General features: G+C 45.2%; 1 long non-coding RNA gene and 1 pseudogene across 5 annotated transcripts; one reads left to right on the top strand and one right to left on the bottom strand.

Annotated features, from left to right (window-relative positions):
* Positions 1-6360: 6360 nt before the first annotated feature.
* On the bottom strand, positions 6361-6454 carry LOC127696919 (uncharacterized; annotated as a pseudogene).
* Positions 6455-33662: 27208 nt separating this feature from the next.
* Positions 33663-60589, top strand: LOC127696148 (uncharacterized). 5 transcript variants are annotated; one of them, XR_007980176.1, is made up of 10 exons: positions 33663-33806; positions 38644-38673; positions 42723-42873; positions 44470-44646; positions 46224-47880; positions 49475-49606; positions 49933-51392; positions 57993-58148; positions 58492-58630; positions 60407-60589. It is a non-coding gene; the product is annotated as an uncharacterized LOC127696148 (long non-coding RNA). The 5 variants fall into 5 exon arrangements; XR_007980175.1 differs by lacking the exons at positions 57993-58148; positions 58492-58630; positions 60407-60589 and adding an exon at positions 53565-53891 and having other exon boundaries at positions 49933-50131; positions 51094-51392; XR_007980173.1 differs by lacking the exons at positions 57993-58148; positions 58492-58630; positions 60407-60589 and adding an exon at positions 53565-53891.
* Positions 60590-62551: the final 1962 nt, after the last annotated feature.

A 62551-nucleotide genomic window follows, 5' to 3' on the forward strand; every position in this document is an offset into this window, starting at 1 on the left:
TTTCTGCTCACACTGGGAATTGTGGATAAGCACCTGGAGTCCGATCAGAGGAAGGCTTTACCATCCTGGCCTAGCCCACAATGCGAAGGCTTTGCCAGTGTGACACAGGCCTGAGGCACTGGTTCCTGCCATGGTCGTGCCAGCCACACGCGTTCACTCAGGGTTTCTTCCACTCCCCACAAGGTCCTTCCATCGCTCATCAAGAATACCCCCAAATTCCTGAAGGCTCTCCAGGGTATAGAACATAATCCTTCAGTTAATTGCTCAGCCTGGCCAGGGAGTGCAGTCGGTCCTCTGGAGCAGACAGAGATGTGGTTCTCATAGCAACTGAACAAGGCAAGCTGGGAGGACTGCTGAGCTGGGCGTCTGGGATGCTACTCGCCTGGGGTCTGAAGATTGCCTGCCGCCTTCCCCAGCAGAGGTCAGAGGGACTCGGGTGTGAGCTGCCTCGCAGAAACATTACAAGTGCTTCAGAGCTGACTCATTGAGTGAGCTAGACCTCAGCAACAGTATAGCCAAACGGTCAGGCTCCTGAGGAGTTTGTGCACCTTCCACAGAGGAAGATCTCTGTATAAAGTTCCTTGAGACTGGCTTCGTTCTATACATGAGGAACTTGCATGCGGGGTTGCCATTTATTTCAATATTGTAAATATATGTGTTTAGAGCCATCCTACCACAGGAACATTTGTGAAGGTTACTCATCTTGCCCCAAGTAAGGAACAAATATTTACATTATACCCTGACACCAAAAACTAGCTACAACCAGTCCCTTGTTGCCCAGGTGTAGAACTCGCAGAACCTTTGGACTCTGGTAAGGATTTTGACAAAATCCAAGGCTGGGTCCAAGGCTCCTTTGTTTGTATTCACCTAGAGCAAAAAGTTGGTCTTGGAATCGCTGTGGTGTCTGTAATGCCATGATAGGCCTCCAGGCCTTCCTGTCCCATCCCCAGGACATAGGTCACTCTTGTAGTGAGTGACCGTGCCCTCTGGGAGCAGCTATGGGGCCAGGACTCTGCTCTGCCCCACATCCCCATTCCAGAGGTTGTGACACATACCTGCGAGACAAACGTTGCTATCTCCACCCTTCTGGACAAGTAGCATATTAAGCTCTAAATAATTTCTTCTACTTGCTGTCTTCTTTGACCCACCATGTACATAAACTATGTTACTTGATTTCTAGGTATTTGGGGTTGCACGGAACTCTCTCTGATCTCTAACCTAGCCCTACTTCAGTCGGAGGAAACATATTGACTTGTGTCCGGGTTTGCTTTCTGTTGCCCTGATAAACACCTTGACCAAAGCAGCCCAGGGAGGGAAGAGTTTACGTGGCTTACAGATTCTAGTCACAGTCAACCACTGAGGGGAGGGGAGGCAGGCGCTCAGGGCGGGAGCTGAAGTGGAAGCCGTGGAAGGGTGCTGCTTACTGGCGCGCTCATGCTGCTTCCCTACACTGCCCAACACTACCTGCCCAGGGGTGCAGTGTTCACAGTGGCCTTTCAGTATCACTTAATCAGGAAGAAAACGCCTCCTGGGTTTGTCTACAGGCCAATCTGATGGAGGCATTCCCTCAGTTGAAGCTTCCTCTTCATAGATGACCCTAACTTGAGTCAGGTTGACAAAAATTAACCGTCACAACTTGCTTTCTTGTTAATTTGACACTCTTCCTTTGAGATAATGTCTTGCTCTGTCGGCCCGTTGAGCCTGAAACCATGTAGTCCAGGCTAACCTCTGACCCCCATCTATACTATTGCCTCAGCCTCTTAAAACTATGCCTAACTCTTTGACTACCACACCTAACCCTTTAAAATGTTCGAGCCTGGGTTGAGGTATTAGTTATTTTCCTGTTGCTGTGATAGAACACTACAACCAAAGGCAACCTAGAGAAAAGCAAACTTCTTTAGGCTTACAGTTCCAGAGGGGGCCCGTCACAGTGTGGAAGGCACAGCCAAGGGAGAGATTACAGCTCGGACCGCCATTGTGAAGCAGGGGGCAGACCGGAAGTGATGCTAGGCTGGCAACAGTGCCCCACTTCCTCCAGCAAAGCCACGCCTCCTAATGTTCCATGGTGTCTCCAGCAGACCGCCCGCCAAACTGGTGACCAGGAGTTCAAATCTCTGAGCCTGTGGGGGGACATTTCTCATTTAAACCTCCACAGTTGCGAATGTAGATCAGTTGATAGAGTCTTTGCCTGGCATGCCTTGAAGCCTTGAGTTTGATCCCAATTCTTTTGTAAGCTGGAAACAACAAAACAAAAAACCCTTTAAAATCATTGAAATTTGTTTTGTAGTGCAGAAGATTGCTAGAAATAATGTTCACCTACTGGGAGAAAATGCAATGCTCATTATGCTAATGGAAGGCCTTAGGGTTGGGAAAGACTTGTGTCTCGCTGTGAACCCAGGCACTGGAGTTTGGAATGTATACAGCAGCCAGATGCAGTCAGCCAATGTGGATTCCCGCCCGAGAGAGCCCGCCCGCTGCCTTTCTCAATGGTCTCCACACAAAATGGCAAAGATCCTAATTAGAAACTGAACATTCCGATCTTCAGGTATTTTCAAAAACAATGGCCATATGTTTGGTCCATTTTTTTTTCTTAGTGTGAAAACATTAATAGAGATCTTAAGTCTCAGGATTAATTGTCTTTTGGAGTGCTTCTCTGTTTTCCGTTTCAGAACGGAATATTCATAGTTTATTTACACGTAAATGTATTTTGAAGGAAAACGTAATCCATTTTAGTCAGCATCACTGACAATCTAGATCAAGTGTGGTGACACATCCTGCAAAAATCTCACCACTTGGGAGTCAGAGGACACGGCAAGTTCAAGGTCAGCCTGAACAGCATGGAGAGCTTCTCAACCACAGAGCAGGGCCGCGTCAGAAACCACCGAAATAAAGACAAAACAGTTAGTAGCCACCCAGTATGGTGAAGTTAAGCCTAATTAGAACCAGCCCCAAGGTTCGACACATGAACAATCTGAAATGAAATGTGTTTAGAAACGTTAGGTATTCTGCGAGGTATTGCTGGCCCAGGATTATGTTTTTATGATGTTAGGATCAAACCAGGGGCCTCAAGTTTGCTAAGCACAGGTTCTCTCTCCCTGAACCCAGAGCTCACTGGTTGGCTAGGCTTTCTAAGCAGCAAGCCCCAGGGGTTCTCTTGTCCCTTCTCCTGAGAAGTGGGTTACAGACATACACCATGCCTGGCTCATATCATGCTAAAGATAACTCCTTCCACAGTAAGCAGTTTATCCACTGAACATCTCCCCAGCCCAAGAATGCATACTTTTAAAGATATATTTCATTTTTAATTGTGTGTATATGTCTGTGTCCATGTGCACCTGAGGGCAGGGGCCAGTGGAGACCAGAAGAGGGCATCAAAGCTGGAGTTACAGTAGTTGTCAGCTGTCTGACTTGGGTACCGGGAACTAAACTCTGGTCCTTGAGAAAAGTAGAGAGGTCTCTTAACTAATGAGAAACAACCTCAATATGCTTCTGCAGATCACAACTAAAGAATATGAAGGAAATATGTAATCGTTAATATAATACATTATATTATTATTATATTCTATATTATATTAATATATTATATATGCCATATAATATATATCGTGTGTATATATACATACATATAATAAACATATAATAGCTATATATAATAGTTACATATAATAGTTAATATAATATATTATATATGCCATATAATATATATCTATTTATATGTATATAATATATTACACTAAATAAATAGTAGCGTATTAAAAGAAGTTGTCAGCTGGGCATGGTGCTGCACACCTGTAATCCCAGCACTAAGCAGGCTGATGAAGGGGAATTAAAAGTTCACCAAAAATGAATGAACAGACAAACAAACAAATAAGAAACTGGGGGTGGGGCTGGAGAGGCGCTGCAGTGCTTCCTGTTCTTGCTGAGAACTTGGCTTCTTAGCATCTGCATAGAGGCTCCCAACTGCCCATAGCTCTGGTGCTAGGGTCTGAAGCCACCAGCTGTCCTCTGGGTTTCAGGCACATATGTAGTAAAATGCAGTAAAACACTACATGGTGGCTCACAACCGTCTTCAAGTCTGACCCGGGCGGTCCCATGCCTTCCTCTGATCTTGGGCACCAGGCACACTTCTGTGCACAGACAGACAGGAGGCAGAGCAGCCATATGCATTTTTAAAATTTGTTTCAGTTTATTAAACAGGTGATTAGGAAGTTTCTGCCCTTTCGCTTTATGGTGGGGGGGGGGGTGTTCTGGTTCTGTCTCTTCTGACACTCCTGCCCCTGACTGAGACCTGGCTCTTTTGTCGCAGCCTGTTCTCCCACGCTCAGGACCCCAGAGCCGGCTCTCCCATTTGGTTTTGTTCAGGCAGAGTCTCATTGTATAACCCTGGTGTCTTGAGACTCTCCTACTTGCTTGTTTTTTTAATTGCACACCAACCAATCCTGCTTATGATTGGAACATATTACTTCTTTTCCGACTTACTCATTTTCTTTCTTTTTTCCTTTTTAAAAAACTTTCTGGCCAGGTGGTGGTGGTGCATGCCTGAAATCCTAGCACTTTGAGAGGCAGAGGCAGGCAGATTTCTGAGTTCGAGGCCAGCCTGGTCTACAGCGTGAGCTCCAGGACAGCCAGGGCTACACAGAGAAACCCTGCCTCGGAGAAAACCAAATCCAACAAACAAACAAAAAACAAACAAACAAACAAACAAACAAACAAAAACCCTTTCTCTTGGTTCTTTGTGAATTTCACATCACCCAGTCCCACTCATCTCCCCTCCCCTCATAACTGTCCTCCCCCTTTGCAGCCTCTCCCTCAACAAAGAAAAAGAAAAAAAGCTCATGGTGGAAGGTGTAGTGTGTCACAGTGTATCCCACAGTATTCCTTTTTTCCACACTTCTTTCGTGCAAATGTTTATTGCAATGACTTGTTGGTCTGGTAGAGGCCTCGGCCTCTCTGACTGCTGCTGTTCTATCTATGCTGAAGCCTCATGGGGACTCTTCTCCATATCGTCTCGTGCTCTGCGTCATGGCCCATCGATGGCATACATGTTGGACTGGGCCATTTCAAAGCCCTGGAACTGGGCCTCAGAGGAATCTAGCTAGTCAGTCTGCTGGCTCTCTTACTCATGTGCCCTCAGAAGCCGGCTCACCAGTAACTCAGAACCCAGCTTTACTGTGCTGCCCTGGTGAGGTGCAGGGCCTGCTCTCCTGACAGCAGCATCAGATGAGAGGCGGGGCCATCTCTTCCACACTGATGCTCTTGGGGCCAGCTCTCCTGTCTGCTGTAGGTGGCAAGGAGTGAGGGGGACAAAACTCTCCCTGGTCTTTGTCTCTGCAGGACAGACAAGTGGCAGGCCCAGCTCTCCCACACTCGCGCCATAGGGGCCAGCTGTCCCATGTCCTGCCACCAGGGTCAGCTCTACCTGTGCTGGGTCAGGTACCTGGGTACCTGTGCTACACGGGCAAGGCGCAGGGCCCACTCTCCAGAGTGCTTCAGCGGGTGAAGGTCTGGGCCAGCTCTCCTGCTCTCACGATCCCAGGGCCAGCTCTCCACAATCCCCAGGTGAGGAGTGGGACCAGTTCTGCACAGCTCTCAGACTGAACATGTTTCTGGGCAGCAGCAGCCCAGACCAGGGATATCCACGTGGCCTTTGGTAGTAACAGACCTCTGGTGCTGCAGGGCCACAGACCCAGGTGGCAGCACGGGACAGGACCTACCTTGGTCAGGTGACATCACCAGCTACTCATATTAAGGTATTCCTCACTACCATTAAGTCTCCAGTTCTGCCTCTATTCATTGTGGCCACATCCTTCTGTTTCTCTTTCTCTTCCATTTCTCCGCCACTTGCTACTCATAGTGGCATCTGGGGTCTCTGAGTGTCTGGGGGCAGGAATCATCTGGAGCACCGTCTGCACACCCTGCCCCCGCCCCCAGGCTTCCATGGCCCTGGACTGGTGGTCATCTCAGATTACCTCCTGTCCAGATCCTATGGTGCTGTTCTGGTGGTCATTTTTCTAAGATTTATTAATTATATATATATATGAGTACACTGTAGCTGTACAGATGGTTGTGAGCCATCATGCAGTTACTAGGAATTGAACTCAGGACCTCTGACCTCTGTTCCCTCTGGCCCTGCTTGCTCCAAGCCCAAAGATTTATTTATTGTTATATGTAGGTACACTGTAGCTGTCTGTCTTCAGACACACCAGAAGAGGGCATCAGATCTCATTATGGATGGGTGTGAGCCACCATGTGGTTGCTGGGATTTGAACTCAGGACCTTCAGAAGAGCTGTCAGTACTCTTAACCGCTGAGCCATCTCTCCAGTCCTCTGGTGGTTATCTTAGGCTCACTGTTTTTGGGGAATGTCAGGGTACTAATCTTTCAGATGTACATAAGTCGGAACACTGAACGTAAACATAGCCTCTCTCCTCTTATGTGACACAGCAGCCACACCTGCCAGGCTTTTTAATTCTTAACTATGGGAAAGGCTGTGATGACAACAGCCCCTCAGAAAGCAGGGTTTCCCTACAACATTCTCTAGGCTTGCTAGGCCATCATTTTCAATGTCTTCGTAGTATGTTGGGCCAATGTGCTCTGACTCAGTGAGAGCCCTGGTGACAAACTCCCAGGCTGTTTGGAACGATTACAATCTCCCAGCCTGGGTCCTTTTCTCACTGGGTTTTCTTCTTAAATTAATCACCAGTCTGGAGGCCTAGACTGAGGTGACAGTTCCGGTTTGCCGTAGTTCTATGATGTCTCGTCCCTTGCATTTGCTGAGTGTTTTCAATTAAACTTTCTTGGCATACCATGAAAATTTTGTTGTTGTTGTTTTTTTTAAATGTGAGATTGGGTGTGGAGCTCAGAGGTAGAATTAGTGTGTTTATGTGAGTCCTTGTACTCAATCCCCAGCACCTCAGCCCCTGATGCCCCCTCTACACACATGGGCCAGAGAAGGCAGGAGCATCAGGGGTTCAAGGACAGACTGGACTACATCAGAACCTTTCAAAACCCAAACAACAAAACAAAGCCTAACCCAGCAGTGTACGCAGAGCAGGGAACTGAAACACACAGCACTGCTTCTGCCTCAGCCTGATTCACCAGCAGATAATCTGCCCAACAAAAGACAATTCCTGAATGACAATAGAATCTTGTTTATTTGTAAATTTGTTTCTTTTGAGATAGCACCAATATATAGCCCAAACTGACCTTTAACCTGCAGCAACCATCCTGATTCTGCCTCCTGAATGCTAGCTAAGATTGGCTAGTGTGTGTGTGTGTGTGTGTGTGTGTGTGTGTGTGTGTGTGTGGTGTGTGGTATGTGTGTGGTTGTGTGTATAGTATGTCATGTGATGTGTATGTGTATGTTTGTGTGTGGTGTGTGTAGTGTGCGTGTATGTGTGTGTGTGTGTGGTATGTGCTTGGTGTGATGAGTGTAGAATGTGTGTGGTGTGCGTATGTGTGTTAATCTATAGATTACTAGTATCACCCTCGCATCTGATAATGTCACTGTGGACAGTGTGGACAGGAAGGTTTTTGCAAGGCCGATGGTACTGTTCAGGTGGAAGAAAGCTTGTGTAGCAGGTGATAGCTGGATTCAGCCTCCAGTGTAGTAGAAAACCAGGCACTGTGTCACACTCCTTTGATCCCAGAACTGAGGAGGTGGATGCAGAAAGATCAAAACCTTCCAAAGCTCATCTTCATCTACACAGTGAGACAGTGCCTAGCCTAGGTCACATGACACCTAGCCTCAAGTTTTTCTAGTACGAGATAATAAAGTTAAGAACCAAATTTCCACAAACAACATTGCATAGCTTCTATGAACCAACTGCTCTGAGAGAGAGATAAAAAAGACATTACCTGCAAAGATTCAAGAGAGTAAAATAGAATCAAGAATGTTAGTGACTCAGAAAACATGAACGGATGTGGACTCTGGTCTCACTTGTTGGGTGAACTGAAATTAAACCTTTTGGTCTTTCTGCCATAGAGTTTTGTCCTGTTCGGTTGTTTGCTTTTTATTTTTGAGATGGGTTATTGTAGCCCAGGCTAGCTTTAACCTCGTGTGTAGCTAAGGCTGTACTCCGCCTGGTAACTCTTCTATAGCCAGCTCCTGAGAGCTGGTATCCCATGTGTTAAGACATCAGGCTGGGCCTGACTGCCCTGAATCGTTCATTTTTTATGCTACGACATTGGATTAAAACCCCCACGCCCCGCAGAGAACTCCCATGGCTCTCTGCTTCCCTCCTTCCTTCTTTCTGGTGACTACCTGTCTTGAGACAGCCATAAACCTTGAATTCCTGATCCCCCTGCCTCTGTCTCTGCAGGAGTCAGCCATGATTTCTCTGACAATTCTTCCTATTGTCCCCTATGTAGGAGTCTCTGGTGACTCCTATTGACTCCCTCTTTTGTTTAATCCTCTGTTACAGTTTTAGTTATAATCTCTGAGGTAAGTGCTGGTGTATCTCCCAGATCGCCCCTCAGCTGCTGGGAAGGGTAGAGGCTGACAACCCTCGTGTGCATTCTCTCTGGGAATTGCCTTCCTGCAGACTGAGCTGCCGCCCCCAAGGACACATTCCTGAGGACAGCCTGGGAGCCTGCATCTGAGGACTGTCCGGTGACGGGTAAGAAGAGCAACTGGACAGTATCAGGCACTCCGAAATTACTCTGGTACTGTGGTTCCAGAGTTGGAAAACACATATTAATAATAAGCTACACAAAAATCTTTATGTCAGTTGTTTCCTAGACAACCCAACCTAAGATAGTTTGGTTAAAAAAATAATGACTAGAGGAAACAGATTCCTGATCTGAGGATGTAACTTAGATAAGGAAGTGCTCGTGGAGACAGCACAGGCCCGGGTGTGATTCCCAGCACCGCGTAAAGCCAGATGTGGCGGCATCTGCATCCAATTGTAATGCCAGCACCAGCAATGAGGTCAGGAGCATCTGAAGTTAAAGCTTAGCCTCAGCCACACCCCAAGCCAAGTGTGAGACCAGCCCGTGCTATACAAGGCTCAGTCTCAAAACAAAACCACAACAATAACAAAAACGACCTTTAATATTAGATTTTTGGAACTGGGTCAGATGTTTTCCATCTGGCAGTGCAGATTCCTCTGCTGGAGCACTCCCAGCTCCCAGCTCCCAGTACTACTGTTAAATCGTTTGCTAATAAACTTGGATAGAATACTACTATACGGGAATGAACCACCCAGGAAAGGAGCTAAGGGTTTTGGCAGGTTGGGGAAAGTACTAATGACAGATGACAGAGTCAGGTGCCTCACTGTAATCGGGCGGCCAAAAGACTGAAAGTCCAAGGTCAAGAATGAAACTGGGAAAATCTCCATTATGATTTGAAAATGAAATGTCCCTCGAAGCCTCCCTGTATTTCAGGGTGGCTGGCAGTTGATGGGATTTTGGAAAATGACTGGCTATGGGCACTTAAACATCATCACGGAGGAGAAGTGGGTCACTTTGAGTATGCCCTAGAAGAATAAAACGTGTCCCTTACGTGGCCCTCATCCTGTCTTCCATGAGGTAAACATCCTTGTGTGGCCCTCTTCCTGCTCACTGCCCCCCAACTCCTGGCCACTCTCTCCCGTAATCCTTTCCCTATGCCCCCTTCCCTTCTTCTCTGAGGGGGTGCTCCCCCCCCCCGTATCTCCCCAGCCTAACACTTCAAGTCTCTGCAAGGCTGGGTGCTTTTTCTCCTACTGAGGCCAGACAAGGCAGCCCAGCTAGAAGAGCATATCCCAGCTTTTGGGATAGCTCCCTCTTCACCCTGTTTGTCAAGGTCAGATCTTTTCCCAACCCTGTGGATCACAGATTTGTCTAGACTGGGTGGCCATTAAGCTCCAGGAATCTATGTATTCTGCATAGAAAGTGCAAGTCACAGAGCAGGACTTTGTATGTGTGCAATGATTGGTGTTCATGGTCACTTGATGACATCTAGAGGGGCGTGTGGGCGTGTCTGCATGGGATTATCTACGTCGTGTTAATACAGTGGAAGACCCATCCACTTTCTGAGGCACCGTTTGGGGGCAGGGACCCTGGATTGTGTAGAGAGAAAGCAAGCTGAGCACTGGCCTGGACTCATCCGTTGCTCTCGGCCCTTTCATTCATGTGTTTTGAGAAGGGTGCAGGCCGTGGCATATGTTTGGAAGTCAGAGATCAAGTTGGAGGACTCAATGCTCTCCTACCACGTGGTCCTCGAGAACGCGAACTCAGGTTGTCAGGTCTGGCAGGAAGTACCTCTGATGTCTGAGCCACCTCTTCCTGTGCTGCTTCTGCCCTTGTCTGTGAATATAAGATGACTAGCTGCTTCAAGTTCTGCCTTCCAGACTCCCCACAGTGATAGTGACCTGGAATTGTGAATCAAGGAAGCACTCTCTCCTCTAACGTATCAGGACTAAGACAGTATGAGTGCTGGGAATCAATGCAGGTCATGTCAGGCCCTCGTGTTTATACAGCAAGCACTCTGGTGACTGTTTGTAAGACAGAGCATCATGCAACCCAGACAGGTCTCTAGCTCACTATATAGCTAAGGCTGGTCTTGAACTTCTGGCCATAGACATTGATAGCACATCTGGTTTCATTGGAGTTTATATGAAGACTCACATCTCTTGTAGGCAGAACAGAAAAAAACAAAACAAAACTTAAATCAGGTCTCTGTACTTGGCATGATTGATATGTCAAAATCAGTGTCCTGGGGTCTGGGGAAAGTGTTTGCTGTGAAAGCTTGGGGCCCTGAATCTAGACGAGCATTCAAAGACAGATTATTGGGCAGTAGCCCTACCCTTGAGGTAATATCAACTGGTAAACAGTAGGTTACAAAGAACATCTGTGTGGTAAAAATCGTGACGGAGAACGTCTAGGTGAACTCTAATGTCAAATCACTATGGAGAGCCCCTAGGGTACTGGAGCAAAAATGATGCTACTTTTACAGAAGAATTTCATGAGCATTTGAAAGCTAGCTCCATCATATACGTGAGCCACATTTTCTTTATTCATTCTTCAGTTGAGGGACATCGAGGCTGTTTCTATTTTCTGGCTCTTATGAATAAAGAATGAAAAAATTTGAGCAAGCATCTTGTAATAAGTTGGGGTGCCCTTTAGGAATATGCCCAGGAGTGGTATAGTTGGATTTTAAAACACATTGGTTCCCAATTTTCTGAGGAACTGCCATGTTGATTTCCATGGTGGCTGTACAAGGTTGCACTCCCAGCAGCAGTGGAGGAGTGTTCCTGTAGCTGAGGCCTCAGACAGCACATGTTAGCCTACAGTTGAGGCAGGTTATACAAAAGCAAGAGGAAAACCTGGTGGTGTTTCAGAGAAGGCTGATGGGTGAAGTGGGAACTTAAGAGTTCTTTGGAGAGTCAGCCAAATGATGGTTTGCTGAGGCAAACACATGGGGAAGTGTTCTCCATGATATATTTTTCTACACAGATGTTCTTTGTAACCTACTGTTTACCGGTTGATAGTGCCTCAAGGGTAGGGCTCTTGACAAGCTTTGAATGCTCATCTAGATTCAGGGCCCCAATCTTCCACAGCAAGCACTAAAGTGGACACAGGTGAAAGACTAAGGCAAACTCGAGCAGGAATGTTTTGCTGAAGCAGACATAGGAGAAAGGATGTTCTGCTAAAGCAAGCGTGTGAAAGGACACGTGATGAAGGATTCTTTGCTAACAACACGCATGTATTAATCTGCCTTACAGTGCATAGTTGTCAGGACTCCATGGAGAGAGATGTGCCAAAAAACCCTTGGTGGTGTGCTGAAGTTTCTTGTCACTTCCACGGGCTTGGACGGATTGGCCGAGTGACGTCAGCTCAGACAGTCCCATGGAGGACATGTGATGTTTGCAGAAAGAATAAGAAGGACTCCATGGCCAGTGACAGAGGCTGAGGCTGGCTTGCTTATAGAGCTAGCTATACAACGTTTGTGTGTGTTGTGTATTATTACTTCACTGAGAAAGGCACAGCTGAGACCTTATCCTGCTGTCTCTCCCGGTCACCATTCCTGATTCAAGCCAAGACTGAGGCTGGCTGTCTCTGCTGGGACCAATGCTGATTTGTGTTTGCTGTCCCCACTCTGCCAAACTGGACTGCTGAGGTGTCTTTGTGACTGAGGTGTGAGGTGGTTTTGGACTGTCTTTGTGAGTGGATCGAGCTGCCACTGCTGACCTGTGGACTGAACTGCGGATTTACAGACAACGCAGATGGGAGTTGCGCCAAAGAACCATCCTAAACTTCCCCCCAAACCCTATATCCTTTCTTTCCCACTACCTCTGGTGGCTGGTGGGCTAAAAGGGAGGTTAAAGCATTTAAGAACCATCATTAAAAATAGGTTTTGGCCGGGCAGTGGTGGCGCACACCTGTAATCCCAGCACTTGGGGCAGAGGCAGGTGGATTTCTGAGTTTGAGGCCAGCCTGGTCTACAGAGTGAGTTCCAGAACAGCCAGGGCTACACAGAGAAACCCTGTCTCGAAAAAACAAAACAAAACAAAAAAATAAGTTTTGAAAAAATTAAAGTTACAGATGGGACTCTCAGAAGACATACTGTAATTAAAAGTTTGCCCATGGCCAAATGGATTTAGTGCTGAATTCTACCAAAATTTTATGAAATTTTTGATATCAACACTTCTAAGCTGTTTACAGAACAGAAAAGGGAGAACCATTACAAAATTCACTCTCTAAAGCTAATATAATCCTGATACCAAAAGCAGATTGAAAACACAACAAAAAAGAAAACTGTAAGCTAATCTTGATGACCACAGATGCAAATATTCTCAACAAAATACTTGCAAAGGTAATTCATGAGCATATTAAGAAGATACTATATCACAGTGAAGTTGGTTTCATTCCAGGGACATAATAAAGCTAATCTTGATGATCACAGATGCAAATATTCTCAACAAAATACTTGCAAAGGTAATTCATGAGCATATTAAGAAGATACTATATCACAGTGAAGTTGGTTTCATTCCAGGGACATAATAAAGTTTCAGTCTGTGCACCATATTAATATATACACACTATGTATTAATATAATACACCATATTAATAGACTTAAAACAGAAATCATATGATCACCTCAATAGATTCAGGAAAGGCATTTGACAAAGTTATAAAATAAAAATACTTTAGAATACTGGAAATAAAAGGAACATACCTCAACATACTAAGGCTAGTTATAACACTCCTATAGCCAATATTATACTAAATGGGGGAAAACTCAAAGTATTTCCACAAAATCAGGAATAAGATAAAGGTGCCTACATTCTACACTCTTATTAAATATAGGACTGGAAGTCTTTGCTAGAGCAATAAGACAACAAAAGCAAATGTAAGGTATAAACACAGAAAAGGAATAGTTTGAAGAGTATTGGTGTGAGGTCTTCTTTGAAGGTCTGATAGAATTCTGCACTAAAACCATCTGGTCCTGTGCTTTTTTTGGTTGGGAGACTGTCAATGACCACTTCTATTTCTTTAGGGGTTATGCAAATCGATCCATTCTTATCTCCTTGTACTAAGCTCAAGTCCAAGTGGATCAAGAACCTCCACATAAAACCAGACACACTGAAACTAATAGAAAAGAAATTGGGGAAGAGCCTTGAGCACCTGGGCACAGGGGAAATTTTCCTGAACAGAATATCGAATGGCTGAGAAGCACCTAAAGAAATGTTCAACATCCTTAGTCATCAGGGAAATGCAAATCAAAAACAACCTGAGATTTTACCTCACAGCAGTCAGAATGGCTAAGACCAAAAACTCAGGAGAAAGCAGGTGCTGGTGAGGATGTGGAGAAAGAGGAACACTCCTTCACTGCTGGTGGGGTTGCAAGCTGGTACTACCACTCTGAAAATCAGTCTGGCGTTTCCTCAGAAAACTAGGGATGATGCTATACCTGAGGACCCCGCTATACCACTTGTGGTATAACCCAGAGGATTCCCCGGCATGTAATAAGGACACATGCGGCCGGGTGGTGGTGGTGCACGCCTTTAATCCCAGCACTTGGGAGGCAGAGGCAGGCCAATTTCTGAGTTTGAGGCCAGCCTGATCTACAGAGTGAGTTCCAGGACAGCCAGGGCTACACAGAGAATCCCTGTCTCGGAAAAAAAAAATTCTACAACCATAGGTCCACTTAGTACCAATCAGATTAAGGTCAGCTAGAACTGTTCTGTCTAGCTAGCCAAATAGCTTGACCACCAGGTAGTGCTTCCTGAACCTGCACATGAACTCATGGTGGTTTTTGCCTGTATAAACCAGCCCTGAAAAATATTCAAGGCCCCGTCAGCTCCAGAGCCTAGTCTACAGCCCTGATTGATCAGTCTTGGTGTGTATGTTCAATAAATCAGCCCTGTTTAACTGAGATAGGTGTCTTAGTGGTTTGTGCAGCAATTCCATACTCCAACACTTGACACTTGACACAACCTAGAATCACCTGAGAAGAGGAAACCTCGTATGTTTCAACCCTTGTATAGGTATTATGCCTATGTGACTCATTTAAAAATACAAGGTTTATTGTTAGTCCTTTTAATAGCTATTATTGCAAACTGTTAGGATAACTAAGTAATGCCAGTTAACAATCAAGCAATCAATCAAGCTCATGGCCAGGCTAGATGGATTAGTCTGGATTATCACAGAAATAAATATTCTGGATTGTACAGATAATAGGTAGGTGGAGACAGGAAACATTTGTTTGTTCAGATGTGTTACAAATAAGAAAAATAGTCTTCGAAAACCTCAGAGACTCACAGAATATGGTATTTAAACATGATTTTACTAATTTAAGATCTTTTGCGCCAGGCAGTGATGGCACACACCTTTAATCCCAGCACTCTGGGAGGCAGAGGCAGGCAAATCCAAAACAAACAAACAAACAAACAAACAAAACCAAGATCCTTTTTGTGATACTGAGACACGCCAACTCTTAACTGTGCCCCATTCGCCTTGGGAAAGGAGCATCAAAAGCTTCCACATGGTGTTGCTTCAATGGTGGAAAGCTGGCCACCTGGCCAAGAAATGCCCTAACTTCACCTGCAGACAGGATGCTGTCCAGAGAGGACAAACACATTCAGGGGAAGTGACTGCCAAACTCTGCCAAGGCAGGGTAAGCAAGTCCTCCATAATTCCTGCTTCACAAAAGGTCTGTCAGATACTCTGGGCCAGAAGGCTGAAGGCAGATGCTCTAGGGTTACACAGAATATTGGGGACTGTCCAGGCAGTGAGCTGGCTCTGACATTTCTACAATTTTTGGAAGCTCCGCCTTTGTACTTCCTGTACAATCAGCTAATATTTATACCTTCATAGGCCTCTGATGGGACTGAAGACTAGATAGGTATCTATGTTGTTTAGGATTTGAGAAGATGATCTAAGAACATATTTTTAGGATGCTAATACAAGTGAGGATAGAAATTGATTTTGATAAAAACTCTGAACTCTCCAAAATAAGATAGATGTTAGACTACTTTATCTAAGATGCCAAATATTATGAATGGACTATATATTATAAATATATTAAAATAATTTTTTATAATTGGTTTTACTCTGTTGTTTATTATTATAAGAGAAGGAGCCTTTTTGCTTAGAAAAAAAGGGGGGAAATGTTGCAGTTGGATCTGTTATTATGTTGGTATGTATAGAAATGCTAAGTACTGGCCCTGGTTCCCTCGGGGACCAGGGATCCTCACGTATACCAAGTTATGCTGTACAACCTTGCCCCTAAGTTGTCCCTGATTGGTCAATAAAGATGCCTACAGCCTACAGCTGGGCACAAGAGAGATATGCAGGGCTTTAGTCCCCAGGCTTGGGCTGTGAGGCAGGAGACCACCATGGGAGAAGATGGTGGACAGAAGAAAATATGCTAAGGGTAAGTGCCATGGCCATGAGTGCTGGCCAGACAGGATGAGAGCAGCCAGGGCAGAACAGGGCAGCTGTATCTCGGGTTATCAATAAGGAAGTAGGCAAAATAACTTAGAGGGTTGATATCTGCCCAGCTCTAATGCGTGTTATATTTTAAATATAAAGGTTGTATGTCCTTTATCTAGGAACTAAATGATCTAAGGCAGGGTAGAAACCCAGAATTAAATATTTAATACAACAGAACCTCAACTGAAAAATTGTGTTAATCAGATTGGTCTGTGGTCAGAAATGTAAGGAAATATGGTGATTGGTATGGGAGATCCCAGACCACCGTGGGTAGCCCCGTCCCTAGGCAGGTGGGCCCTGTCTAAGAAACAGAGAGAAAGCTCAGTACGTACTCAGCATTTCTGCTTGTCTACAGAGTCCTGCCTCAGTCCCTGCTTGAATTCTTTCAGTGATGGACCTGGAAGACCTGGAAGTATAAGGTGCAATAGTGACCTGGAAGTGTAAGGTGCAATAGTGACCTGGAAGTGTAAGGTGCAATAGTGACCTGGAAGTGTAAGGTGCAATAGTGACCTGGAAGTGTAAGGTGCAATAGTGACCTGGAAGTGTAAGGTGCAATAGTGACCTGGAAGTGTAAGGTGAAATAACCTTTTCCTTTCCCAATCTGCTTTTGGTCCAGGTGTTTTATCATAGCAACAGAAATCAAAACAGAGCAGGGAGAAATTGCCCTAAGAATCCCATTCGAAATTGCTGACCGAGAGAGAGACAGACAGACAGACAGAGAGAGACAGAGACAGAGACAGAGAGAGACAGAGACAGAGAACTCTCACACTGGGACAAACCTAATCCTGCAATCCCTGAATAACAAAAACTTTAAAAGCACTTAAAAGATGTTGAGAGAGACACTAGAAGATGGAGCAGCCTCCGTGTTTATGGGTTGGAAGAGTCAATATTGTGTAAATAGCTAGCTTGCCAAAAACAATCTGCATTGTACTCTCCATTGAGAGGCCAATTTTATTCTTCACAGAAATAGAAATAACAGTCCTAAGACTGACAAAGAAATACAAAAGACAGTCGAAGAAAGGTCACGGCTATAGACAAAGACTGCAATACTGGCACAGAGGCCACTGTGGGGACCCGTAAAGTGTGTGGAAAGGACAGACGTAAATTCACACAATTACAGGCACCTGATAGGTGTCAAAGGCGTCAAACACGTGCAGTGGAGAAAAGAAAGCATATTCAATGAATGGTGCTGGATACCCACCTGAAGTTAGCACAAAAGTAGATCTATATCTCTCAGTCTACATAAAAAGAATCAACCCAAAGTGGATCAAAAGCCTCAGTTGAAAACACAAGAGGCTCGGCTGGAGAGATGGCTCGCAGTTAAGGGCACTGACTGCTTATCCAGAGGTCCTGAGTTCAATTCCCAGCAACCACATGATGGCTCACAACCATCTGTAATGGGGTCTTGTGCCCTCTTCTGGTGTGTCCAAACAAATAAATAAATCCTTTAAAACAAACAAACAAACAAATAAATAAATAAATGGGGAAAAACCAAAAACAAAACGCTGCCTGGCAGTGGTTGTGTACGCCTTTAATCACAGCATTCTGGAGGCAGAGGCAGGAGGGTCTCTATGAGTTCAAGACCAGTCTGGTCTACAAAGTAAGTTTCAGGACAGTCAGAAATCTACACAAAGAAACCTTGTCTCAAAAAACAAACAAACAAACAAACAAATAACAAAACATACCCCCACAAAAAAAAATCTCATAAAATGCTTAATTACAGTACCCAATGTAGGAAATTCTCAAAACAAAACAAAATGGAGCAAGATTAACAATGTCTTTTAAATTTTTTTTTAATAAAATGAACTGACCACAGTAGCACATGCCTTTAATCCCAGAAGTTAGCTGAGAGACAGAGGCAGGTGGATCTTTGAGTCTGAGGCTAGCCTGGTTTACAGAGTGAGTTCAGGACAGCCATGGCTGCAGGAAAAAAACCACATTTTGAAAATTAGAAAGAGAGAGAGAGAGAGAGAGAGAGAGAGAGAGAGAGAGAGAGAGAGAGAATAAAAATTTTAAAATGAAAAATGAAATACTGGGGCTGGAGAGATGGCTCAGTGGTTAAGAGCATTAACTGCTCTGTTCTTCTGGAGGTCCTGAGTTCAAATCCCAGCAATCACATGGTGGCTCACAACCACCTGTAACAAGAGCTGATGCCCTCTTCTGCTGTGTCTGAAGACAGCTACAGTGCACTTACATATAATAAATAAAATAAATCTTTTTTTAAAGCAAAAAGAAAAAGGAAAAGGAAATATTGTAACTCTGAAGAGGAAACATTTCAGGGCACAGAAATGGCTGAGAAGCTTCAGTAAGATTCTGGCAGCACAGGAAATGCTTCAAGAATTAACAAATGGAGCCGGGCGGTGGTGTGGTGGCGCACGCTTGTAATCCCAGCACTTGGGAGGCAGAGGCAGGCGGATCTCTGAGTTTGAGGCCAGCCTGGTCTACAGAGTGAGTTCCAGGACAGCCAGAGCTATACAGAGAAACCCTGTATCAAAAAACAAACAAACAAACAAAAAAGACACACAAGGAAGCCTTGCTTCAAAATATAAAAAAAAAAAAATTAAAAAGAGTCTGAAAAATGTTCTTAACTTCTGGCCCTCTAAAATTCGCTACTATGAGTTTCCTTTATTATTCTACAAAGTATAAGAGATGCATGCCAATGTGTGTGTGTGTGTGTCTGTGTGTGCACACATGTGCATGTGGAGATGCTCTTAGTCTAAGAATGTGGTCACAAACTAAAGTCCTATACAAATATAGGACTAGTGACATCTACATGGTCCAGTTACATAACTAGAGGTCAGAGTGATGGAACAGGGGGATGGTTACATTGCATTGGGAAATTAAAACAACCAGCTACTAATGGTATGGTGAGTGTAACCCCAATACTGGAGAAGCTGAGGCAGGAGGATCATCATGAGTCCCACACCAGTCTAGCATACAGAGCTCAGGTACCTCCCCCAGCAGACCATCATATGCTTTTTCTGGTGTTCTCGAAGTCTAACATATATGCTGTTTAGGAATCTTGTCTATACCAGAGAATAAGAACTCTCCCAAAAATAATACATAAAATTAAAATTAGAACACGTGGGGCAGAGTTGGGTGCAGTGGCTCACATCTAGAATCTCAGTACTTGGAAAACTGAGAGGCTCAGGTAGAAGTTTAGCCCAGGCAACATTGTAAGACTGTCCCAGAAGGAATGTGGGTATGGCTGGAAAGATGGGTCATTTGTTAAGAGCGGGTACTGCTTTTGCAGAGGACCCAAGTTCAATTCCCAGCACCCATACCAGGTAACTTACAACTTGTAACTCTAGCTCCAGGGGACCTGATACCTCCAGCCTCTTTGGACACCTATACACACACACACACAGAGAGAGAGAGAGAGAGAGAAAGAGAGAGAGAGAGAGAGAGAGAGAGAGAGAGAGAGAGAGAGAAAGAGAGACTCACATTCATATTCATGATTAAAAATAAAGGAAATCTTATCTGGACTTGAATTGTACAGGAATGAAAACTTGCCGGAGAGGGAACTGGTCAGCAACAACTGACCCAATAGCCAAATGGTACGCCCAGCCCTCCCGTTGCCCTCAAGAACGCACGGAAGACCAGGCAGCAGGAGAGACAAGCCTACCCAGCTCTGCACCCAGCGTGCTTTGACGAGGAATGTGCCCACATCACAATCAGCTTCAAGCCTGTGAACCTACTCTAGTGAGTTCTGTAAGAGCAACACAGAACCCAAAATGCTTGCCTGATCAAATACCAGTTTGGCTGCCACACATCTGAAGAAGAATATTTAGCCCGCACACCATGAAATACACAGATACTTAATCCACAGAGTTGGAGCACAGTGAGAGCTGCATTTTATGATTCTGCTGTGTGTATCTATGCATAAGATGCATGCAGTGCCCACAGAGGCCAGAAGAGGACATCATATCCCTTGGAACTGGAGTTACAGATAGTTGTGACCCACACTGTGGGTGCTGGGAACCAAGCCCAGGTATTCTTAAACACAGAGCCTGGCTATTATTTATTATTATCATTATCATTATTATCATTATCATCATCATCATCATCATTATTATTATTGTGTGTGCATATGTGTGTGGAGACGGAGTGCCACAGCATATGTATGGATATCACAAGACAACATCCTAGGGTCAGTTCTCTCCCTCCACCTTTACACAAGCTCTGGGGATTAAAACTCAGGTCATTGAGCTCATGTAGTCCCTTTATCCACTGAGCCATCTTGCTAGCCCCTGACAGTTACTATCTTATCTCATAAGTAGTAGATACAGAAATTAGATACTTATCTCATACGTAGAGTGTGATCCAGCAGGAAAAGGATCTTTTTAACCTACAGAGTAGGACCCCAATGGGGTAAGCAGGTTATCTCTCAGCAGCCAGGACAACAGTACAGCCAGTGTAGAAACTCACCCTTCCCCTGTGGTGCCTGTGAAATGGCCGCGTAGGACTCTGAGACAGGACTCTTCATCCCACCCACCTCAGCACAGAGCCAGAGCTCTGCTTGTAGCCCCAGCTGTTACCTCGTGGGAAATTAAGACTATGAAACTGGATGCCATTTCTTTGAGCCCAAACATGATGTCCTTGTTCCCTAACCCATTCTCCACAATCGGCTTTAATTTCCAGGTCCTTTGTTCTGTACAAATTTTTGCAACTATGAATTCTAATCAGGAGACACTGGCTCTTTAGATCATTTACATGAAGTCTCTGCTCTGGAATGTTCTGAGGGAATGCCTGCTGACCCTTTGTTTATTTTTTCAGCTGGTGGTTGAAGCTCCCCTCCAGTTATAATAGATGGGAATGCCAGTGTCTTATCTGTTTTCAGCTAAATTGCAAATTTTGTATTTCATAGCAGTCATATTTCTACTTTAAGCCTGTAAAAATACAAGGAATTTTCATATCTGTATTTCCAAAGTAAATATCATTGTGTTTACACCCTACCTCAATTACAGAGAACTATTTAACAATGAAAACATATAAAGAAAAAATTATTATATTTCAATCCTACCAGAATCTGGTAGGATTGAAATATAAGATAGCTTTTTATTGTATTACTGTATTATTCTTTTTCTTTTTGCAGTTATGAGGGTCAAACCAAGGCTCTCACTTGATACCCTAGTGCTCTACCATCAAACTATAGCCTCAGTCTTGGAAAACTCTTTCCTTATTTTTTTTAACATATTTCCTGATATTCCTCCTTGAATTGCTTCTTGCTCTCAGGAGTTCTATTTTCCCTTAATAAATCATCTTTGCTCTGCTTCACTAAGCATACATACATGTGTATGTGTCTGCGTGTATGTGTGTCTGTCTATGTCTATGTCTGTGTGTTTGCATCTATGTTGTGTATTGTATGTATGTGTGTTTGTGTCTATGTCTGTGTGTGTCTGTGTGTCTGTGCTTGTGTGTCTGTGTCTCTGTATCTATGCGCCTGTGTGTGTGTGTCTGTGTGTCTGTATCTGTGTATCTGTGTCTGTATGTCTGTTGTCTGTGTCTATATCTGTGTGTCTAAGTCTCAGTATCTATGTGTCTGTGTGTATGTCTGTGTCTGTGTGTCTGTATGTATGTCTGTGTCTGTGTGTATGTCTGTGTCTGTGTGTATGTCTGTGTCTGTGTCTATGCCTGTGTCTGTGTGTCTGTGTGTATGTCTGTGTGTATATCTGTGTCTGTGTGTCTTTGTCTGTGTGTCTGTGTGTATGTCTGTGTCTGTGTGTATGTCTGTGTCTGTGTCTATGCCTGTGTCTGTGTCTATGCCTGTGTCTGTGTGTCTGTGTCTATGTCTGTGTGTATATCTGTGTCTGTGTGTCTTTGTCTGTGTGTCTGTGTGTCTGTCTGTGTCTGTGTGTATGTCTGTGTCTGTGTCTGTGTCTATGCCTGTGTCTGTGTCTATGCCTGTGTCTGTGTGTCTGTGTCTATGTCTGTGTGTATATCTGTGTCTGTGTGTCTTTGTCTGTGTGTCTGTGTTATGTGTTTGTATCTATATCTGTGTATGCGTGTGTGTATGTCTGTGTGTCTGTGTCTATTTCTGTGTGTCTGTGTGTATGTGTTTGTATATATGTCTGTGTATGTGTGTCTGTGTATGTGTCTTTGTGTGTGTGTCTGTATGTCTGTGTCTATGTGTCTCTGTGTCTATATGTCTGTGTATGTAAGTGTCTCTGTATCTATGTGTCTGTTGTGTGTCAGTGTGTGTATGTCTGTGTGTGTGTGTGTGTGTGTGTGTGTGGTGTGTATTATCTGTTACCTGGATGGAGATGTGAGATGTGGTAATTCGTGCTTGTAAATCCACCACTTGGGAGGTGGAGGCAGAAGGATCAGGAGTTTATGGTAATTCCCAGCTTCATAGTGAATTCAAGGCCAGCCTAAGGTCCTGTGACCTTGTTGCCATAATTTTTTAAATCAAAAACAAATAAACAAATGCAAGAGAAATGACTCAAAACTTATAAGTGCTTTCTGTTCTTATAAAGGACCTGAATTCAGTTCCTAGCATCTTTGTTGGGTAGTTCACAATACCTCTAAGTCCAACCTCAAGGGATCTTACACTATCTTATGAATTCTGTGAACAACTTTACATATACATTCATACACACACACAATTTCAAAATAATTTTAAATTAATTAAGTAAAATATGCTTTCTCATGTGCAAGTACTATTCTCCCCTAGAACTCACTCTGTAGACCAGGCTGGCCTCGAACTCAGAAATCCACCTGCCTCTGCCTCCCAAGTGCTGGGATTAAAGGCATGCGCCACCACCGCCCGGCTCCCTCCCCTATTCTTTATCCTAACAACAACTCCTTTTAAATGCATTTATAATCATTTTGTAAATATCAATTGTCTACTGTGAGTCAAATATTGGTGACATAAAAATAATCAAGAGAGCTTTTGGATTTTTTAAGGTAGGGTCTCTCTGTGTAGTCCTAGCTGTCCTGGTGCTTGCTATATGGACTATTTGTGAGTTATTGATGCCTTTGAATTCATAGAGATCCTCTCGCCTCCCGAGTGCTGGGATTACAGGTGTGCACAGCCTGGTCAACTGCGGGCTTTATGGTACCTACCTTAGTTTTTGAGACAGAAATGAAATAGGTATGGAAATATCACACTGAGAAAAATATTTTGAAGAAAATAAGCAGGTGTGATTTCTACTAAGAGAAGCCATTGTCAATAGGGTGGGTGGATGTGTGCTCTGGTTATAACTTGGAAAACTGACTCAATGACAGCAAGGGTGGACATTAAAGCCACTGACAGTCCCTACAACTCCAGAAGAGAGGAGAGAAGATGGGTCACACTCTGTAGGATCTAGTACAGTCGTACCAGGTTTGGTCAGAAACCAGAAGTGGAGACTGTGAGAGCAGGGCCCAGAATCTTCATGCATTTTCTGTGAGAAAGGCAAGGCTGGCTTGGAGATGGCTCATTACTGAAGCAGTGGCATCAGAAGTCTGAGGGTGGCCGGGCGGTGATGGCGCACGCCTGTAATCCCAGCACTCTGGGAGGCAGAGGCAGGCTGAGTTTGAGGCCAGCCTGGTCTACAGAGTGAGTTCCAGGACAGCCAGGGCTATACAGAGAAACCCTGCCTTAAAAACACCAAATCAAAAAAACCAAAAAAAAAAAAAAAAAAAAAAAAAAAGAAGTCTGAGGGTGCCCTGGCTGCACAGGCTACACAGTAACTCCCTGTCTTAAATAGATAAAATGCTTAGAAAAGTCTATATTTTATATGGTTAGAACACACACACACACACACACACACACACACACACACACACACACACACATGATTAGAAGTTTAGCTTAGTTGGTACAGAACTTGCCTAGCATGTATGAAGCCTAGATTCCTTCCCTGTCACTGAGCATAGTAGTCTACCATCCAAGAACTAAGAATGTGCAGGACTGTGGTGGCACACGCCTTTAATCCCAGCACTTGGGAGGCAGAGGCAGGCAAATTTCTGAGTTTGAGGCCAGCATGGTCTACAAAGTGAGTTCCAGGACAGCCAGGGCTACACGGAGAAACCCTGTCTTGAAAAAACAAACAAACAAACAAGAACTAAGAATGTGAGGGGATCAGAAGTCCAAGTTTATCATCGCCTACACAGCAAGTTGAGCCAGCTCCAGGCTACATAAGACCCTCTTCTCAACAACAAAGGGACTGATAATGACCCTGGGCTCTGGGCTTCAGTGCTCAGACACCTCGCCCAGTGCCAGGTTACAGAATGAGAAACATGAGCTGGTGTGTGGGTGTTAAAGGAAGTTGTTAGGGTTATACATTGGGGTTAATCCAAGGCTTTGAAACACAGTTTTTGTGCACCCTTATGATGGTCTGTCAACAAAGGAGATAAAAATAATTGTGAGTTGCTGGAGGGATGACTCAGCAGTTAAGAGTGCTTGCAGCTCTCCAGAGGAGCTGAGGTCTTCCTAGCACTGCCTGATACTCCAGCTCCAAGGGATCCAACAAGTTCTTCTGGCATCACCCTTCCCAACACACACACACACACACACACACACACACACACACACACACGCACGCACGCACGCACACATGCACGCGCATGCACATGCGCACACAAAACTAATAAAAGTCTTGTTAAAATAATAGAGATCTTGGCCTTTACCTTGGTCCTATGACTTACAGATGTCAGTTAGATAAACGTGAAACCTAAGAAAACACGAGACAGTATCAGGAGAGCCTTACTGAGGATCAGAATGGAGGAAGACCTGGAAGCAGTGCTGGAGTCATTCAAAGTCTGGGGAAGACACTCAGCCACTGCAGCAGCCCTCGGCTGGAGAGGACTGAAAGAGTACAGAACAGATCTGGGGAGGCAAGCAGAGGCCGACGCCTTCCAAGGCTTGTTGGGCTCCCCGGAAGTGGGGGCTCTCTAATAAAGGAGAAACATGATTGTGTTTATAATTTTTCATTTTTATTTCACTTTGTTTGTTGTACAAAGTTTCACGTATTCCAAGCTAACCTTGAACTTGCTGTGTGGTGGACCTTGAGTTTATGATCCTCCTGCCTCTGCATCCCTGGGATGAAAGGACGAACACGTGCCACCGTGCTGGGGATCAAATCTGGGGCGTTGTGTATGCTGTGCTAGGCGAGCCTCTGCCGAAGCCGTCCCAGCCCCACGTGCGTTCTCATGCATGTGTGCAGGTCCTCACGGGTACAAACGTGTGGTGCTGGCGTCTCCCCAGGCACTCTGCTCTGCATTTAGATGGAGTCTCTCACTTGAACCCAGTATGACCAGTTTGACTAGTCTAACTAGCCAGGTTGTTGAGAGGACCCTGGATCCAATTCTTGATAAACTAGGATTACGAGTGAGTCACCGGCCCCGGGCCGAGCCGTGGTGGCACACTCCTTTAGTCCCAGCACTTGGGAGGCAGAGGCCCGTGGATTTCTGAGTTCAAGGCCAGCCTGGTCTACAGAGTGAGTTACAGGACAGCCAAGGCTACACAGAGAATCCCTGTCTCGAAAAATAAAATACAACACCAACAACAACAAGGTGCTGGGACCTGCATTCTGGGCCCTGCACTGGCAAGTTCTCTCAGAGCCATGTATGTCCTTGGCCCAGTTTGTACTTTCTAAGTATCAGGGCTACTTTGGCTGATATGAAAGACGATGAGAGAGATGTTGGTAGATCTCTGGTGCATGCAAGGGGTTGGGAGGCAAACCAGAAGCTGCAATAGTCTATAAGAGAATACTGCTTCTCCAGTGCCAGGAGCAAAATTTCTGTTTTGAACAGTTTGTGGTCTGCGTTTTAGTTTGTGAGATAAGGTCTTATTATGCAGCTCTGACTATCCTGAAACTTGCTATGTAGACCATTCTGGTCTTGCCCTGCCTCTGCCTCCAGATGCTGAGATTAAATGTGTGTGGCACTATGCCCAGCTGAGGTGTTCTGCTGTGTCTGCTATTTTCAGGCAATGGCCACAGATTTGCGTGGATTTGTGAGGGTTCAGGAATCTCCCCTCAAACCAAGCACTGATCTCAGTTAAGCGGGAATAGTTGATTGACCCTTAACACTGGGTGTCCAGGGCTGCAGCATTGAACAGGATTTATATCCACTGCGGCACAGTTGCTTAGTTCAGGACTCAGCACGGGGCTTCTCTTCAGCTTCAGAGCCTCCCCAGCTGCCTTTCACGGTCTTCAAAACCTGAAAACACAATAAACAAAGCCCAGTGTAGTGGCCCAGCACTGGTGAGGGTGAAGCAGAAAGAAGGTTGAAAGTTCAAGGTCAGCCTGGCCTACAACCTTCCAGGTTCCAGTGAGTTCCAGGCCAGCCAGGGCTACAGAAGACAACTCACTTGCATGCAAACCAACAACAAACAATCAGTGTAGCAGATGTTTTTCCACTGCCTCAGATAGTAAAACACCATCAAGACTCAAGAGTTGCAGGTCGGGACACTGGGCAGAGGGCTGCCCTGGGTGTATAAGGCTTTTGTTTAATTCCCAGCACTCAGAGGCAGGGGCAGGCAGATCTTTGAGTTCAAGGCCAACCTGGTCTACAAACAGCCAGGGCTATATAGAGAAACCCTGTCTTAAAAAACAAATTAATTAATTAATCAACTAATTAATTAATTAGGTGATTGGCCAGCCTATCGGCTGCTCTTCAGCAAGTCACACACATTGATCCCTTTTGGCTGAGAGGAGGGGACATTCACATCATTTTTGCCACAAACCTGGGGGTTAGTATAGAGAGGAAGAGCCTTCCAAGACTTCTAGAACATTCTAATTATGTCAGCTGCTGTCCCTAGTGACAATGAAGACCCCTAGCCAGGACAGTACCTTAGAAAAACACGGGACAATAGAGAAAGCAAGAAGACAGAGAGAGGAGTCTGTGCTTGCCAGGCGGGTAGGAGAAGGCCTTTAACATGACCTCAGGTCACATGGGCAATGTAGGAAAGTCAGTGGAGGGGGGACATTCCTGTAAACCCAGAACTTGGAGGCTGAGGCAGGAGGATTAAATTCAAAGTGAGCTTCAACCACATAATGAGCTTCTGTCTCAAACAAATGAAGCAACGTTTAACAGTCCAGGATTTGTCCTCAAATTCAGAGGCCTTCAGTACAAGGCAGCTTTAACTGTAGAGAGCCTTACTGGGGTGCTGTGCCTGGCTGGAGTCTGACATTGGCCAGGGGCAAGGAACGGGCTTCAGGCAGGAATCTGACTTTAGGCCATTAGGCTATAATAGGGAAGTAGGTTAAGGCGGGAATTTTAATCTTAGGGTGGAACAAAAGAAAGTAGGCAGCCAGTTGGTGGGGTTGCACGCCTGTAATCCCAGCACTCTGGGAGGCAGAGGCAGGTGGATCTCTGAGTTTGAGGCCAGCCTGGTCTACAGAGTGAGTTCCAGGACAGCCAGGGCTACACAGAGAAACCCTGTCTCAGAAAAAAAAAAAAACAAAAAAAACAAAAAAAACCCCAAACAAATCCAAAAAAGAAAGTAGGCTTCAGGCAAGACTTCGGGCTTGGACAAAGAAGTGGGCTCAGGTATTTTGGTCTTTCTGACACACCCTGGGAAACAACAGTCGCTGTGGAGCAATCGCTGGACTTTGTTTATTGCCTTGACTATTTGTGTTTATTGTCTTACTTGTTCCTCATTATACTACTATTGCTCTTAGTACCTACAAGTAATTAAAATGGAATAAAAGCAGGTTGGAAAAAATTAATCCTGCCTCAGACTCAGAATTGACTGGGGTCGTTCTACGATGCTGTCTAATCCTCGCTCTTGTGCTGGAGACCCTGTTGACTGAGTGGGCTTGGTCATTTAACTTTCTGAAACAGCATCAAGAATTAAGATAGTATCCAGGACATGCGAACATCACACATGGCTTTGACTGCTGTGGATTAATAATTATGTTAATCCAGAAGTTGTCTCTACAGTTAAAACATGATTCCCAGTAAAGGAGAAAGCAGATGTCATTCCTGAGCAAAACATGCTATGATGACGCACGCCTGCGGTCTGACGGTTCCACTGCTGTGAGCAGACACCATGACCAAGGCAACTCTTACAAAGGAAAATGTTAATCGGGGCTGGCTTACAGGTGCAGGGGTTCAGTCCACTATCATCACGGTGGGAAGCACGGTAGCATCCAGGCAGACATGCTGCTGGAGAAGGAGCCCAGAGTTCTGGGATCTGCAAGCAGGAGACTGTGTGCCACTCTGAGTATAGCCTGAGCTTAGGAACCCTCAGAGCCCACCCCACAGTGACACGCTTCCTCCCCCAGGCCACACCTCCTGTCAGTGCCACTCTCTATAGCCAAGCATTCACACACACACACACACACACACACACACACACACACGAGCCTGTGAGGGTCACACCAATCCAAACCTCTTCACCTGTTATCTCAGTACTTGGAAGGTGGTAATTGGAGGTCACCCTCCGGTACACAATGATTTGAGGCCAGCCTAGGCTACATGAGACCCTCCCTCAAAAAAAAAAAAAAAAAACAACAACAAAAAAACAAAAAACAAAAAACAAAAAACAAAAAGCCGGGCGGTGGTGGCGTATGCCTGTAATCCCAGCACTCTGGGAGGCAGAGGCAGGCAGATTTCTGAGTTCGAGGCCAGCCTGGTCTACAGAGTGAGTTCCAGGACAGCCAGGGCTATACAAAGAAACCCTGTCTCGAAAAAACCAAATCCAAACAAAACAAAACAAAACAAAAAAAACATAATTTTTTAAATGTGTGCATACATGTGTTTTGTCTGCACATATGTATGTATGTGCATCACATACATGCTTAGTGCTTGAAGGGGGTCAGAAGAGGGCATAGAGCCCCTGGAACTGGAGGTACAGAGATTATAAGATACCACGCGGGGTCTGAGATCTAAATGTCAGTCCTCTGGAAGAGCAGCCAGTGTTCCTAACTGCTGAGCCATCTCCAGTCCCTAATTTTTTTTTTAAAGTAATCCCTGGAAAGAAGACTCCACAACTGAATCAACACGAGTTACTCAAGTTTTAGAAAACCACCAGTGCCTGAAGCAATGAGTCAGTTTAGAACTTTGTCTAGAGATGGCTCAGCGGGTAAGAGCACTGACTGCTCTTCCAAAGGTTATGAGTTCAAATCCCAGATCCACATGGTGGCTCACAACCATCTGCACAGCTATAGTGTACTCATGTACATAAAATAAATAAATCTTTTTTTAAAAAGGGAGGGGCTGGAGAGAACTTTGTCTAACAAGCAGGCCCAGTGCCCGGCACCTGTATTCTCATCCCTTGGTGAGAGCAGGATGCTCAGAAGCTCAAGGCCATCCTCAGCTAGCAGCAAGTTAGAGCTATCCTGGACTACTTGAGACCCTGTTTCGACAAAACTACAAAAACTTTACTAACACGGAGAAGAAGGAGGAAAAAAAAAACTTTTTCTAACTGAAAAAATAAAAGACGCCGGGCATGGTGGTGCACGCCTGTAATCCCAGCATTTGGGAGGCAGAGGCAGGTGGATTTCTGAGTTCGAGGCCAGCCTGGTCTACAGAGTGAGTTCCAGGACAGCCAGGGCTACACAGAGAAACCCTGTCTCGAAAAAACCAAATCCAAAAAAAAAACCAAAAAACCAAGAAGGCTGAGGGAGGTTGGAGAGATGGCTCAGCGGCTCAGAGCACTGGCTGCTCTTCCATAGGACCCAGGTTCGGTTCCCAGCACCCACATGGCAGCTCACCAATGGTCTATAACTCCAGTTATAGAAGATTTGACAGTGTCACACAGACATATATCCAGGCAAAGCACCAAAGCACAAGAAAAATATTTTAAAGTTAAAAAAAAATAAAAAGGTTTGAACCACTGCTCTACATGAGTTTCAGAGCAGCCAGGGTTATATAATAAGACCTTGCCTCAAACCTCAAAGAGAAAGAGAGAGAGAGAGAGAGAGAGAGAGAGAGAGAGAGAGAGAGAGAGAGAGAGAGAAACTTTATCTTCCAAATTGGCTCTACGTATATATGCACTTACATCATGTGTATGTATATATCTTCTCAGGGTTATGGTTCAAGCACAGGAACAACTGCATGGTAGACTCAAACAATAAGGCACACACTCCTAGCCCTGGCAACCATTTTTGTATTGTAATACCCAGTGTTAGTTAAAGGGAGATACAGAAATATATTTAATGTTCTATCAACATGATTGGGTTTAGAATCACCTAGGACACACACACACACACACACACACACACACACACACACATCAGGCCATCTCTCTGAAGGTCTTTCAGAAAGACTTAATGGAAGAGGCTGTCTTAGGGTTTCACTGCTCTGAACAAATACCATGACCAAGGCAACTCTTATAAGGACAACATTTAATTGGGGCTGGCTTGTGGGTTCATAGGTTCAGTCCATCATCGTCAAGGCGAGAGCATGGCAGTATCCAGGCAGGCGTGGTGCTGGAGGAGCTGAGAGTTCTATATCTCGCTCTGAAGACTGGCTTCCAGGTATCTAGGACCATGGTCTTAAAGCCCGTGTTCACAGTGACACACCTACTCCAACAAGGCCACACCTCCAAATAGTGCCACTCCCTGGGCCAAGCTGTACAAACCATCGCAGAGGGGAGACCTCATTTTAACCCCTGGAACATAGGCTGAGTGCCCACGCTGAACTGGAGGTGAAGGAGCAGGAGAGTTGGATGGGCACCAGTCTTCTCTCTCCCGCATCCCCCCCACCCCCCCTCACCCCCGCCATGCCTTTTCTCCCATGATGCACTGCGTCCCCTCACACCACAAGCCAAAAACTGTATCTCTGTTTTAGGGTTTCTCTTGCTGGGACGAAATACTATAAACAAAAACACAGAGGAAAGGGTTTAATTTCACTCAGCTCCATATAGTTTCAACATCAAAAGCAGAGAGGACAGGAACTCAGGCAAGGCAGGAATCTGGAGGCAGGAGCTGATGCAGAGGCCATGGAGTGTGCTGCTTACTGACTTGCTCCTCATGGCTTCCTCAGCCTGCTTTCTTATAGAACCCAGGACCACTTTCCCAGGGGGTGGCACTATTTACAATGGGCAGTACCCATCAATCAATAATTAATAACACACACACACACACACACACACACACTTTTTTTTTTCTGATTTTCAAGACGGAGTCTCTCTAAGTGGACCGGGCTGGCCTTAAACTCAGAGCCTCTGCCTCCAGAATGCTGTGATTACAGGTGTGTGCCACCACTGTCCAAGCTCTACAGCTGGATTTTATGGTGGCATTTTTTTCAATTGCCTATGAAAGGAGGGAGCTGTAAATGAGAAATTATCTCTATGAGATCCACCTATAGGGCATCTTCCTAACTAGTGATTGGTGAGGGAGGGCACGGCCCGTTGCAGGTGGTGCCACCATTCCTCTGCTCCATGGCCTCTGCATCAGGTCCTGCCTCTGGGGTCCTGCCTCCGGGGTCCTGCTGTCCCGACTGCTTTTGATGTTGAATATATTTCCATAACTGGCTAGTTAAATCTGGGTATATACACCACAGGGGACACATTCTAATGCAAATATTAGAAACAAAACAATGATCACCTCCCTGTAGACACACCAGCATTCCTAGCTCTTGGAATGTGGGAACAGAGGGCTCAGGAAGGCAAAGGCATCCTGAGCTACACAGTGAGGAGGAGGAGGAGGAGGCCAGCCTGAGCTACCTTGTCTCAAAAGCAAAACCAAAATCAAAAAACAGTCAACTAATGAACCAAAGATGTCATGAAGAGATGGCTCAGTGGTTAAGAGCACCGACTGCTCTTCCAGAGGCCCTGAGTGCAATTCCCAGCAATCACATGGTGGCTCACAACCATCTGTAATGGGACCTGATGTTCTCTTCTGGTGTGTCTGAAGACAGATCCCATATACTAATATACATTAAATAAATAAATAAATAAATAAATAAATAAATAAATAAATCATTTTTTAAAAGTCATGAAGAAAGTTGGAGGAATGGTGGACAGCTGTAATCTCAGTCCTTGGGACTTGGGAGGCAGATCAGAAGAGGAGTAAGTTTATGACCAACCTGAGCTACGCATAGAGGTGATAAAGACAGATGATAGATCAGTTTACCAAAGCAATCTAGGAAGTTTCAGTTCATCCTTTCAAAAGGATGTGCCAGGCATTGTAATTCCATGGATACAGTTCACCAAGGAACCATGCCAGCCACCATGCAGTCTGACAGTGATTACTAGCTTTATTCTGCTGCCTGAATGTCACCCACATGCTAAAACATTAAAACTGTGAATCATTTACTTACTAACCTCTTGATTCTTTTTTATTTCCTTTTTTCTTTTTTTTTTCCGAGACAGAGTTTCTCTGTGTAGCCCTGGTTGTCCTGGAACTCACTCAGTAGACCAGGCTGGCCTCGAACTCAGAAATCCTCCTGCCTCTATCTCCCAAGTGCTGTGAGTGCCACCACCACCGGCTAACCTCTTAATTCTTTTATCTATCTATCTATCTATCTATCTATCTATCTATCTATCTATCTATCTATTTATTGGTTTATGGGTTTTTTTTTTTTTGAGACAGGGTTCCTGGCTGTCCTGGAACTCACTCTGTATACCAGACTGGCCTCAAACTCAGAAATCTGCCTGCCCCTGCCTCCCAAGTGCTGGGATTAAAGGCCTGTGCCACCACTGCCCAGCTAACCTCTTAATTCTTAAAGTCTGGAGTCAGGTTTAGGGATAGAGCTGAGAGAGAGAGAGAACGTGCCTGTGACTCAGAGGATCAGGTTACACCAGTATTTATTCATAAGCAACAATGAACAAATATAAACAAAAAGGAATCACATTCATTCACACACACACACACACACACACACACACACACGCACTCATCTCTGGTCTGGCAAGTGTTGCAGCCTAGTTCCAATGGAAGCACAGGCAAGGCCAGTGGTGTTTCCTCACTGTGCTTTGGATCCCTGTTGGAGCCTCAGTCCAGAGTTGTGGTGTTTGGAATCAGTTGGCTGGCTCCGGGAATGAGTCAGTCTCTGTTGGGGCTCTCGGGAATGGGCCAACCTTAGCTGCCAGAGCAGGGTTTTTAAGTCTCTTTCAGCTCAGACCTGCAACACCACCATATCTAACACTAGGCTTATCTAACTCCACACACACTCTCCAGACTTGGTCTTCATGGTATCCTCAGTTAAAACTGAGGAGTTCACCTAGTCAGGGCGTTTCATTATCACATTTCATACACACTCACACACTCTGGGCTGGGTCACATTTGTCATTTCTTTTATATTGCTTGCATTTATTCCTTACACAGTGTCTCACCAGGACTATATATATGCCTTGAGAAAGGGAGATGTATAATAAGTGTTTCGGTTGTCCCAAGCTGAAAGACTTCAAAACAAAAGAAACACTGAGAGGTCTTGGGGAACACAAGAAAAAGCCAGAGTTCCAGAGTTTGTCTTATAGAAACTAGAAAACAAGGTTGGAGAGATGGCTCGGTGGTTAAGAACACTGGCTGCTCTTCCAGAGGTCCTAGGTTCAATTCCCAGCAACCACTTGGTGGCTCACAACCATCTGTCATGGGATCTGATGCCCTCTTCTGGTGTGTCTGAAAACAGCTGCAGTGTACTCATAGACATTAAATAAATAAATAAATAAATAAATAGAAACTGGAAAACATTAGATGTCTAAACAAACAAGAAAAATTAAAAACAGAAACAGAAACAGATATTCAGGGGGTATAGTGGTTTGACTACACTTGAAAGTGGCAAGGTGTAGCCATGTTAGAGTAGGTGTGACCTTGTTGGAGTAGGTGTGGCCTTGTTGGAAGAAGTGTGCCACAGTGTGTGTGGGCATTAAGACCCTCCTTGTAACCGCATGGGAGTGTCTGCTAGCAGCCTTCAGATGAAGATAAAGAACTCTCAGCTCCTCCTGCACCATGCCTGCCTACATGCTGTCATGCTCCTACCAAGATGATAATGGACTGAACCTCTAAAACTGTAAGTCAGCCCCAATTAAATGTTTTCCTTATAAGAGTTGCCTTGGTTGTAGAGTCTCTTCACAGCAATGAAACCCTAACTAAGACAGAGGATGACTTTGAGTTCCTGATCTTCCTGTCTCTACTTTCCAAGTCCTAGAAGTACAGGTTTGCATCACCATGTCAGGCTTGTTTGAGTGTTTATATTGTTTGGGGCTTGGGTTTTTTGTTTGTTTAGTTGGTTGGTGTTTGTTTATGGTGTTTATGACAGGGTCTCATTTAGCCAGGATGGATCCTAATCTTCTTTGTGTTGAGCATGATCATGGACTGCTGATCTTCCTGACTCCACTTTGCACATTTTGGGATTATAGGTACAGAACAACATACCAGGTTTACAGTGGTGCACGCCTTTAATTCCAGCACTCAGGAGGCAGAGACAGGTAGATCTCTGTGAGTTTGAGGCCAGCCTGGGCTACAAAGCAGGTTTCAGGACAGCCAGGGCTGTTATACAAAAAAACTTGTCTCAAACTCTCCCCCAAAAGAAAGGGTTAGGGAATGAACCCAGGACTTTCTGCACCTTAGGCAAGCGTTGTACCTACTGAGTTGTATCCAAGTCTATGGGGTGGTTTGAATAAAAATGGCTCCCACAGGCTCATATTTTTGAATACTTGTTAACCAGGGAGTGATGCTATTTGAAAGGATTAGGAGGTATGCCATTGCAGGAGTAGAGATGGCCTTGTTGGAGGAAGTGTGTCTTTGGAGGTGGATGTTGGGGTTTCAAATGCTTAAGCCAGGTCTCTCTCTCTCTCTCTCTCTCTCTGTCTCCACTTGCTGCTGTGGATATAGAACCCTCAGCTACTCTCTGCTCTAGCCCCATGTCTGCGGCACGCCTCCATGATGATAGTGGACTAAACCTCCGAACTGTAAGACAGCCCCAGTTCAGCCCTCTCTTTTATTAAGAGGTGCTGTGGTCCAGGCCACTCATGACAACCCTCTTAGGTCAGCTTCCTGAGTTATAGGCAGGCAAATCTTAGTTTTACTTCAAAAAAATAAAATAAAATAAAAAACTAGGACCCCAGGCCCAGGTGTAGTGTTTAGTGCATGTAATACAGAACTTGGGAACCTGAGGCAGAAGGATTGCCAGAAGTTCCAGGCCAGCCTGGGCTAAGAACAACCGATCTGATCATTGATTACTATTTAAACTATTTAAACCTGTCTCAGGAACATTCTTGCTAAACTGTGATCCGCATTTCTCCCAGCTCAGTAGATACTTATGTTAAGGGCTTAGAATACAACTGTTAAGGAGATGCCTAGAGAATTTCTTTGATCTTTCCACTTGTCCAGTAAAGTGGTGGGTACAGAATTCAGTAAGAGTACCAAACTAAGTCATAATGGAAGATTCTAAGATTGCTGCCGTAGACTTTGGGCAAGCTCTCCCGGCCAACAGTTATGTTAAGAAGCACTCGTCAATGTTCCTTGAGTGTCTGCCTTTCAAGCCACATGCATCAATGGGCCAACCAAGCTAGCATTGAGCCACTGAGAATGTGAAGCTAGGACTCACTTGATTGTTACCTGTCAAAGCCAGCCCTTGTTAGGGGACTGCATGCACTACAGACCATCTAACATAGCAAGCCGTAGGTCCTTTGGAAGATTTGAGGACTGGGAAACACAATTCAGATGCTGTGTTACACACGTTGATTGTTGCTGAGAGGTGGTGTACACCTTTGAGCCCAGCCCTTGGGAAGCAGACTCAGGTGGATCTCTGGAAGTTCAAAGCCAACCTTGTCTACAGAACTAGTTTCAGGACAGCCAGGGCTACATAGAAAAACCCTGTCTCAATAAATAAAAGAAAAAACAGTTATGCTAGGAATTAAGAATTTGGGGCTGGCCTAGAGAAACGGTTCGGTAGTTAAGAACACTCGCCGTTCTTCTCAAGGACCTGGGTTCAGTTCCCGGGACCGACACAGTGGCTCACAATGCCCTGTAACTCCAGCTCCAGGGATCCAATGTGCTCTTTCTGCTTCCTTGGGTGCCAGGTAGGCATGTGGTCCACACACACCTTTGTAGGCAAGCACATACATAGAGTAAAAATGAACATTTAAAAACCAAAATAGAATCTTTTTTTAATTTGTTTGCATTACCACACCCAGCTAAAATCATTTTTAAAAGGAGTTTGGATTTGGTGATGGTGCTCACAGCTTTTTATCCCAGCACTGGGGAGGCAGAGGCTGCTGAGGCCTGCTCTCCTAGCATAACTGTAGCCATTTTGTTTGCCTGCAGCTAGTCATTGTACACGGTTACAAGGAAAGCGTCTCATGTCCTAGTTGATTGCATAGTCTGTTATGTTCTGTGCTTTGGTGTTCTACCAATCACAATAGAGGTCAGTTAGGACTGCTTTGTATAGTTAGTCACAGTCAGCTTGGACCCGAACCAACCGCCAGGCAGCACTAGCTGCACCTGGGTATGAGCTTTTACGGTCTTTGCCTATATAAGCTGCCCTGGGTTGGACACCCGCATAAGAGAGACCAGCACCAACATAAGAAGCCGATTGGAATAAGACTTCCATTTTAAATGGGGGTTTAAATACATTTATTTATTTAAATTAATTTAAATTAATTTAAATAAGTTTAAATAAAGCGTTAAATTCCCAAGACCTCCTGGGGAATTGACATTCCATTGGGCAGAAAGAGACACGTATGTAAGTATCGGTTGGCAAGTTGGGATATGAGCGCTGGGCAAGTCAACGTGCCCCATCACAGTTGAATAACCCAACCGATGAGGACAGGGAGTGAACCATGAAGACATGCTCCTAAGGAAGTCCCCCATCCATAATCCTGACTGGAGGAATAACAAGGCACAGATGTTTATGGATTTCAGGCTTAAAAGATCCGTAGGCTTCTGGCTCAGGGTTGCAGTTTAGCTCCTGAGTCTACACTGTGTCCCTGATCCATTAATCTTGGAGTATACACTCAATAAACCAGCCCTATTTGACTGAGATTGGTGTCTGAGTGGTTTGTGCAGCAATTCCCAGACCTCAACAGAGACAGGCAGATCTCTGATTTTGAGGCCAGTCAAATTTACAGAGCAAATCCTAGAATAGCCAGGGCTACATAGAGAAATCCTATATTGAACAAACTAGAGAAAGGCTGAAGTAGAAATGTCTCGTTTCTTTGGAAAGTTAGTTATGTCAAATGATGTTTTGCTGGGGCACACAGCATATGGGTCCTGAACAACTGGAGCAGGGCTATCTCAAAAGCTGTTGCCTGTCTGTGGGATATGCTCTTCTAGCTGGCCTGCCTTGTCTGGTCTCAGAGGGAGAGGAAATGACTAGCCCTGCAGAGATTTGATGTACCTGGGTGGGGGATATCCAGAGATCTCCCACCCACTCAGAGGAGAAGGGGAGAACAGATGGGGGAAGAATTGGGGGAGGGGTTGCCTTCCTCCAGACACCTCATCCGACTGAAGACTCCAAGACACAGGCTGAGACCCACAGAGGACAGACTTGGGAACTTCCAGCTACACATGAACTCTCTTGCAAATCAAATGGCCACTGAACTTGGGGAAAGTTACATGATGGTAAGGGAAACATGATGTCTATCTAGATTAATCGAATGTCGTTTAAAACCAATGTTAATACCCTCACAGACTGTACAACCCATGGGACGATTGTTTCAATAATCCCTTGTCTTCCCAACCCCACCCTTACCCTCTGGCCTAATTGTGTTACCCCTCTGGCCTGTGTTGGGTTTTATACTTCCACCCCACCCAAAATTTTCACTACAAATGACACAGTCACTCCAGTGACACCTCTCCTTTAAAAAAAGTAAAAGGGGGAGATGTGGGACCATGAAAGGTATCGTGGTCCCCAGTTGCACTAAAACTTGAAGCCCCAGAGACCCCGGAGGGACAGTAGGAGCTTTGCCTGTTCCAGGGCACTAGCCACAGCATCCCATAGATTTGTGGCCATCAATCACTTAAGGGCAATGCCCAAGGCCCTCCACATGTAGAGAATGTGAGCTGTGGTCACATAGGCTCAAGACAAATCCATTCTTAGTGAGATGCCTAGAGGCCTGGAGGGCTTAGCCAATAAGCTTTCCTTCCCAGACATTCCTCCCTGCAAAAAATATCCTAAGAAGTGGGAAATGGTTTTACACGTCCATTTTCCACCATGACAATTAATGCCTTAAAACTGTAGACGGCCTCGTTCCGTTGAGATCGCCATGGGGAGCCATGAAGATGGCCTTTGCCTTCAGAGCCGTCATCTAGTCTCCAGTAGGCCTCCCTGTGCTCTCAGCCACTATTGCCACCAAGTCTCAAGCCCAGCCTGTCACCGTCCAGCCAAGGACTCTCCCCCTGGGACCAGCCAGAGCTCCCCTCTTTTCTCCCTAGCGCTAGGCTAGATCCAACCTACAAGCCGAGACCCTGTTCTCAGCTTCCGCTACTTCCAGCAGCGCCTGAGAACCTCAGGGCACCAATGTCTCCTCAGGCTCAGGGACCCCACACACACACACACACCCCAACCAGATCCAGCTGTCCCACACCTCAGACTGTGCTTTCCCTCCCCTGGAGCTGTGTCTCAGGGCTTTCCTGTGGCCCAGCACCTGCCCAGTGATGGCACGGGGTGAGCGCAATCATCCCTGGTGTCCCGCCTCCCCAAGTGCCCTGTGGAGGAGCAGACTTGGGACCTGCAACCCTACAGAAGTCTATTTTCTACTTCAACCCTGTGGGTCAGGGGGACAGAACTGTTGGTGCCTTAAGTCACCAAGTCACCAACACAAGCACTGCAGTGAGTCCAACAGTGATTACCCAAGAGACTACCAACTGATGCCAATTTCTTTCTTCCTTTACTTTTGTGACAGGGATTGAACCCAGAGCCTCAGACTTGCTAGGTAAGCAGTCCACCACTGAGCGTGAACACGCACACAAAGACTACTGATACTTTTACTTTCTTCTTTTTGGGTGATAGTCTTTCAAGTTCTCACTCTATAACCCAGGTTGGCTTTGAACGCTTTTGAATTTAAGGAGAACTTCGTTTCAGCCTTCTGAAGGTTGAGATTACAGGCACAAGCCACAATGACTGGCTAGCTCTTGCTCTCTGTCTCTCCCTTTCTCTCTCTGTCTCTCTCTGTCTGTGTCTCTTGTCTGTCTCTTCTCCCTCCCTCTCTCCCTCTCCCTCTCCCTCTCCCTCTCCCTCCCTCTCTCCCTCTCCCTCTCCCTCTCCCTCCCCCTCCCCCTCCCCCCCCCCCCCCTCTCTCTCTCTCTCTCTCTCTCTCTCTCTCTCTCTCCTTTCCCTCTCCCCTCAGGACTCCCCACATGCTTCTCTATGTGCCTGTCTGTCTGTCTGTCTGTCTGTCTCTCCATGTATCTGTTTGTGTGTTGCTGTCTCTGTCTCTTTCTCTCTGTGTGTGTCTCTGTTTCTGTCTGTCTGTCTTTCTCCGTCTTCCCCGCCCCAGGGCTGTCCCCTAACAGCCTTGGACATCATTCTTCCTCACACACTATCCATTTTGTTTGGGGATAGTTTTCCTCACTGGCTGGCTGGTAGCCATGGAGATTCACCTGTCTCTCATTACACCGTATATGACTTTAAATTTTCTCTACTGTGTTCATTACCTTGTGTATGACTGTGTGCCTGTAGAAGTCGGGGGCCCTTCTTAGTGTGGGTCCTAGACATCAAACCTAAATCATCAGGTATGGCAGCAAAGGCCTTAGCCTGCTGAGCATCTCAGCCACCCTGCCAGGAACTTCACTGACCGAGCCATCTTCCCAACCCAGGACTGATTGACTGATTGATTGATTGATTTGGTTTTGGTTTTGGATTTTCTTTTTTTTTAAAAAAAAGATTTATTTATTTATTTTTATGTATATATAAGTACATTGTAGCTGTACTGATGGTTGCTGGGAATTTGAATTCAGGGCCTCTGCTTGCTCTGGTTGGTTCCAGTTTTGGTTTTTCAAGACAGGGTTTCTCTATATAACCCTGTCTGTCCTGGAACTCTCTCTGTAGGTCAGGCTGGCCTCAAACTCAGATTCACCTGCCTCTGCCTCCCTACCATCTACCCTAGAAAATTTTTATGACAAGAAATAGAATCCTGGGGCTGGAGAGATGGCTCAGTGGTTAAGAGCACTGACTGTTCTTCCAAAGGTCCTGAGTTCAAATCCCAGCAACCACATGGTGGTTCACAACCATCCCTAATGAGATCTGACACCCTCTTCTGGAGCATCTGAAGACAGCTACAGAGCACTTATCATATACATAAAATAAATAAAATCTTAAAAAAAGAAAGAAAGAAAGAAAGAGAATCCTATCTTTTTTTTTGTTTGCTTGTTTTTAGTTTTTTGAAACAGGGTTTCTCTGTGTAGCCCTGGCTGTCCTGGACTCATTCTGTAGACCAGACTGGCCTTGAACTCATAAATCTGCCTGCCTCTGCCTCCCAAGTACTGGGATTACAGGTGTGTGCCACCACTGCCCAGGTGACACCTTCTTGATAGAGCAGGTTCTCAGCCCATTCACAGCCACTGTAGCCAAATTCAAGAACTGTGCCCCACCTCCCCACTTGAAGCGATCCAGCTGCATCTCCCACACTGGAACCTGCTCTGGCCTCAGTCACTCAATGGGTCACATTTATTCACTTATTTGAGACAGGGTCTTCCTGTGTAACCTGCCTGGCGGAATTTGCTATTAGAACAGGCTGGCCTCGAACACACAGAAATCTACCTGCCTCTGTTAGGAATAAACAGTTCAGTCCCCAGCAGCCACATGGTGGGCTCACAACCATCTGAAATGGGGTCCGATGCCCTCCTCTGATGTGTCTGAAGACAGCCACAATGTTCTCTTACAAATAAATGTCTTTTTTAAAAATTATTTTCTAATGGTCATAGTTTAATCCCAGCACTTGGAAGGCAGAGGCAGACAGATCTCTGTGCTTTTTGAGGCCAGCCTGGTCTACAAAATGAGTTCCGGGACAGCCAGGGCTACAGAAAGTGTTTGCTTGTATTTTTGAGCACCATGTGTATGTTGTGCCTGCACTGGACAGACAGGACATCCGGTCTCCTTGGAAATGGAGTTATAGACAGTTGTCAATCACAATGTGAACAGATCTGAGCCCAGGGCCTCTAGAAGAGTAGCTGAGGATTCTCACCTGCTAAGTCATCTCCTCAGCCCCTGCCATCTTGACAGGAAGAACAGGAAATACTCTAGCTTCTGCAGACCTTGCAGCCAGCCACTCAGGGGTCCAGGGGACAGACTTGCGCGGCAAGCGCCTTTACCGGCTAACCCATCTCATCAGCTTCTTTTTACATTTTATATTTTATTTATTTATGGTTTTATTTGTTGGAGACAGGGATTCATTACAGTTCAAGCTAGCCTGGAACTCTCCATGCAGCTAAGCTGGCCTTGAATCCCTGTGCTTCTTCCTACCTCTACTTCCCAAGTACCAGGATTATGGATGTAATCCACCATTCCCACCATGAAAATACTGGTGACACAGTACCCACGGGAAAGCCACTATTCTCAAGACAGACACAGAGCTAAGAGCAATCTCTGCTGGGATGTCTTTCATAGCATATTTTGTTCAACTGTTTTTTTGTTGTTGTTGTTGTTGTTTGTTTTTTGTTTTGTTTTGATTTTTGGTTGGTTGGTTTGGTTTTTTGAGACAGAGTTTCTCTGTGTAGCCCTGGCTGTCCTAGAACTCTCTCTGTAATCCAGGCTTCTTTTGAACTCAAAGATTCCCCCTGCCTTTTTCTCCCAAGTGCTAGGATTAAAGATTTGCACCACCACCACCAGTTGGCTTGTCTGTTTGTGTTTTAGATTTATTTCTTATGTTTACAGGTACTTTGTTTGAATGTATGTCTGCAGACTGGAAGAGGGCATTGGATTGTGAGCCAGCATGTGGGTGCTGGGAATTGAACTCTGGACCTCTAGAAGAGCAGCCAGCGCTCTTAACCCCTTGGTTCAAGTTTTATATTGCTTTTTCAAAGAAGTGTTTTGGAGCTGCTGGAGGCTCTCCCAACCTTATACATACTTTCTGAGTAACTGAATAATGCTAATTTGAGATTAATGTGGTTTTTACTGAATATGAAGACCAAAAATTTCCTTATTTTGGGAAAATAGTGAGAACATTAAAAAGAGAAGAACTAAAGAGCAAAGAGAAAAAAACTAGCAGCAAAGACAGCTGCGGCACCTCAGGAAGCTGAGGCTTGGACATTGTGTAGGAGGAGCTTGGTGTGCCGAACAAAACTGTTTCTCAAAACTAAAACAGAGGGCCATCTAGATGGCTCTGGAGAAAAAGACACTTCCTACCGAACACCCAAGGTTCCCTCTGCAGCATCCACATGGTAGGAAAGAACAGAGTCCTGAAGTTGTCTTTCTACCTGCACCATGGCGCACATACTCACACACACACTCACACTCACCAACACACACACTTACTGACATTCACACACTGACACACACACATGCACCCATACACATCAATGCACACTCACACACCTACTCACTGACACACACATTCACACATACACTTACACACACATCAGTACACACACTCACATGCACACACACTCACTCACATACATACAATCACACACTTATATACATACATCAACACGCACATAAAATAAAAAGAAATAAATTTTAATAAAGAATACAAAAGAAGGCTGAGGCGATAGCCCAGCTAAGTGCTTGCCTAAGTAACATAAGCAAAGGAGTAGTAGCCAGCTGAGTTAGCACAGACTGGTTTTTTTCCATTTAACTTTTGCTGTCTGCAGAGTAAACCCAATGGGTCTGTTCCACGTAGGGAAGTTCTTTTCACGGAGCTACACCTCAGAGTTTAGATTCACATGTTTACCTATTTGCAACAATAATGACAAAAACTTTTTTCTTTTGTCTATTTATTTGTTTGATTGATTGACTTTTGTTCTCTATTGTCTCCTGGTGAAGACATAACACACTTTGCAGGGAAGAGAAAAATAAATCAGGAACTGACCTGGGAACTTCCTCTCTGCTGGCTGGCTTTTTTGGAGCTGGAAGGCGCTGTGTGGAGGATCAAAGACGCAGTGGTTGCTCAGAGAAGTGGACCCTACATGCTGCGGTACAACCTGCCATGTGCTGTGCACCCACAGGCACAACAGTGGCAAGCTTGTCATGGGGTAGCCAACTACTTCCTGACTGGATTTGAGGTCTGCTTCACACGTGGGGATTCCTAGCGGATACTGTAAGGCTGATCCAAAGCCCCATTGTTCTGGACTTCTGGAGTCTATGGGGAACATGCTGCTGTTGTTTTGCTAAGTGGTCATGCTACCAACCTGCCCTCCAACTACTTAGATTTGTGTACCTAGAGTAATACGGCTCTCAGCCTTGGGCCTTTGGCTTCCTTCAGGTTCTTTATGCAGTGGGTAGCAGTTAAGAGAGACCCAGTATGTGGCCAAAGTGCTGAGAACAAGCACTATTGTGTGCTCGGTCTTATATAGGACATCTCTATTAAAAGAATAATAAATAGGGGATGGAGACACAAATCAACAGTTAGGAACATTTGTGGTTCTTGCTTAGATCCAAGCTCAATTCTAGCACTAATATGGCCGTTCACAACCCTCTGTAGCCTCAGAGGATCCCTGATGGGTTCTGCTGGCCTCCATGAGCATTGTACATGCATACAGTGTACATACATGCTTATAGGCAAACATTCATACACATAAAATAAAAATAAATGCATCTAATTTTTTTCAATAAATAACAGGAGCTAGAGAGATACCTTGGTGTTAAGAATGCCTACAGCTCCTATGGAGAACCTGAACTCAGTTCCCAGCACCCACCTCAAGCAGCTCCCAGCCTCCTGAGATTCTGGCTCCAAGGGAACTAGTGCCCTCTGCTGGCTGCGGTGAGCGCCAGCATTCTGTGTACACATACTTACACACAGACATATACGTGTACGCCTGGTTTAGAATAATAAAAATGTTAAAATAATTAGTTAAGACCAGCTATCTGTTAGCTCATTTGTTGTTAACAAGCACTGTACTTTATGTACACCATGTAAGGGTCCAGAACTGTTGTCTTTAAAGCACAGGGACAATGAAAAATAAAATATACTTATTCGCTATCCTCACAGGATTAACAAATGTCCTTGTTTTCAGAAAGGGTTCAGTGTGTATCTCACTCTTGGGAGGGGAGGGGGGCGCGTGTGCTTGTGAGTGTGTTGCTGTTCTGTGATTTGGGGACTTAGAGTTCTGCAGGCTTTGACAGTGGAGAGCAGATTCTCCTTTTTTTTTTTTTTTTTTTTTGGTTTTGTTTTGTTTTGTTTTTTGGATTTGGTTTTTTCGAAACAGGGTTTCTCTGTGTAGCCCTGGCTGTCCTGGAACTCACTCTGTAGACCAGGCTGGCCTCAAACTCAGAAATCCACCTGCCTTTGCCTCCCAGAGTTCTGGGATTACAGGCGTGCGCCACCACCACCCGGCTCAGATTCTCCTTCTTCAGAGGAGAATGTGATATATTGAATCTGGGACCTGTGGGCTAATTCCTACTAGTACAACTATCACCATAGCAAAGAGTTTTCCCTTGTCTATTTATATCAGCTATTATTATAATATATTCGCCGCAAAGCTTGGGAGAGTGCTATAATGGCCCTGAACCATAGGGTACTTCTCACAATTATGAATTACTGAATAATCTTGTACTCTATTTCAAACAACAGGAAAATGCCTGGCTTGGTACTGTTGGTGAGGCTACAGTTACAAAGTAAAACCAAATGTACTGGAATAGTGGTGCTTGGAGAAGATTCAAAGCAGTATTAAGGATGGAGAATATAACTTACTTATCTCAAATTCCCGAAGATGAAGTCTATGACAAGAAGCCAGCACTAGCGTGCGAGGTTAGCAAATGCTTTAGCCACTTTCCTGGGCTTGTCTGCCAATCCTGAACTCCCTCCAAATTCTCAACTGTAGAACTATACAGCAAAAGAACTTTACATGATTATTTAATCTCCTGAGTTCTCAAAAATTCAAAGTTAGCCAAGTGTGGTGGCTCACTCACTTACCCCAGGCCTGGGGACACAGGGCTGAGTGAGAGCTCCTTCTACCTGTCACTGTGCTGTGTGCACTTGTGATCACAGATGTGACGTGTGGCAGCTCACACCTTTAAGCAAACACAGGAGGCAGAGCCAGGCGGGTCTGTGTGAGTTCAGGCCGGCCACTCTACAGAGTGAGCTCCAGAACAGCCAGTGCTATGTAGAGAGACTGAGACCCTATCTCAAAAAATAAAAAATAAAAATAAAAATAAAAACCGTGTGCTCTCTCAGCCTCCTGCTGGCGCCTCCATGCCTGCCCCTCGCCACCAGACTTCCCTATCAGCATAGGCTCTTTTTTTTTTTTTATCTTTAATTATAATGTTTATTCCAAAGAAGACACCAGATACCCTAAACAGGAGCTACAGATGCTATGCTGCCAGGTAGGAGCTGGGAACTGAACCCAGGTCCTCTACAGAACCAGCAAGTGCTCTTAACCATCTCTCCAGCCCACGCTGTGGTCAGGACAGGATCCCAACCTGTGGTCCTAGCCAGCCTGGAACCCATTTTGTCCACAAGGCTCTGCTTGCAAGTGCTGGGATTATAGGGTATACCACACGCTATGCTCGATTCCCCTGGATCTTAGAAAGATCCTGCAATTACAAGCCCACAAAACTGTAGCTTAGAGACGGCTGCTAGGATACCTTCCTTTAAGAGAGCCCGAAAGTGAAAAGCTGAGAAACGAACAGAGGCCCAGTTCACGGGAGCTGATGAAACCAATCTAGGCGAGTCTGTGGAATAGTTAGCCAACATGTAAGTCCGATGGACCAATTAGTTATCTACAATTCGTACGAAGACAGTGTTTAGAGCTGAATTGCTAAATGACAGCATTATCTAAGCAAGGAATTTTTCTCTCCCAGTCTATGTTCTAAGAGCTGGAGATTTTAGTACACAGTGGGGGTAAAGGCAACAACATCAACAGCCAATCAAGAGACACTTGTCTGAGAACATCGATGAATGAAAACCAGGGGAGGGGCTGGCTCCGATTCCAGAGTCTAGAGGCCAAAACCACCTCCAGGAGCGGCCTAGCCCTGGCACACACACGGGCTTGCGGTTCTATCAAGAAATTAAAACCTAGGGAGAGTGAATTAATTTTCTTATCTTCAACTCATCAATCACAAGTCTATTAAATATTAATGTGTCAAGCTAAAATGATCTCTAGTTCTCCAAGAGGTACCTAGGTTACACAACTCAACTCCACCAGAAATTATAAATGGGCTGAACACACACACACACACACACATTCAGAGAGAGAGAGAGAGAGAGAGAGAGAGCTATATTGATAGACTACTTACTGTGCTATAGTATTTTATTCTTTCTTTCTTTCTTTCTTTCTTTTCTTTCTTTCTTTTATTTTTTCTTTTATTTTTTTCTGTTTTCCTTAGCACAAACTGGCCTTGAATTCTATATCCTCCTGACTCTACCACCAAGATCATATATCACCATAGTCATGCCCTATTTTTCAAAATATTGCTTTGGAAAAAAACAGCTAGAGAAAATGTATATTACCTACAAGATTTGAATGACTGATTCATATGTTTAAACTCCATTGACCAACAGACAACTCATTCTACAAAAGGGATTTTTTTAGTCTTTAATTCAATAAGTTAACTTAAGAAACGTTGTACTGGCGGTAGCCTGTAATCCGGTACTCAGAGCTCTGAGAGAGAAGAAACACCATAAGTTCTGTGCCAGCCGCTGATAGTGAAACCCTGCCTGCACAACCAGGAGAATACAATGTATAACAGGGCAAGCACCGGCGTACATGCTGCGACCCCAGTGCTCAGAGCAGACCAGACGGCAGGAGGACCCGGTGTTCAAGGTTATCCTCAACCACACAGCCACGTCTCTTCCCCGTTCTCCGCCCTCGTGCTGGGTGTCCTTGTCTGCCTTCCTCAGCACAGATTCCCACCATTTCAGAACCAAATAATTCCCGGCCAAGAGACAGAAGCTAAGTGGCCCCAGTTTTTGAAGGATGCAGGTTACAACTGATAATAAGGCCACGTACGGGATGCTGGTGAGATTGCTTAGCAGTGAAAAGCCATGTGGAGCTCTGCAGAAGACCTGAGCTGGGATTCCCTGCTCCGTGTCAAGATCTTACAACAACTACCTGTATTACAGGTCCAAGGGCCCCAGACACTCTTTTGGACTCCAAGGGCACATGTGCTCATGTGTACATACTCCCACACAGATACACACACACACACACACACACACACACACGATGTTAAAGTAAATTAAATCTTAAAAAAACACAATAAGTGGCCTGGCATGGTGGCACATGCCTGTAATCCCAGTACTTGGGAAGCAGAGGCAGGCAGATTTCTGAGTTCGAGGTCAGCCTGGTCTACAGAGTGAGTTCCAGGACAGTCAAGACCACACAGAGAAACCTTGTCTCGAAAAACCAAAACAAACAAACAAACAAACAAACAAACAAAAAACCACACACACTCAATAAGTAAATAAACAAATCAGGAGCTGGAGAGATTTCTCATCGGCGAAGAACTCTTGCTGGGCGGGCAGTGGTGGCACACGCCTTCCCAGAAACTCAGAAGGCAAACAGGTGGGCTGCTGAGTTTCAGTTAAGGCCAGCCTGGTCTACAGACAAGTTCCAGGACAGCCAGGGCTACACAGAGAAACTGTCTGTCTTGAGGTGGGGAGTGGGGGGTAAGGAACACTTGCTGTTGTAGTGACAGTTTTAGTGTCTTTAAAAAACACAGAAATCAAACCAGGCAGTGGTGGCGCACACCTGTAGTCCCAGGGGAGGAAGAAGCAGGCAGATTTCTGAGTTCGAGTCCAGCCTGGTCTACAGAGTGAGTTCCAGGGCTATACAGAGAAACCCTGTCTTGAAAAAAACAAATCCAAAATACTAATTAATTAATTAATTAATTAATTAATTAAAATAAACCACAAAAATCGTATAAGAATGTGCTTTCATTTTAATCCCAGGCAGAGGGACAGGGGGCTGCTTCAGACTGTCTGTATCTGCTGACTCATCATTTGCCTCCTGCTTTAGCAGAGGCATGGTCTTCCCAGCTGCAGGTAATTTCTGTGACTGTGTGGCCTTGGGAATTCTGGGAACTTTTCAGAGGCTATATAAAAGCTAGGACCCCCAAGGTAGCATAGGTCATTGTTGGTCATTCATGGGGGTTGAGTGTGGTTTGTTAGTAGTTGAGCTCAAAGAAGAATTCAAAAGAAAGAAATTAGATTCAGGGATCCCTAGCTGTCTCCCCTAGTGATGGTTTGTATGAGAGTGGCCGCGGGAATGGCACTGTTAGGAGGTGTGGCCTTGATGGAGGAAATGTGTCACCGTGGGCGAGTAGGCTTTGAGACCTCTTTCCTAGCTACCTGGAAGCCAGTCTTCTCCAGTTTGCCTTCAGCAGAACAAGAATTCTCAGCTCCTTCTGTGCCATGCCTGCCTGGGCACTGCCATGCTCCTGCCTTGGTGATAATGAACTGAACTCTGAACTGTCCTTATAAGAGTTGCCTTGGTCATGGTGTCTGTTCACAGCAGTAAAGTCCTAACTATGACACGCCTCTGTTTTCTCCTATCTATTGTTAGGAGGGTGAAACTGGGGTCGGGGTGGGGTGGATAAAGGGTGTGAAAAAGAGGAACCCACAAAGTAGCAAAGACAGCTACATGCTGTCCTAGCAGAACACCCAGGGTTCGATTCCTAGGACCCACATCACTACCACCTAGGACTCCAGTTCCAGGAGAGCTGACCTCTTCTGTCAAGACAAGCGTGTGTGTGTGTGTGTGTGTGTGTGTGTGTGTGTGTGTGTGTGTGTGTATACCATATGCATTTACATATTTTGGTTTTGGGGGACAAGATCTCTCTGTGTAGTCCTGGCTGTCCTGGAACTCACTCTGTAGACCAGGCTGGCCTCAAACTCAGAAATCTGCCTCCCTATGCCTCCCAAGTGCTGGGATTAAAGGTGTGTGCCACCACCACCCAGCTTGTTTTTTGGTTTTTAATATTGAACTGTGTGTGGTAATATTCATAAAGGTCCTCACACCACAGCCTGAGTGCTATGATTAAAGTATAATATTGCCACAAAAAAACAAAAGTCAACCAGGCATTATAGTACATGTCTTCATTCCCAGAACTTGGGAGGCAAATGTGAAAAGATCTCTTAGTTTTAGGCTAGCCTGGTCTACAAAGTGTGTTCCAGAGGAGTCCAGGATACAAAGTGAGACCCTGTCTCAACACACACACACAAAACAAACAAATAACAACAACAAACTGGTACTATTTTTTAAAGAAAAAAAAGCAGGTATAGCTTCAGGATGAGACACTAGGAAATTGTGTGCTTGGAGCTGCCCTGAGCCAGCCCATGTCTCCCCATACCAAGCCATTGTTACTTTACCACCTCACACTGAAAGCAGCACACCCATCTGCACAGCTCAGCGTGCAGTTTCTGGTCTTCCTCCCCGCCCCATGATCTACCCTAGCATGTTAGATTAGTAATAAGTATGTGGAGCTGTCTGTGCTTGGCATGGACGCACCATGACCCCATGTGTGGGCCTACATATGGTCCCATGTGTGACTCCGTGTGTGACACCATGTGACTCCATAGGTGACTCCATGTGTGGCTCCATATGACTGCATGTGTGACCCCATCTGTTCCTTCATAGGTGACCCCATGTGTGACTCCATGTGACTCCATGTGTAGCCAACATGATTGACCCCCATATGTGACTCCATGTGTGACCCCATCTGTGATTCCATGTATGACTTCATGTGTGGCCAACATATGTGACCCCCAGGTATGACTCCATTGTGACCCCATGTGTGACCCCATCTGTGACTCCATGTGTGGCCAACATGTGTGACCCCCTATGTGTGACTCCATGTGTGGCCAACATATGTGACCCCATGTATGACTCCATTGTAACCCCATGTGTGACCCCATGTGACTCCATGTATGATCCCATGTGTGGCTAACATGTGTGACCCACATGTGTGAGTCCATGTGTAACCCTATGTATGACCCCATGTGACTCTATGTGTGATTCCATGTGTGACCCCATCTGTGGCCCCATGTGTGGCCAATATGTGTGACCCCATGTGATTTCATCTGTGACCCCCCCAGGTGTGACTCCAGATATGACTCCACATGTGATCTCATGTGTGGCCAATATGTGTGACCCCCTGTGACTCCATGTGTGACCCCCAGGTGTGACTCCATAATGACCCTAGGTGTGACTCCAGATATGACTCCATATGTGACCCCATGTGTGGCTCCATGTGACTCCATGTAACTCCAGGTGTGACTCCATGTGTGACTCCAGGTATGACTCTGTGTGACTCCAGTTGTGACTCTAGGTGTGACCCCAGATGTGACTCCATGTGTGACCCCAGGTATGATATATGTGTGACTCCAGATGTGACCCCAGGTGTGACTCCATGTGTAACCCCCAGGTATGACTCCATGTGTGACTCCCCAGGTATGACTATATGTGTGACTCCAGATGTTACCCCCAGGTGTGACTCCAGGTATGACTCTAGCTGTGACTCCGGCCACCCCACCTTCCCTGCTATGATGATCTATAAGTGGGGTGAGCTAAGATAACCACTCTCCTTTAAAAATCAAAACAAAACAAAATGCATCAAAGAACCACGAGTGACTCACAGAATGTTTAAGACATTCTAAGGGGAGGGCGGGAAGATGGTATCCTAGCAGCTGCCTCTGGAGTGCTGGGGTAAAAGGCATGTGCCACCACGCCCAGCGCAGGTCATTTGGAAGGAGGAGGGGAGAGGAGAAAGCAGACCCTTACATTGCCTTTATTCTGTTTCTAGTTAGAAAGTTAATTTGACTCATAGATAGCTGTGGTAGCCCACTCCTTTAATCCCAGAACTCAGGAGACAGAGACAAGCAGATGTCTGGGCATTTCAGGATTTCAGGGTTTCTCTGTGTAGCCGTGGCTGTCCTGGATTGACTCACTCTGTAGACCAGGCTAGCCTTGAATTCAGAAATCTGCCTGCCTCTGCCTCCCAAGTGCTGGGATTACAGGCATGCACCACCCGGCTACACATGTTAATAACACACACAAAAAATGTTAAAGAGGGGGCTGGAGAGATTGCTCAGCAGTTAAGAGCACCGACTGCTCTTCCAGTGGTCTTGAGTTCAAGTCCCAGCAACCACGTAGTGGCTCACAGCCATCTGTAATGGGACCCAATGTTACGCTTCTGGTGTGTCCGAACACAGCTACACTGTACTCATATAAAATAAATCTTTTTTTAAATGTTGAAGAGTATGCCGTGCATGGCCCTCCTTTGCAGTTGGACAGAGGGACAAGGTCATGTGACAGCCCCAGGGGCAGGCTGAGTAAACTGCACGCTTCCCACTCTGGTTGCCACCTCATCTACTGCCTCCAGCTGTCTGCTTCCCATTTCTCTTGGTCCCCACGACCTGCCTCAGAAAACGGATGCTCCACCCTCCTCTGCCGTCCCTGCCGCCCCAGAGGGAGGTCTTTCTGCTTCCATGGCATCTGACACCTGTTCTGACTTTTGCGGGCATCAGAAATAGATGGTACAGAGACGTGCATGCAGGTAAAACACTCATATATATATATATATATATATATATATATATATATGAAATAAAATAATAAAATGAAATAAATGTTTCAGAGAAAATCCACAAAAACCAAAAATAGAAACTCTAGTTAAAAAGTTTTGTTTCCTTCCTTTCTTCCTCTCCTCCTTGTGTGTGTGTTTAAGATAGGGAATCTCAGTGTAGCCAGATCTGCCTCACACTAGCTCACCAGGTTGACTTTGAACTTGTGACCCCTACCTAACTCTCCTGAGTAGTTACAGGGTGGGGACACCAGGCCTAGCTCTGGGTTTTTATAAAATAAAATGTCCTGGGTGGTGGTGACAGCAGCATACACCTTTAATCAAAGCGCTCCGGAAACAGAGGCAGGCAGATTCTGAGTTTAAAGCCAGCTAGGTCTACAGTGAGTTTCAGGATAGCCAGGGCTACTCGGAGAAAACTCTGTCTTAAAAAACAAAAACAGACAAAACCAAGTCTATAAACCATAATTTTCTTAGGCAGGAGAATAGACAGTTTGAACATCAGACAGACACTGGTTTCTCACTCATCAGTAAAGGGATCAGGAAAAACTTACAAGGAACCAGGCAATTTAGCAGAATTGCTCTTCAAGGTGACTTGGAATAACCTTTACTTTGTTAATTTGAGACAGAGTCTCACTGTGTAGCCTGTGTGCCTGAGCTTACAGTGACCAGGTTGGCCTTGAACGTTCAGTGATCCTCCTTGATGTGTGGGAGAATTTTCCCAGGGAAACACAACACACATACAGAAAGGAAGCCTACAACAGACCAAAGTAATAGTCACACAAAGTCCAGCTTGAGGACGCTGTGAGTTTTTACTGAGGTTACTGACAGGGTATGGATGAGAGCTTTCTTACAGGAGCAGGGATAACTCAAAAGAAAGAAAGAAAGAAAGAAAGAAAGAAAGAAAGAAAGAAAGAAAGAAAGAAAGAAAGAAAGAAAGAAAGAAAGAAAGAAAGAAAGAAAGAAAAGAAAGAAAGGGAGGGAGGGAGAGAGACAGAGAGAGAGGCAGCTAGAGAGGTGGATGGCTGAGCTGTTAAGAGCTCACGCTGACCTTGAAGAGGACTGGAGTTCAGTGTCCAGCACCCACGTCCAGCTCCCTTCGGGGGATCTAATGTTCTTTTCTGATCTCTTCAGATACCCAAGTACACGACACACATTTACACACATACACAGAAATAAACATAAATCTTCTTCTTTTTTTTATTTGGTTTTTTCGAGACAGGGTTTCTCTGTATGTTCCTGGCTGTCCTGGAACTCACTCTGTAGACCAGGCTGGCCTCCAACTCAGAAATCCACCTGCCTCTGCCTCCCAGAGTGGTGGGATTACAGGCGTGTACCACCACCGCCCAGCATATAAATCTTCTTTTAAAAAGCAGATGCATCACCAAAGTCCACCTCAAAATAGTTGAGGATACAGCAGCCTTAGGCCTGGAGCGCCCTGCAGGCCTTGATGGTATCTCTCCTCTACTGCTCCACTGGCTGGTGCCTGCTCCCTAGATAGTTGTTTATTCCATCTATAGCTAGTGGAGAGCCTTTGAGAATCTTGCCAGTTTCCACCATCCTAGACTTCAGCCTTTCTCTCCCTCCTGGAGGGAGAAAGCTGTTGTATCCTATTACAACCTTTGTAGGCTTTGATTTTTCTTTCTTTTTTTTCTTTCTTTCTTTTCTTTTCTTTCTTTCTTTTTTTTTTTTTTTTTGATTTGTTTTTTTCAAGACAGGGTTTCTCTGTATAGCCCTGGCTGTCCTGGAACTCACTCTGTAGACCAGACTGGCCTCGAAATCAGAAATCTGCCTGCCTCTGCCTCCCAGAGTGCTGGGATTGCAGGCGTGTACCGCCACTGTCCAGCTGGCTTTGATTTTTCAAAACCTACTTTAATAAGGGTTCTTAAACACTTCGACCTCCCTTTTATCCCACCACTCAGCAAAGTAATAGGAAACAAGGTGGTGGACCTTTAGAAATAGTTCTTTGGCAGAGAAGTGGGAAGGGGTGGATGGGGGAACAGGGGGAGGAAAGAGAGCTTATGGGACTTTCGGGGAGTGGGGAGCCTGGAAAGGGGAAATCATTTGAAATGTAAATAAAAAATATATCGAATAAAAAAAAGAAAGAAATAGTTCTTTGGGGGTGATTCCAATCTTTGCTGTCTGAAGTTCCGTCCTTTAGTATAACACCAACACAAATTAGCAGTAGCTGCAGTCCAGTCCACTTGGCAATCGCCAGTCATGGATCAGCAACAGCAGTTCAATCAGAAGAAACGGAGAGCTCAGCAAATCGGCCTGAGTCAGCAGAAGCCCAAGAAGTCTCCAGAAGACCACGGGAAGGTCTTTGGTGAGTTACCAGCAGCGTGATGCAAGGCGAACCAATACAAGAGCATCGTCAGTGAAGATGAGCAAGATGAGCAAACACCAGAGCCTCCTCCACTGTCTGTGGGGTCATATTTATATCTTTCTAAACATCGCATATCTGCTTCAGCAAAACATCTCTTATGTGTGTCTGCTTTAGCATTCTAAATATCCTTTCACCCGTCTGCCCCAGCGAAATGTCGTAGGACACAACTGAGTTTCCAAACAAACCAGAAATTTCCACTTGAAACCTTCTTTTATTTTTTAGATGATTTATTATTTATCTATTTATCTGTGTGCGTATGAGTTTGTGTGAGTGTATGTGCACATGTGTGCAGACACCTGAAGGCACCAGGTATCTTGTCTATCATTCTTGGCTTATTCCTTTTTAAATTATTATCTTGTTTTTATGCATATGGATAAAGCCAGAGGAAGGCATCAGACTCCGTAGATCTGGAGTTACAGATGTTTGTGAACCACCTTGTAGGTGTTGAGATTCAAACCTAAGTCCTTTTGGGGAACAGCCAGTGCTCTTAAACACAGGGCCACCTCGCCAGCCTCCTGGCAGAGTTTCTGCCTGAACGTACGGCTCATGTTTTCTGGGCTAGGCTGGAAGCCCACAACCCTCAGAGATCTTCCAGCAAGAGCCTCACTCACACCTGGGTGTGTACTGAGCACACAGCTTTTTTTATGGCTGTCAGAATCAGAACTCCAGTCCTTGTAGTTGTGAAGCACACACTCCTATCTGCTGAGCCAACCCTCTACCCTCAACTCCCAACTTAATACTTTCTATTTTATTTTTTTAACCTTTGTTTCTAAGTTTGTGTTGTAGCACTTTTCTTCAATATCATGTAACTTACTGATCAGGACTGTTTATAAATGTAACACCTAGCCTATATATGTGTGTGTGTATGCACACATATGCATGTGCTCATGGAGGCCAGAAACCATGAGTCACCTGATGTGAACACAGGGAACAAAACTCTGGTCCTCTGAGACAGGATCTCACCAAATAACTCTGGCTGGTCTGGAACTTACTTTGTAGACCAGACTGACCTTAGACTCATAGAGATCCACCTGCCTCAGCTTCCCAAATGTTGGGTTAAAGGTGTCCATCACCACCCAGTCTATCTTCTTTTTAAAGAAAAACAAAAAACAAACAAAAACATAGTATATTAACTGAAGAAACATATTGTTTAACTGCATGCTCAGAAAACTTTCTACTTCTGCGTGTGGGGAGTCTTTTTTTTAAAAAGATTTATTTATTTATTATATGTAAGTACACTGTAGCTGTCTTCAGGCCCCCAGAAGAGGGCATCAAATCTCATTACTCAGGACCTTCAGAAGAGTTATCTCTCCAGTCCCATTCTAAGGATTTTGATCAGTGCATAATTGTAGCCCAAAACCTCACAGTGCCCCCTCAGTAGATTCAAAGTCAATACATGTAATTAAGAGCTAAAATTGTATTATTACTTATATAACGAGAGCATCAGGGCTAATCCCAAAGAAGTGTCTCAGCAGCTTTCATTGGGAAGTTAATCAAATCTGTACAGAAAAGACTCCCCGGGGGTGGGGTGGGGAGCTGGAGATGGCTCAGTGGTTAAGAGCACTGACTGCTCTTCCAAAGGTCCTGAGTTCAAATCCCAGCAACCACATGGTGTGGCTCACAACCATCCATAATGAGATCTGATGCCCTCTTCTGGTGTGTCTGAAAACAGCTACAGTGTACTTACATATAATAATAAATAAATCTTTGGGCTGGAGGAGCCAGACTGAAGCAAGCAGAGGTCCTGAGTTCAAATCCCACAACCACATGGTGGCTTACAACCATGTACTACGCTACAGTGTACTCATATACATTAAATAAATAAATAAATAAATAAATAAATAAATAAATAAATAAATAAATAAATCTTAAAAAAAAAAAAATCAGCCGGGCGGTAGTGGCACATGCCTTTTAATCCCAGCACTTGGGATGCAGAGGCAGGTGGATTTCTGAGTTCAAGGCCAGCCTGGTCTACAGAGTGAGTTCCAGGACAGCCAGAGCTACACAGAGAAACTCAGTCTCAGAAACAAAACAAAACAAAAAAATCCTTAGAATGGAGCAAAGTGGGCTGAGTCACATGACACCAGCGCTCCTTACCTTCGGAAAGCTGCCCCCCCCCAGCGGCAGGGGTAGGGTGGGGTGGGGAGGGGCGTGTCCACATTTCATAGGAATATCAGATATGCTGGGTTTGATTTTAAATTTTGAGGTAATAAATTACTGTGACTAGTTGCTTTATTTGACAAAGTATCCCAACGACTTGGATAGAATGTATTATAGTCAGGCTTGGTGACACACGCCTGTAAACTGTAGGTGAAGGCAGAAGGCTCCCTCTCCAGCCCCAGGCCAGCCTCAGCTACAGGGTAAGACCCTGTCTCAAAACAAACAAGCCCCGGTAAGTAGATCCCTTCGCTCTGCTCGAATGCCAGTGTTTATTCTTAGATGGAAAAGTCCTTGGGGACTACAGAAATGCTCTTTTTGGAGAAAAGGAAGTTTTAAAAATAGGTGTGTGTGTGTTGTGACCTAACAAGCTGAGTGGGCAAACGCAGGCCCAGAGCAGAGGGGAAGGCTGGGGTGGCGAGCCAGCGGTGGGAGTGGACAAAGAAAGGAAACCCAAAACAATGGCGCGCCCCCCTCTGCTCCGGGAGGGTCACATTGGCTCCAACCGCGCGGCTGGGGACTGGAAATCACCTCTGAATTCTCCATGTGGCTCTGAGAAGAGCAGCGGCTCCAGGACCAGGCGCTTCTCCAGACCCCCCACTTTCTAACCTCGCTGCTCAGGATGGGGTCGCAGGCGATGGCGGCACCTCAATTTGTCTCCTCCTTTGTGTTTATTTAGTATTTTTTCTTTTCTTTCTTTCTTTTTTTTTTTTTTTTTAACTTAGAATCTCACATAGCCCAGAAACCTGCTGTAGCTGAGGATGACCCTGAGTTTCTTGATCCCTTGACTTCTTGAGATTCCAGACAGTGTGCCACCACTCCCGTGCTTGCTTGACAATTTCTATAGGGGTCAAATTTATCAGTGATGTCACAAACTCTTTTCGTTGAGAAAACTGCTCTTAAACCTGCACTCTGGGGCTGAAGAGATGGCTCAGTGGTTAAGAGCACTGACTGCTCTTCCAACCATCCTGAGTTCAATTCCCAGCCACTGTGTAGTGGCTCACAACCGCCTGTAATGGGATCTGATGCCCTCTTCTGGTGTGTGTGAAGATAGATTTTATATATATCTTATTTATATATATATAATATATATACACACATATATGTATACTGTATATACTCACATATATATATATATATGTATGTATATATATGCGAGGAGGAAGAAGAAAGAATGGTTTTGTTTTTTGTTTTGTTTTGTTTTTTTTTGTTTTTGTTGTTTTCCGAGACAGGGTTTCTCTGTGTAGCCCTCGCTGTCCTAGAACTCACTCTGTAGACCAGGCTGGCCTCGAACTCAGAAATCCGCCTGCCTCTGCCTCTCAAGTGCTAGGATTACAGGCGTGCGCCACCACTGCACGGCTTGTTTTTGTTTTTGAAAACAGGGTTTCATATAGCCTCAAACCTTCTATGTAGTTAAGCATGATCTTGAACTTCTCATCTAAGGTTTAGAATACAAGCCTGTAATCTTGGCATTTGGCAGGCATAAACAGTGAGTCCCAGGCCAGCCTGATCTACAAAGCAAGTTCCAGGCTAACCAGGGAAGGTTCCATAACGAGATTCCATCCCCCAAACCAAAACGATTACGACGCAGGACTGGAGAGACACGTCCATTAAAGTACTATTCGTGCACCAGGCGGATTAGCTTGGACCTCAGAGCGCATACAAATGCCTGGTGGCCCGGAAGCACCCGTTTTCCCAGCACTGAAGGAAGAGAGAGGGAATGCCCCCCAGAAAGCTGGTTAACGAGCTCTGGGTTTGCCTGAGAGACCCTGACTGAGTGAAGGAGGTGGAGCACCGCTGACACCCACCCTGGGCCTCCACAGGCATCCGCAAACATGTGCACACGAGGAGGGAGAGATCAATGCACATAAGTGTGTACACCACACACACACACACACACACACACACACACACACATACAAGGAAAAGAAGGAAGGAGTGCTCTGTGTTGTTTATCTCCACCTGAAAAACATTAGTGTGTTTTCCCAAAGTCACAGTCGGGATTTCTCTAACTTGGGCACCTCATGTAACAGGAAATGCCTGGTCTGGAGCTGCTGTTGTGTCGATGACCATATATGGTCTCTCACCTGATTTTATCGTGATGTTCGTCTCATCTCTTTGCAAAGGGGAAGTGTGGACTCACAGTTCTGGTCCCAAGTGCTCAGAAGCTATGATTTGATCTCCTTTAGGTAATGCACGGCTGTTGGTATGTCACATGCTCAGGAGAAAGTAGCAAGTTGGATCAACTGTATGGATCATTCTGGGAAGAAAGAAATTAAATAAAATTAGTTATATTTCAGGCTGAATTATTTATTCAGTTTGTTTGCCTGGGTCCTCCTGATGAATGGGGGGAGCTCATTTGCTCTGAGCTCCATTTGACCTCAGGGAGCCCCTTCAGAGTCCTTACCCATCCCCCAATCATTTTGCTCCACGTGCACTATCAAAGCAAACCAGTCTTTCCACCTCAGACCTTACCGGTGTCCACACACAGTGTCTGTGCCGTTGAGTAACCAGCTCTTCTCACGTTTCAAGTGACCATGAAGTCTCCCGGGGTTCACTTCAAATACAGAACGCATGCCAGAGACGTGCCTCAGCCGTGGAGCACGCGCTACTCTTGCAGACGACCTGAATTTGGATCCCATCATCCACATCAGTTTGGTCACATCTCCGGGTAATTCCAGTCCCATGGGAATTCTATGCCTCTGGCCTCTGAAGGTAGCTACACTCAAGCACACATACCTCTACACACACACACACACAATCTTAAACATAATAATAAATAAGTAAATAATAATAGAATACAGGACGCTCTTCCTCCCTCCATCCTTTCTTGTCTTCTTTGCTTCTTTGTCTCTTCCTGAGATGTTATCTCATGATGCAATCCCAGGCTGACCTCAAATTACAATATGCTCTTGCTTCTCAAGTATAGGGATTATAGACAGGTGTCATCAAAGCCTGGATAAGCATCCTAAAATTCTGTCTTTTTTGGGAGAGAGTGGGATGGTGGGGCAAGACACATTCTCCCTGTGTTACCCAGGCTGGCCTCAGACTCAAGAGATCCACCTGCTTCTGCATCCTGACTGCTGGGATTAACGGCCTGAGCCGCCAAGCCTGGCTAACAATTTCATTTTAACAAGTGCTCAATTGCTGCTTCTGTATGCTTTATGTCTAAACTAACAAGGGGATAAGCTGTTATATCTGTCACTATGGTTTATAACTCCCTTTGGAAATGGATGCTATTTTTAATGAAAAAACAACTAATTCCTTAATTAATAAATGAATGCTGCTTTCGGATCTCATTAGTGAAACACAGCCAGACTGAAGGCTATACAACACGTGTGCAGGATGTGAAGACACGGGCTTGCTGGTGGCGCTGGAAAACAGAAATAAACTTCTCTTTAGGCCCGAGGTTCTTCGGCTACTGCCACACCCACTGCGGCCAGCTGTGGAGGTGCACACCTCTGAGCCCAGTACTTGGAAGGTAGAAGCAGGCAGATCTCGGTGTTCAAGGCCAGCCTGGTCTACAGAATGAATTCCAGGACAGCCAGGGCTATGAAGAGAAACCCTGTCTTGAAAATTTTTTAAAAAATTAAGATCAAAAAAGGGAGACAAGGTTTTTTCGTCTACCAGTTTCTGTCAATGAGGGCCTCAGGGCAGGAATCTGGAGCAGGAACTAGGGAGACTACTGGCTCACCTGCCCAGGGGAGGGGTGGTGGCTACTCCAGGTCGTCAGTTTGACCACACCTGGAATGAACTACAATCCAGAATTAGAGGGCACACCTGTGATCCAGATCTTTTTTTTATTCTTTAAGATTTATTTAAGCCGGGCAGTGATGGCGCATGTCTTTAATCCCAGAACTTGGGAGGCAGAGGCAGGTGGATTTTTTGAGTTCGAGGCCAGCCTGGTCTACAGAGTGAGTTCCAGGATAGTCAGGGCTACACAGAGAAACCCTGTCTCAAAAAACAAAATAAACAAACAAAAGATTTATTTATTTATTTTATATGACTACACTGTAGCTGTCTTCAGACACACCAGAAAAGGCCATCAGATCCCATTATAGATGGCTGTGAGCTACCATGTGGTTGCTGGGAATTGAACTCAGGACCTCTGGAAGAGCAGTCAGTGCTCTTAACCACTGAGCCATCTCACCAGTCCTGTGATCCACATCTTGAGACTGGAAGACACAAGTTTCTGACCTGGATCTTGGCATGGAGATCTTGAGGTATTGTGGCTATGAAAAGCTTAGGCCCAGGCAGGGTAGTACACACTTTTAATCTCATGAGACTGAAGCAAGGAGATCTCAGAGTTCAAGGTCATCCTGTGACAAAGCAAGTCCCAGACACCGGCGTGGGTGGTACGTACCTAAATCTGGGCCACACCTGGCAATGGAGGCCTGAATTGGAAGGAAGATTCACTCTTCATCGACTGCTTGTACTTTCTTGCCAGCACATCTCTTGGAACCTACTGCTTCAGGATTCTAGCTTCTACAGAAGACCAGCTGAAACACCCAGCCTCGTGGGACTGAGCAACTGCTAGACTCTTGGACTTTCCATTCACAGCTGACCATCGTCGGGTCAGTTGGACTGCAGACACTGAGTCATCACAATAAATTCCCTCAATATAGAGAAACATTGCATGAGTTCCATAACTGTAACTTTAGAGAACCCTGACTGATATAGGGGGTATCACCCAAACTGGGTTGGGTTCTTCCACAGCAGCCACCAGTTAAGACAAATTCTCATAGACAGGGCCACAGGTGGACCAGGCAGTTCTGGAGCTGACCTGAAGTTGTGTCTAGTTGACAACAAAAACTAATCAGCATATAAATATACTTATTTTTCTTTAAATAAATAAACAGGGGTCTGGAAACATACTTTAGAGGTAGAATATCTCTCTAGTATATGTGAAATCCTGATTTCAATTCATCCCCAATATCAGCTATTTAAATATTTACACATGCATTTATATATATATATATATATATATATATATATATATATATATATATCACCCATATACATAATATACATATTCATACATATAGAGCACTTTATACAGGAGCTAAGATTTACTAATATAGACAAATCACTTTCTCAAAGTACACAAAGCAGTAAATTGTGAGGATTAGGAGATAATCTAGTAGAAATCTTTTGGCTGTATGCCTACTTCTTACAAAATGCTTAGTTCAAAACACAGGACAATGTAGAGCAAAATATGTGAAGAGAAATTTCATAATATGAAATCTTTAATGGTTGATAAGCATGAGAAGCTGTGGCTCCTCAGTAAACAGAGAATGCAAATGAGCCTGCTGGGTGCTAAGCTGGCCCCAGGCAGCTCCTCTCTAACCTCCAAGAGAAAGAGGCAGGCGGGTCGCAGGGGTGGTGCACACCTTCATTTAGTCCCAGCACTCTGGAGGCAGAGGCAGGGGGATCTTTGAGTTTGAGGTCAGCCTGGTCTACAAAGCAAGTTCCAGGAAAGCCAGGGCCACACAGAGAAACCATGTCTCAAAAACATAGAAAGAAAGAAACAAAAGAGGCAGGAAGATCAAGAGTTCAAAGCCAGGAGGGCTGCAGGATGCTTATCTCAAAAACAAAACCTAACAGTAGGGCATTTCAACTCAGAGTATGAGAAGGAGATAAGCCAGCCGGGCGGCGGAGGCGCGTGCCTGTAATCCCAGCACTCTGGGTGGCAGAGGCAGGCCGGATTTCTGAGTTCGAGGCCAGCCTGGTCTACAGAGTGAGTTCCAGGACAGCCAGGGCTACACAGAGAAACCCTGTCTCGAAAAACACCAAAAAAAAAAAAAAAAGAGGAGACAAGCCAGAACTTCATAGCAAGGCAGTTTCCAAAACCAAAACCCAAAGCCAGGTAGTACATGCCTGTAATCTCAGCAACTGGGATTTAAAGACAAGAGGGTCAGAAATTCAAAGTGAGTCTTGTGTGTGTGTAATGAGCTCAAGCTCAACCCAAGGTGCAACATCTATGTTTAAAAAAAAACAAAAACCAAAATGGGGGTTAGGCATAGTGGTGCCCATCTTTCTTTAATCCCAGGAATCCAGAGGCAGACCTCTGTGAGTTCAAAACCAGCCTGATTTACAAGCATGAAAGTTCCAGGCCAGCCTACTTTCTGTGGTGAATTTCAGGTCTGTCTGGCTGCATCAAGATCCTGTCCTAAAACAACAAAAGGCCAACAAGATAATCCAGAGGGTAAAGGCTTTTTTTGAAGCAACCCAAAGGCTGGTCAGTATGAGCCTCAGAACCTACAAGGTAGAGGGACGAGAATGCTCAAAAGCTGCCCTCTGACCCTCCACAGATGGGCTGTGTGACACATGCACCCCAAGTGTGTGTGTGTGTGTGTGTGTGAGAGAGAGAGAGAGAGAGAGAGAGAGAGGACAATTAACATTGAGAAGCTGGAAGAGGGGCTGTGTGCGATCCTCCGTATAGGTGGGGAAAGCGGCTATAATATGTGAAAGGAAGGGTGTTACTTTAGAAGCAGGAAGTTGGGGGAGTTTCTTTTAAAGATTTCTGCTTCCGCTGAAGTTGGAGTGAGGTCATTCCTGCAGGCTGAAGCGGGAGGGTTGGTGGGGTTCTGAG

The sequence above is a fragment of the Apodemus sylvaticus genome, chromosome 11, assembly GCF_947179515.1.
Source record: "Apodemus sylvaticus chromosome 11, mApoSyl1.1, whole genome shotgun sequence".
In the NCBI taxonomy this organism is placed as follows: Eukaryota; Metazoa; Chordata; class Mammalia; order Rodentia; family Muridae; genus Apodemus; species Apodemus sylvaticus.